We start from the raw sequence: 52,317 nt of genomic DNA, 5'->3' as shown, positions 1-52,317 counted from the left end.
TCAACACCCAGAGTTATGGCCTAAGCAGGAGCAAGGAGAGGTGGGTCTATGGGGATCTGGACAGATCATCAAATCTGACAAGGCCTTTGTACCATGGAAGCAGTTGGTACCGGATGCATGTTGGAGCACTTGTGTATTTTACCCAGGATATGTATGTCTCCTCAGTAAGAAAGTGGTGGGTGCAGGTGCCTAGACCATTCTATTCTTATTTTGTTTTCACCAGCCTTTTAGCTTCAAATAGACCACAGACCATCCTGTTCTTAGACATGGAAAACCTCTCAGATTTTCTAACTGCTGTAGACATTAGATTCCTAGTCTGCCTGTGTCTGTGTGTGTACACACAAGCACATGAGTATGTGGGTGCATGTATACTGGGTGCACATGGGTATGGAGGTAGAGGTCAACAGCATGTGTCTTCCTCAATCACTTATCCGCCTTATTGCTGTTATTATTATTACCGTGTATGTGTGTGGATGCACACATGTGGAGGTCGGAGACAACTTTCACGAGTCAGTTCTCTCCTTCTACTAGGTAAGTTCTGAGGTCGTCAGGCTTGGTGACAAGTGCCTTTGCAAAATGAGTCATTTTGTCCGCTTTCTACCTTGTTTATATTTATTTTTATTTATGTGTATGTGCATGTGTGTGTGGGTGACCTCAGAGGCCAGAAGAGGGTGTTGGATCCCATGGGGCTGGAGTTACAAGAGGTTATAAACTTTCAGATGTGGGATCTGGGAACCGAACTCTAGTCCTCTGCAGGAGCAGCATGTGCTCTTAACTACTGAGCCACCTCTTTAGCACCCTACCCTCACTCCCACACCTTTCTTATTTTTTTGAGACAGGATCTTGTGATGATATTGTGTCCCCCAATATGTTGTACACCCTAATAAACTTAACTGGAGTTAGAGAACAGAACAGCCACTAGATAGACATAGAGGCCAGAAAATGGTGGCACACACACCTTTAATCCTGTCACTTGGGAGACAAAGATCCATCGGATCTCTGTGAGTTCAAGGCCACACTGGAAACAGCCAGGCAGTGGTGACACATGTCTTTAATCCCAGGAAGTGATGGCAGGAAGCAGAAAAGTATATAAAGTGTGAGGACCAGGAACTAGAAGCTTTTAAGCTTTTAGGCTTTTTAGCAGCAGTTCAGCTGAGATCCATTTGGATGAGGACTCAGAGGCTTCCAGTTTGAGGAAACAGGATGTGCTGAGAAGTTGGCGAGGTGAGGTTAGCTGTGGCTTGTTCTGCTTCTCTGATTTTTCAGCATTCACCCCAATACCTGTCTCCTGAGTTTTTTTTTTTAATAAGGCATTTTAAAATTGGTGTTACAGGATCTCTCACTGAACCTGGAGCTCACCAATTAAGTAGACTGCCTGGCCAGCAAGCCCCGAGGATCGTCCTGCCTTCCACCTATCCTCTGCATGAGATTATCGTCGTGTGCAAGGCACTTTACCAAGCATGCTATTTCTCCAGCCCTTCACCTCCTCTGTCTTAAAGTGTAAAGCCAGACAATCACCAAGTTTCCAGGACCCTGTCTTTTTCGGCCCTGCCTGGGCCATGTGCCCCCCGCAGGTTCTTGCTCCAAGTCTGTGGTCACAGTCCTCTGCTTCAGCTCTGCCCCTGTGACTTCCTCTCCTCAGCAGTTCTTCTGGGCCTCTCAAAGCTGGTTGTGTATCAGAACTCATCTGTCCCATCTCATAGTGTATATGGGAAGAGAGAGCTGCCAGAGCTTGGGGGTGATGTTTGTGCCTACCCCTTTGCATTCCTGGAAGCTTCGCTGGGAAAAGAGCCCTGGAATAGAAGCTAAAAGCCACAAATCCTGTTTGTTTGTTTGTTTGTTTTTTTTCCTGCAGCTACCTAGCTTCCTGAAACCAGTTTTATTTTTGATAGATCTAATGATTAGATTAGATGCTAAAATGCTTCTAGCTCCAACATGCTGACTGTGTGCACAGGTCATATCTCAATCTAGATGTGTATGGACTGTGTGCCTCACATAATGTGCATTACATCACATGGTTGTCAGGAAAGCTCTTGGAGGCACCAACAATGCCTATTAAGAACCAGTAGTTCTCAACTTGGGGATTGAAACCCCCAGATATTTACACTCTAATTCATAACAGTAGCAAAATTACAGTTATGAAGCAGCAATGAAATAATTATATGGTTGGGGGGTCACTACAACATGAAGCACTGTATTAAAGGCTCACAGCCTTAGGAAGGTGTAGTCAGAAAGTTTCTCAGGTCCCACCAGGCCCCTGCAGTCCTGTGGCCTGCTTATAAAATAATCACTCAGAAGCTCATATTAATTATAACTGCTCAGCTATTAGCTCAGGTTTAATACTGACTAGCTCTTACACTTAAATTAACGCATAATTCTTATCTATGTTTAGCCACATGGCTTGGTACCTTTTCTCAGTTCTGCCTTGGCATCTTGCTTCCTCTGTGTCTGGCTGGTGACTTCTGACTCAGTCTTCCTCTTCCCAGCATTCTCCTCATCTGCTCACCCCCCCCACCCCCCCCATCCCCGCCTATACTTCCTGCCTGGCTACTGGCCAATCAGCATTTTATTTATCAACCAATCAGAGCAACACATATTCACAGTATACAGAAAGACATCCACAGCAGGAAGGTTGAGAATAATTAAACTATGGGTGGACTATCACTGGGGTTAATCGGTTTGCTTGAAGTGAGGCCAACTCGAGCGTAGATTGTTCATTGTAGGACTCACACCTGTAAGTCAAATCCCAGCTTTGCCAGTTTCCTCACTGAGCTTCAGTTTATCCAAATGTAAAATGAGGTTGACGGAGGGATGTTCACTCTCAGTGTGGCCCCGTCTTTAGTTGGCATAGGCTTAGGCATCAGAGGTAACAACTGTATGGGTAAATCAAGCAAGATACCTGACATCTTCCTCTGGCCTTAACATGTAACGCATGAGCATCTACACACATGTGTGTGCACACAAACCCCCACCCCCATGACTTAACAGTCCCCTCAAGTCCTTTCTTTACCAGTTGGTAAAATGGTTACCTCGAAAGCATGAGGACTTGAGTACAGATCCCCAGAATCCACGTAAAAGCTGGGCATGGTGCCTGTAACCCTAGCAGCATAGGAAAGAGTCAGATGGCTCCTGGTGGCTGGCTGGCTGGCCACGTTAGCCAAAATGGCAAGCTCGAGGTTCAGTGGGAGACTTTGTCTCAAAAAATGAAATTGATCAAGCAAGACAAGTAACATTGACCTCTGGCATCTACATGCACATGAGTGTGCATATAAACACACACACACACACACACACACACACACACACACACACACACACACACATACACACCACAAAGATATTGACCTTTAAGTCAGAACTTCTGACTTTTAGTTTATCTCTATGGCCTTAGGTTAATCTGTGCCAGCCCTTAGCCTTCTTAAAATGAGTCCTTCCAGCTCTAAAAGCTAGGATATTATGATATGAGCAAATCCATGTGAACTTAATGCACTTGAAAAGAGAGCCCAAGGTCTCCGGAGCCAGGCTTCCTCCCAGGGAAGTCTGCTAGCTCCACAGACATTGCCTGCTTTGTTTACTCTGCACCTGGCATTGCTGGATATGCAATAGAAATCCTTGAGTGCTTGAAAGAACAGTTTTAAGAGTAATCATTTTTCTACTGTTCAGACACGAGTGATTTGGTGGAAATGATGTGGATTATGGATCACACAAATCCCATCAGTGCTTAGAAGCTGTGGGACCTTGGGCAAGCTATGCAACCTCTCTGAGCCTTATCTCAACCTTGGTAAAATGAGAATAATGGGTCCCACTTTACAGCACTGTCTTGAGGAAAAGAGATGAGAGATTTAAAGCTCTGAACAGTCCTTGGTGCATAGTGAATGTTCAAGAACACTTTTTTTTTTTTTGAGACAGGGTTTCTCTGTGTAGCTTTGGTGCCTTTCCTGGAACTCACAGAGATCTGCCTGCTTCTGCCTCCCGAGTGCTGGGACTAAAGGCATGCGCCACTGTCGCCCAGCCTCAAGAACTCTTAATGACAGAAACAAACATTAGCACCTGTAGCTAGAGTTTTCCGCCTTGCCCACAGTCAGGACAAATCTCTGTCACCCGCCAGTCCCACAGCTGCTCAGACCCAACCAAGCAAACACAGAGACTTATATTGCTTACAAACTGTATGGCCGTGGCAGACCTCCTGTTAACTGTTCCTATATCTTAAAGTAACGCATTTCTACAAATCTATACCTTGCCACGCGGCTCGTGGCTCACCAGCATCTTCACATGCTGCTTGTCCTGGCGGGTGGCTGGCAGTGTCTCCTTCTGCCTTCCTGCTCTTTTATCTCTCCTCTCTGTTAGTCTCGCCCATACCTCCTGCCTAGCCACGACCAATCAGGTTTTATTTATTGACCAATCAGAGCAACTTGACATACAGACCATCCCCCAATACAGCCAAGTGCAGACCATCTCAGACACCTGCACTCAGGCCCATGGTCCTAATCATCCTCTATGCAAACCTGCTGGGTAACGCCACAAGGAACCCAAGAAGGGCTCCCACAGGACATACAGAACATCCCACAGCACTTCCCCTTTTCTTTTTTTTTTTTTAAAGGAAGGTTTTAACTTTTACACATCTCCAAAGCCAGCTTGGTATATTTGGGAATTTGGGCGTAGCTTCTCTTAACTACTTCTTGCTGGAGGGGGGCGCTGTATCTTATGGGGGCACAAAGAATATTTAAGGATCATGGAGTAGTCCGTGAGGCTGTATCGTCTGAGCCAGTTGCCTTGAAACAATTCTGGATGTTGAATTATCTGGGCCATGGTGTCATCAGAGACCTTTCAGGTGGTCTTGGCTGGTCAAACCTGATGTATCTTAATCTGGAACAAATCCATAGCCTCTGGCTTTCTGTAGAAACAAAAGCAGAGTCTCCTCTCCAAAGCAAAACATCCTTAGACATAAATTTCAAAATTGAAATACCTTTAAAATATACACATTGATTCAACTGAGCAGTCTTTACAATCAAATGTCTTTCTGCAGTTAAAAATCCCAAAGACAATACAATCCAGACTCTCTGTGTGATATCCATCTTTACATGGCTTATTTTTATATTACTTTTACTTTCTCTTTAAAGACTTTATTTTAAAACTTTCTATTTCTTTATATAACTATCTATGTTCCTTTTCCTCTCTCTTCCAAGCCTATGTACATTTTTACACACATTGTAAAGCATTTAAAGTCTTGTTCCATCTGAATCTGTCTTATTGTGAATCTATTGCTTTAAACTGCAGCATTTGTAAGACTGAAACAGCGCTATGGCTGCTGGCTCCGCCCACCTCAGCTTCCCAACATGGTGGTGGTACGTTTACCGCCAGCTCTGGGAGCTATCATGAGTCTATGCTTTTATCCAAGCAGCGTGTAGCCCAGAAACCTTTTTTGTTTTGTAACTAGCAAAGGCTAAATCCACCACGCAGCTTAATGTGCCACTTGCAGAGGCTTCATTTCCGCCTTACTGCAGGTTAAGCGCACACGCCAGGAACGCACAAGTAGCTCAAACCAGCAGCTGCCGCTCATTTGAGAGACACAATTAGGAAGCTGTTTTTAGCTCCATTTTAGAATCTTTTCTCAGGTTTTAGGTAGAAACTCTTGCCCCACATTGGGCGCCATTTGTAGCTAGAGTTTTCCGCCTTGCCCACAGTCAGGACAAATCTCTGTCACCCGCCAGTCCCACAGCCGCTCAGATCCAACCAAGCAAACACAGAGACTTATATTGCTTACAAACTGTATGGCCGTGGCAGGCCTCCTGTTAACTGTTCCTATATCTTAAAGTAACGCATTTCTACAAATCTATACCTTGCCACGCGGCTCGTGGCTCACCAGCATCTTCACATGCTGCTTGTCCTGGCGGATGGCTGGCGGCTGGCAGCTGGCTGGCGGCTGGCTGGCTGGCTGGCGGCGTCTCCTTCTGCCTTCCTGCTCTTTTATCTCTCCTCTCTGTTAGTCCCGCCCATACCTCCTGCCTAGCCACGACCAATCAGGTTTTATTTATTGACCAATCAGAGCAACTTGACATACAGACCATCCCCCAATACAGCCAAGTGCAGACCATCTCAGACACCTGCACTCAGGCCCATGGTCCTAATCATCCTCTATGCAAACCTGCTGGGTAACGCCACAAGGAACCCAAGAAGGGCTCCCACAGGACATACATTTTTTTTTTTTTTTTGGTTTTTCCGAGACAGGGTTTCTCTGCGTAGCTTTGCGCCTTTCCTGGAGCTCACTTGGTAGCCCAGGCTGGCCTCGAACTCACAGAGATCCGCCTGGCTCTGCCTCCCGAGTGCTGGGATTAAAGGCGTGCGCCACCAACGCCCGGCCAGGACATACATTAACATCCCACAGCAAGCACCAGCATCAACAGCCTGTGACCAAGGACTACAGTAACAACAGCAAGATCAAGCCCCTTACACGGAGTAGATGGGAATACTCTGTAGACTACCCAGTGTTTTCAATTTTCATTGTAATTGTGTGGTTTTATTTTCATAATCCTGTGAGGTAGATTTTATACCTACTTTTCAGTTAAGAAGACTGAGGCTCAGCTGGACGGCAGTGGCTCATGCCTTTAATCCCAGCACTTGGGAGGCAGAGTCAGTGGCATCTCTGTGAGTTCGAGGCCAACTTGGTCTACAGAGTGAGATCCAGGACAGGCACCAAAACTACCTATCTCGAAAAACCAAAAACAAAAAAAGACTGAGGCTCAGAGAAATCAAGTGATTTCTCTTGAATGATGTGTTCAACAAAGGCCAGAGTGTAGACAGGGTCCTGGGTCTCTGGTACCAGTAGCATGTCCTACTGTCTGTCAATCATGTCCATGTTCTTTTGCTCACAAGGTGCCAGTATTTTGCATTCCCTCTTGACACCCTACTAAGGGCAGGGTATTTGAAGGGTGTGATTCACTTTCACCATCCCCCTGAGTAACTAGACTCTTCCTTCTATGGAGCAGTCATCTTCAGCAGCCACCAGAGTCTCCTTGAAGGGCAAGATGAAAAGGTGTCCTCCCCACTCAGTGAGGACCATGTGTGAGAGCACCAACCCTACAGGACATGTCTCTCCACACACGTGCGGATTGGACCTGGTCTTTCACCCATTTGGCATGCTGGGAGGGTCGGGCTCTGTGCCACCCAAGCTGATCTCTTATTCCCGATAAAGATCAATAATCACAATGATGCCCTGGTGGAGTTCTAGGAAGCTGCAGTTCTTGGTGCTGCTGGAGCTGCAGGGTGCCATAATCCAAAGCACAGGCAGAAGCCAAAAGAACTGCATCTCTGTGTCTGAGATAGCCTCTTTTTTCTAGGGGGTTCTAGAGTAGGCTGGATATGTTAAGGTTTCTCTAGGTAAGCAGCGTCACCAGCCCATCCAGGCAGAAGGAACAGTCAGAGAGGGCAGGGTCAGCCACATCTGGTGTGGAGCCAGCCTCCTAGAGCCCCTGCCTAATCCAGGCCTCCTGTCCTCTTCCCAAGAACATTTAGCTTACCCTGTTGTTCCCTTGACTTTGCCTGCATCCCTTCCTGGTCCCAAGCTGCCTCTGTAGTTTTTCCTTCCTTCCTTCCTTTCTTTCTTTCTTTCTTTCTTTCTTTCTTTCTTTCTTTCTTTCTTTCTTTCTTTCTTTCTTCCTTCCTTCCTTCCTTCCTTCCTTCCTTCCTTCCTTCCTTCCTCTCTCTTCCTAAAAACAAAAACATGAAAACTACTTTAATTTAATTTTGTGTGTGTGTGTGTGTGTGTGTGTGTGTGTGTGTGTGTGTGTGACTGGGTGTGGCTAGGGGTGTGGGTGTGCATGTGAGCACAGGTACCCAAGGATGCCAGAAGAGGATGTTGAATCCCCTGGAGCTGGAATTACAGGCGCTTGGGAGCCAGCCAACATGGGTGCTGGAAACCAAACTTGGGTCTTCTAAAAACACAGTACACAGTGTGCCTAACCACTGAGTCATCTCTTCAACCCTCCTTCCCTACCTCCCTTCTTTTTTCCAGTCAGGGTCTCAAGAGCTGGCCTCGAACTCCCTCTGTAGCAGGATAAACTTCGTTCTCCCTCTGCTTCTTGAATGCTGGAATTACAGGTGTCCACCACCACACTGGGAATCTAAGTCAGGGCCTAGAGCATGTTGGATAAACATTCTTCCGACGGAGCCCCAGCCCCCAGCCCTGAAATTCTCTTTGCATACCACAGATCCAATCAGAGCACACCCTTGACTGATGAATTTCTAAGACTCTCCACAGTCTCCACTGTGAAGTCTTTAGTCCTTGCCTACCTGTAAGCATGTGGGAATGTCCCCGACTTGAACTCTACCCACAGTCAGCCCTGTCTGCGCTGCTCATTTATTCCTGTCTTCATTTGGAGTGCCCTGTGGCTCATTCTTGGGGCCATCCCACTTGCTCTTTCCTCAGTCTTCAAAGGTTCTGCTCCCTTTCATCTATCGTTTATCTCGCTAAACTTTACAACTCTTAAAATTTTTCATTAGCCTCCCCAGTGCTGGGAATATAGGCATGCGCCACCACTGCCCCAGCCACATCAAATTTTTAAGATGCATAAAAGCCTGTCTTGCTCTTTATTTGTATTCAAGCCTCCCTCCCCTTACAAGATCTTGCTCTGCAGCCCAGGCCAGCCTTGAACTCATCATGAACTCATATCTTGCCTCAGGCTTCTCACAGTTGGCATTATGCACATGGCCACCATACCTACTTCATTCTCTCTTCTCTTTTGGGCAGGCCTCTTTGTTTGGATGCCTGTTTAACCTCCTCTAAGCCAAGGAAGCCTCACACTCCTTGAGTCTGGAGTTTGTGGAGTGAAGAAAAGATGCTCCTGATGGATGCCAGCACCGGATGAGATGAGGATACCGTGGAAGGGACTGTGGGGATGGCATCACTCCCTGCACCAGTATTTCCTTTTGCACCGATGTCATGAGGTGCTAGGGAGCCCAAAGTCTGGAAAGAGCCATGGAATAAGCCAAGCAGGGCCTCTGGCTAACCATGTGTGTGGGTTTTTGTTTGTTTGTTTGTTTTTTGTTTGTGTTTTTTGTTTTTGGAGACAGAGTTTCTCTATGTAGCTTTGCACCTTTCCTGGAACTCACTCTCTAGCCCAGGCTGGCCTCGAACTCACAAAGATCCGCCTGCCGCTGCCTACCATGTGTGTTTTGACCCTTTTACCTCTCTCAACCTCGGGATCTTCATTTTGAAGTTAGCTATAACAATATCATAGGATTGTGATGAGACTTGAGTGAACAGGACCCCTCTCTCCCTACTCCTTTGGTATCAGTGTCTTTTTCTGCAGTCGGTGCCATCGTGGGCTTTTATTGCTTCCTTGTTTCCCAACCAGTCTGTGTGCTCTTCCGCAGTCCAAGACAAGAACGGTGTCCAGTTCATCCTGGCATCCTCCCCAGTGGCCACCCCCGCGGCACTTAGCATGAGGAAGAAAGCAGAGGTTCCACGGTTCTTTTCCAAGCTGGTCTGATGAAAGGATTCAGAACCCTGGTTAAAAAGAGACCCACTCCTGGCTCCTTTCTCTAGGGGGGTTGCAGGAGAATAACAAACAATGTGGATCACGCAGACAATGTGAGATACTGGAGTCTCAGCTCCAGCTAGCCAGAGAGGGACTTCACTTAACAATCCAGCCGGAGGCCGTGCGCTGCTCACCACAGCCGTTGCGCCCCCTTTGTGCCGGCATCAGGTGCAAATCCCCGGAACGCGGGCTGTGCGCGCTCGCGCTTTGAAGCGCGCAAAGAAAAGCCCAGCTTCCACCCCCGCTCGCCCTCCCAGCTCCTCTGAGATCTACTCCGGCTTCCCCGGCTCCAGCCAGCGAAGGGAGGAGGTCGGACACGTCGCCGGCCTCCCAGCAGGGCTTGACTCCACGCGGGCGGGCGCGAGGGAGGGGGAGCCTGGGACCCGCCGCTCCAGCCCGCTGGCCTTCGAAAGATCCTCCTGGGCCAATGGCAGGCGGGGCGACGAGCCCTGATTGGTGCAGGCGCTCTGCTGATCACTGTGGAAACCCGGGTGGCGGGGAACTCGGGAGGATGCGGAGCCCGGAGTGGGGGGAGCCGGAGGGGTGGGGGGAGGAGGTGTCGAGTGCCTGAGCTACCCCGGAGTTTTCACCAGAGGCAAAAGTCCACAGCAGGCGGGCCGAGGGTGGGGCGGAGGAAGGGAACCGCTTGGGGGCACTGGGAAGCTAGGGGTACTCCAGAGGGAAGGCAGGGATACTGGCTAGCCAGTGAAGGCGAGGAGGAGCGAAGGCGAGGGGAGGAGGCACGGTGGGAGGAGGAGTAGAAGACAAAAGCCGAAAGCGAGGAGGGCGCCGACCGCACACTGCGGCCGGGAGAGGGACCGTCGGTGCCGCGAGCCGCAGGCACACGGAGGCGGTAGCGCGCGCGAAGCATCCGGGTGGACAGTTAGCATGGGGAAGGGAGGTAACCAGGGTGAGGGGAACACGGAACGCGAGGTTCCGATGCCCACCTTCCGCTGGGAGGAGATTCAGAAGCACAACCTGCGCACCGACCGGTGGCTCGTCATCGACCGCAAGGTCTACAACGTCACCAAATGGTCCCAGCGGCACCCGGGGGGCCACCGGGTCATCGGACACTATTCGGGAGAAGATGCTACGGTAAGGGTCTAGGGATGCCAGCCATCCTTGTCTGCTGCAGGCCGGTGTCAGGAACCCGGGGTCCCTGGGCGCCAAACAGATCTCCAGTTCTGAATGGAGCGCAGGACGTCCAGGAGGGAAAAAAAAGTGTACCTACTGCTCTCATCTCGCACCCGGAATCGTCGTCCTCTGGGCCAGCTGGGCAGACTTGGGCCGAGCCTTTTGGACTCCAGGTCTTAGCACCTCTGTGGAAGTCCCATCAGTGGCAAACTGTGCCCGATGCATGTCCACAGAGCACACTGCGCGCCGGTACAGCCGGAGCCAGGGACTCTCCCAAGGGGGCGCTCCGGCTTTGTGCTTTGGCGCTCCCCATGTGGAAGATGGCCACTCTTGGGCGCCCAGAGAGGAGCCTGAGAGCGGGCAGCCATATGTGGGACTCTCCTGCCAGACCAGGGGGGTGGAGAAGAAAAGCTGGTTCCTTGCCAGGACTCGCTCCTGCTTGGACTCCTGTCTGAGAAAGTCCACAATGGCTGCCCGACAGAGACTGCCTAGCAGCTCAGGTTCCCACGCTCCCGAGGATTATCCCGACTCATTCCAAGTGCCAGCCTTCTGGGAAACCCGGGCGGGGAATTGATGGAAGGCGAATGGACTGGCTTTTGCAAAGTCCAGGTCCAGAGGGGATCTAGAAGGTGAATTTGGTAGCACCAAGACTGACTTGGCAACAGGTCCATCTGCCTCTGGGGTTACTCTCGGACATTCAACTCAATAGCCCTCTGTTTTTAAATCTTGCCAGGATCGCCCTTCCTTCTTGCACTCCTGGAGGTTGTTGGAATCTCAGGGACCTCTCTGAAATCAAGGCTGCCCTTCTTATGCACACCAAATGTGTAGCTCAGCAATTGCATAGAACCCCACGCCATGCCTGGCCCCACCCCCAACAGTAAAGGAGTGGGTAAGAGGAAAAGCAAAGTCAAGGAGGAAGACAGGACATTTTAGGCTGTAGTGGTGAGCTGGGGGCAGAGGAAAAGATCGAGGCTGGAGAGAACTTGGGAAAGATGAGTGGGAAGAGGCAAGAAGAGAGTTAAACTCAGAACGCATTCCACCTGAAAGTCCAGGGCGCTGACCTATTAGAGAGCTTTTTGTTGTCCACGTTTGTTAGTTTCAGTTTGTAACTTACACCTCTTTTCTTCTCTTTGAGATCAGCCTAAGTAGCCAGACTCTAAACTAATCAAAGGACTGGAGGCTTTGATGAACAGGATTCAATCTTACTCAAGACTGAGGAGAGAATTGCCCGTATTCATACTGCCTAAAGCCTCTTTTCCTTGCTTGTGGACCCTGCTTAAGCCCATGGGATTGGTGATGCTAATCAGACCTTAGGTGGGTGTAAGCTTTTCACAATCCTTGAGTGTCCTAGCTTGGACCTTTCCACAAACAGAGAGGACCTTGGTTTCCCAGGGAGAAGACTTTCTAGCTCTTGACTGGAGGTCTTTCTACTGTTCTATGGTGCTAGTCTGTGTATGACTCCGTAGGCGAATCATAAAACATCTGTCCCTTTCCAGGCTCTCACCAAAACGTTTCCTAAAAAGTAAAACTATGAATGTGATACAGTTGATCTGTTTATTCCATCTCATGAAAGAAATTGGTTTTCTTGTGTGAAAGATCAATCAGATAATGCCCTGAACTTCATAGTTTACTTAAGAAATCAGATGCATTTCATCTTTGTTTTGGAAGTTCTTAGTGTTTCCCTGACCCAGTTTCTTCCAAATGTCTGTGTTCAGGGCTAAGCTGTCAGGTACCTGGATGGCTTGCTCCTTCATGCTAAAAGCCTGGCATGCTGTTCGCTGCTGCCCTCACTGTTTTCTGTCATTGATTGCGAGTCTGGTGTCTGGGATGTTAATAGCCCCATGATAGGAAAGGCAAGGTGGAACTCAGTGTAGGCTACAGATAGGATCACTGGGCATGAGCGTGCATGGTATAACCAGGTGGAGACAACCTCTATACCCCAGTGAGCACCAGATGGACACGATGGAAGTTATGAGACAAGAGGAATGCACCAACCAGAATGTAAAGAACTTGAGAAATGGAGATGAGAACTGAGTGTATCGAAGCAAGCTCATTTGATGCCGCAACACCGGCGCTTACTGCCTTCCCAAAGAAGATTTTGGGGGGCACAAAACACACTCCCTACAGATAGAGTGGGAGAACAGTGAAGTAGGCAGTGGTGTTTTCTTTGGCGAACCCCCCCCCCCATTTTTTCTTTTTATACTGTCTGAGACCAGGTTGGAAAAAGGCCTTGAGCAACAAGGAGACCTTCAAAGGGAACTCCAGGAGCAGGAATCCCTCTCCAGGCTGGTTCTGCAGGTAGCTTTGCCCCCTGGGGCCTTGGCTTCTTTTTGAGAGCTTGAGGGGATTGATGAGGATACCCTGAGTTTGGGGAGAGACTGATGAGCAGATAGAGGCTGGATCCCTGAGAACTTTCTCTGTCATTGCTCCCAGGATATCTGTGATGTCTTCACAAGAGGCTGCAAGGGGAGGCCAGGAATCAAGGAAGCCATTTTCAGGAGTATCTAGGTATCCAGTGCAGAATTTTCTGATTCTGAAGAAACTACCTCAGAAGTGCTCACTTCTTCCCTAGAAGGATGGTCCTTCTGTAGTCAGATCCTGGCCTTACTTGTAGTAGTAAAAGTCACTTAGTATGGGGCTGGAGAGATGGCTCAGTGTTTAAGAGCACTGACTGCTCTTCCAGAGGACCCAGGTTCAATTCTCAGCACCCACATGGCAGCTCACACCTGTCTGTAACTCTAGTTCCAGGGCTTCGGACACCTTCACACAGACATACACACAGGCAAAAACACCAATGCACATAAAATAAAAATAAATTTTTAAAAAATTGAAAAAAGAAAAAGCCATTTAATGGCATGTGCTCAGAGCCCCAGCTACTCAGAAGGCTGAAGCAAGACCCTGAACCCAAAGGTTTGAGGCCAGCCTGGGTACCATAGTAAGATTCTGTCTTTAAAAACCGTAGTTTTTTCAGTTCACAAACCCATTGGTGTGTGCTATCTCATTTAATTCTCAGGTCAGTCCTGCGGCTAATCCTGTCCTGAGGCTCAGGTGGTGGTCAGCCCTAGCCAGGATCTGTTGGCCCCAACCCCTCCAGCCTTACCTTCCTCTCTCTCTCCTCCCCCCTTCTCTTCTTTTCACACCTTTAGTCATTTCTTGCTCGTCCTCCAGAGCTTCTCCTGTCTGAGATTTGCTGGAGGCACCAAGCACTATCACCATGCCCCAGCCAGTGTTTGCACTTTTCTTGGGAATCTGGTCAGTGCCAGAGCCCCACTTGTGAGTTTCCATCTTCAGCCAGAGCTCATCAAACATTCATTGAGTGTCTCCATGGCTCCGAGCTGCGCTCTGAGCAGGGCCTCAGCAAAAAGATGAATAATTCACGGATGGTGGCCTGTATCCTCTGGATTTGTGTCCCTCCCTCTTTTTCTCTTTCTCAGACTGGGGCTTGAACCTGGGTCCTCCAGTTCCAGACATTCACCTCTCCTCCAGCCTGCCCTGTTTTGTCTATGCTTTTTGGCCCATCTGCCTTGCTTGCTTACCTCTTAGAGTCAAAGGAAGGCAAAGGGGAGCAGAGGTGGGTTCCGTCTTTCAGCCGCTCCTATACTGCGCTTGTGAAAAAGATTGAGAAAATGGGATTTTGCCCCTGTGGAAAGGGCAGGAGGGTCAGGATACTGAAAAGAACCTGAGTTGGGAGTCTCTAGGCCTGGAGGGCAGCTCTCCTCAGCTGAGTAGGAGCCATCTGGCTTCTGCCCTCTGCTGTGGGAGGGAGACCCCATATCCAGTCCCAGCATCCCCTAGTAGTGGTTCTGGTAAAATACAAATGGAATTGGGCTGGGGAGATGGCTTAGTAGTAGTTAAAATGCTTGCTGCCCAATAGTGAGAATGAAGCTCAGATCCCAGAACCCACATAAATACCGGGTGGGGGTGGCAGCTGATTTGGGATTCTAGCCTCTGACTGCAGAGGGATGGGACCCCCCAGAGCAAGCTGGCAAGCGAGACTAACTGTGCCAGTGAACTCTGAGTTTGATTGAGAAGCCCTGCTTTGGTGGATAAAGTGGAGGAGCAGTTGAGGATGATTCTCAGCATTAATCTTGGGCCTCCACATGCATGCACATGTATGCACATGCATGCACATGTGTGCACATGCACATGTGCAAAACCATATGCACACATCCATGAAAAGGGAAGGGGGAAAACGGCATCACATCTTCATGCCTGGTCTGCCTCTGTGGGGACTTGCTTCCGGTGCAGCCAGGGGAGTCCACACATCCTGTGTTAGCAGATATTCTCTTGCCAAGGGGCTCATGGGCCGCAGAACACTGTCTACCTATTTATTCTCTTTTCCTTGCAAGGGACAAGACCAGCAGACTTTCTCCCTGCCTGCACCTATGTGCTGCAGAAAGGAAATCAGAAACCAGGGTCCCTGGTGTCTGCTGTCTTCTTTAATCTCTACCTGTGAAATCCAGGGTCCCTCCTGCTTCTCCGCCTGCTTTGAGCAGTCGTCAGAGAACTCTGGATTACCAAATGAAGCACTATGCACCCTGCTTATTGAGCCTGTGCTTCTCAAATCCTGGGCTAAATTCGTGGATGTGGAAAGTATCTTATCATAGCTGTGCTGTGCAGAAGAACCTGGGCACATTCAGAAACAGGTTTTGGGACCTTGAGCTCAGCGCAAGGACAGGACAGTGAGTTCTGCCCAGAGGTGGTAGTGTCAGGGAAGCTGTGCCTGGAGAAGAAGCTGGATGACTGCAGAGGGAGACCTAGCAGACAAGCAGCAAGCGCCCTGTTTAAGAATCAGGGCCGCTGACCCCACCCCAGGAGCCTGTTCAGAGCTCCTCCTGCACCTGCAGGCCGCCCCTTTCACTTTCCCTGAGTCTTGGCCTTTTTGTAGAGAAGCCTGAGCCTGGGGCTAGCAGAACTGGGCCACCCTCCTCACTGCCTGCCTGAGGCTCCCGGGACAGCAGGCTTCTCTCTCTGAAAAGATCCTTGGTTTTGATCTGGCCCCTTGATTTAATCTTGCCCTTTCTATTCCGCTAGGAGAGATTTATTTTGTTTGTTTTCTAAATGTAGAGGTTGAAAGATAAAGAAACGCTGTCTCTTCTGAACCCAGAGTTCCTAATAGTAGTGTTTGGTCAATTCGCTTTCTCTTTATGTGTAGACAATTTTCTTTTGAAATTAGGTTGTATCAAAACCAGGTGTGGTGAGCATTGCCTTTAATCTCAGCTCTGGGAAGGTAGGGACAAGAGGATCAGGGATTCCAGCCTCCGGCTGTCCTAACAAGTCTGAGGCCAGTTTGTGCTACCTGATAACACTGTCTCAAAAGTGCAAACCAGGGTGGACTAGATGAATCTTCAGTTAAAGCTCTTGCTGCCAAGCCTGATGACCCGAGTTCAGTCCCTGGGACCCATATGGTGGAAGGGGAGAATGGACCATCCAAACATTGCCTTCTCACTTCCACATCTGCTGGGTGTGCACACAAATAAATAAATTAAAAATAAATAAATAAATAAAAACCCTTAAGTGAAACAGGCTGGAGGGATGGCTCAATGGTTAAGAACACTGTCTGCTCTTCCAGAGGGTCTGGGTTCAATTCCTAGCACCCACATGGTGGCTCACAGCCATCTGTAACTCCAGTTTCAAGGGATCCAATGCTCTCTTCTGGCTTTCTTGGGCTCCAGGCACACACATTATATATATATATATATATATATATATATATATATATATATATATATATATATATATATATGCAGGCAGGAGCTGTGGTTCATCTGGTAGAGTGTTTGCCTAGCATACTCCTGGATTCAATCCTGAGCATGGCATAAACTAGGCATGGTGGCACATGCCTGTGGTCCCAGCACTTGGGAGATTAAAGCAGGAAGATCAAGGTCATCTTCGACTACATGTGAGCTTATGAGCCAGCCTGGGTGACATGAAACCTGGCCTTAAAAAAATTAATAATCCCTATTGAGTCAAAAATCCAGTGCCCGTTTTTATTTCCACATCTACCTCCCAAAAGTTTATGGAACTTCTGTTTTCCCTCCAACCAGGAGCCTTTCTAGTGAAAGCATGTGGTTTACATGTCTCCATTTAGTCCATTGTCCCACACTTACATCTTCCTACCTCACTATGTTGGCTTTTCTGGTCGTTTTTCCTGGTACCATATGGCTTGTTCAACTCAGTCCTGCAGTGCCTCAATTTGATTTCGTGGTGGGAGGCAGGATAAACGTGGAACTGGAGCATCCAGTTACACACTCTGGGGCATCTGGTGCAGACTCAACTCTGGAAGAGGTGTTTGATTTGGTGGAGGTAATCTTTGTCATGTATGTACTGTGTAGAAGAGGCAGGCAGAACTACTTCCCACATGATGAATAGTTCTCTTCTTTATTCTTCTGTGCATTTTCTAATGTTGCCAGAATTAAGCATATTTTCACTTCATCTTCGGAACAAGAGAGATTAAAATGCAGAACATAATACTAATGTTAGAGGAAGTTTGCAAACTAATGAAAATAAAACAAGGCATAACCCATGTCTTTAGCAATAGTTTAGATCCCTCCAACCCTGTTGCAGGATTTTTCAGGAGTTATTTTACCTAGTTCCACATTATTGTTTAATGTCATCTAAGCACATTTTCTATGCTGTAGTCATTTTCTAAATGTTAGGGATCGAGCTGAGAGCCTCACACATGCTGGGCAAACATTTTTATCACTGAGTTAAACTCCTACCCTGGGTCTTATCCCTTCACTGATAATTGTGGATGTGTGATGAGGAGATCTCTGGAGTGGTAGATGGTGTAGTTTGTGCACTGCCAAAGACACTCAGCTCAGGAGTAGTCCAGGACTGTCTTCTCTGAGTCCTGTGCCTACCTGCTACACCTCCCTGGGGACCTGTCTGTCCGCAGACCTTTGGCCAGCTCAGCAGACCTGGTGCCAGTGCAGAAGCTCAGGGTGGATACTGTTTGCCGTTGGAGCCCTGCAATGGGAACGTGTCCTGGGGTTGAGTCTGGAGTGAAGTCCCGCTTGTTATCTGAGCAGAGATTGGGGCTGCTGCTAAGCATCATCTTTCCTGGAATGAGAGAAGCCGGCAGAGGGCGGGGGCTCAGTTTGACCACCTGCTTCTCTGCTTCCCAGGATGCCTTCCGCGCCTTCCACCTGGACCTTGACTTCGTGGGCAAGTTCTTGAAGCCCCTGCTGATTGGTGAGCTGGCCCCAGAGGAGCCCAGCCTGGACCGTGGCAAGAGCGTGAGTGGGACTTGTAACCTTGATGGGGTGGGATGAGGCCAGATGGACAGTAGGGGTGAGAATACTGTCTTCCTCCCCAAGACCCTGCTGTCAGGGCAGTGACAGGAGAGCCTTTGAGTCTGCCCAGGAGGAGCACCTAGGTCAGGGAGGACCTCAGAGTGTCCCCTGGAAGCCTCCAGCCGGGTGATAGTTAACGGCATCCCCTCTCTCCCAGTGGGTCTCTGCCCCTCTCCTTTACACGAAGTTGCCAGATGTTGGTCTGGTACAGGACTATCTGAGAAAGGGCAGAAACAGTGAGACAGTATCAGCTAATGAAAAGTGTGGCTGTTTGGAATGAGTCACTTTGAGAATCACGTACTCATTTGTCACTGAGTGAGACCCTCTACTGAGTGCTGGCCTTCAAAGACGTATGTAAAAATAACTCCCCAGGCCTCACCAGCTGAGTGTTCAGTGGTGAAGCCGCTTACAGGCCAGACCTGGCTTGCATGATGGAGGAGCTGTGTAGAACAGCATGCTTTAGAGTTTCTCGAACCCTCGAGAGTCCCTCTCCTCTCCTCCCCTCAATCCCTATCTTTCCCTGCTCAAGTCACCCTTGTCATGGAGCCTAGGCTGAGGGTACCATCCCTGTGTCCTGAGCCTGCTGGCCTGCTGGGTGCGATGGTTCAGGTCCTCAGAGCTGAGGCAGTTTCCCCTTCGACAGGCACACTGTGTGTGGCCTTGGTGCCAGCAGGAGAGGGTGGGCCACCATCGTCCCTGCCTGTCTTAGGGAGATGGCACCTCCTGCTGCCATCCAGGGCAGAGAAGTTTCCTGAGAGAAACCAGGCCAGGCTGGCCCCTCCTGCTCCCTGCCTGAGCTGGAGTAATTCCTCACTAGCCTCTACCTCAGGGTCCCAGCAAAGCCTGCCTGGCAGGGCACAAGCTCTTTCCTGGCCTGGATTCTTGGTTGGTCCTCCATGGAGGACTCTCTGCCGCCCTGGCCCCCATGCTCAGCGCTCACTGTGGCTTCTCTGGCATCCTCGGTGCTCATGAGCAGGATCCCATCCTGCACCTGCACAGAGTCGGGTAGTGAAAGAGGCAAACGCTGTCTTCTGAGGTTAGACTCAGTGGCATGTCTGGCAACTGCACTATTGCAGAACTGTCCTCACCGTCCAGTTCTAGAGCCTTTAGACCATCTCCAACTGACATTCTGTGACGTTAACAACAGCTCCTCACTCCCTTCAGCCCCTGCCAAATACCATTCCATTGTCTGAAATATTTGACTCCCCCAGGCACCTCATGAATGGAATCGTGTACTTGTCCTTTACAAAACTGTACTACAAAAGTGTATCTTTTGTTGTTCTTGTTTTCTTTATTGTTTTGATACAGGGTCTCATGTAGCCCAGGCTAGCCTTGAACTCCTCTCAAGTACTGGGATTGCAGGCATGGGCTGTCACATCTGACAACTAGTGCATATCGATTGTACAGAATAGTAGGTTTTGTTCGGACCTCTTCATGCAAGCATTTGTCCTTTTATAACTGGCCTGTTTCATTGATCACAAACTTCACTCATGATAGGACACATTGTAGCAGCGTGCCAAATTTCCCTTTGTTTTTAAGGCTGAATAGTCTATGTGCAGAACACAATCAGGTATACCCAACCTGTAGCCTAACACAAAACTGTACACTTACTTAAACATTACTGTGTGTGTGTGTGTGTGTGTGTGTGTGTGTGTGTGTGTGTGTGTGTGTGTGCGTGTGTGCTGTAACTTGAATTAGAAAAAGTTCTGAAGTATGTTGTGGATGACAACATTGTGTTACAGTGTCAAAAGGACTGATACACCTGGAACTTAGTTCCTCATCCATCATTGGATATTTGGATATTTTTTTTAAAAAAAAGTGTGTGTGTGTGTGTGTGTGTGTGTGTGTGTGTGTGTGTGTGTGTGTGCGCGCATGTACATGTGGATGCCTATGGAGGCCCAAAGAGGGCATCAGATCCCCTGGAGCTGTCATTACCGGCAGCTGTGAGTGGCCCTACATAAACATTGGGAACTTCTGTCCTCTGTGAGAGCTGCAGTCACTCTTAACCCTGTTTCTGTTTTTGCCTGTTGTGAATAATGCTTCTGAGAACGTTGGTTAGGAGATACAAGTTGCTTATTATTAATTACTGTTAATACTACACGGGGTCATAGGAGTCCATTTTCACACACACATGCAGTGTACTTGGAGCATGTTGTCCCATATCTTCCATCCCCCCTTCTAGCCCCTCCTTCTATCTCCTTTAGTCCTTTCATTTTTTTCTTAACCTTTATTTTTATGTGTTTGAGTGTTCTGCCTGCATGCATGTCTGTGCATTACATGCATGCAGTACTCTTGGAGGACAGAAGAGGGTGTTGGATGTCCCTGAGACTGGATTTACAGACAGTTGAGAGCCACCAACTCAATGCTGGGAATCAAACCCTGGTCCTACGGAAGAGCAGCCAGTGCTCTTAACTACTGGGCCATCTCTCCAGCCCTGCCAGTCCCTCTTGTTCCCATACAGCTCTATTTCTAGTTTAGTGTCATCTGTACATATAAGATATTATATATCTGTGAAGTCTAGAATCCGCTTGAGAACTGAGAAAACACAGCATATTTGTCTTTCTGAGACTGGCTCAATTCACTTAGTATGATTAAAAGTACAAGCTTTTGTGTCCAGCTTTTCTTCTGCTTCTTATCCAGCTGCGACGTATCTGTAGTAATGGTGGCTGTTGCTGCATCTGGTGACTGGGCTCACACAGGATTCAAGATGCTTGCCACAGCTATGGTGTGTACGGGGCTTGAACACATGTCCCCTTGGAGGGTCTAGTGGCTGACTCTCTTCTGTGTCCTTGCTCAACAGTCTCAGATCACCGAGGACTTCCGGGCCCTGAAGAAGACTGCTGAGGACATGAACCTGTTCAAAACGAACCACCTGTTCTTCTTCCTCCTCCTGGCCCACATCATCGTCATGGAAAGCATCGCCTGGCTCAGCCTCTCGTACTTTGGCAACGGCTGGATTCCCACCCTCATCACCGCCTTCGTTCTTGCTACCTCTCAGGTGAGGCCTGACTCCCTTGACCAGGATCTGAGCATTCCCACCCCTCCGATCCCTCGAGGCTGTTTGCTGATGCTGCAATGACATTCACAGCCCTCTTTCCCCAGGCCCAAGCTGGATGGCTGCAGCATGATTATGGCCATCTTTCTGTCTATAAGAAATCCAGATGGAACCACATTGTCCACAAGTTTGTCATTGGCCACTTAAAGGTAAGTATTGGGGTTACGGGTGATGATGACTCAGAAAGTAAATCCCTGGGGAAAACCTGAATTTGATACCCAGAATGCATGTAAAAATGCTGGTTATAGTGTGACATGCTTGTAATCCCAGTACCGAGGAGGCAGAGACAGGAGGATTCCTAGGGCTCACTGGCCAGGCAGTGTGAACTACCTGCTGAACTCCTCCAGTGTGAGGTGGACAGTGTTCCTGAGGAGGCCACCTAAGACTGCCCAGCCTCCACATGCATGTGCACATGTGTGCAGCCTCCCCTCAAACATGCAGCTACATGTACACACACATTGAAAATGGGGAAACTGGAGGATAGAGGGGTCTATCAGCAGCCTGGGTAATCATCCCATTAGATTAATTCTCTGTAAATGGAAAATATCCCAAGTTAAAAACATATGTAATTCCCCTAGCCCACCAAACCTCACAGCTTAGCAACAGAAGGCAATGTAGCGTGTTGGTTGTTTAATGATCCGTGGCTGCTGCTACACAACCAAAAGCCACGGTAAATCAAGAACTGCAAATCACCTCTACTGTCATTTTAGATGGGTCCTTAGTGAGAGACATCAAACTGTTTAATACTTAACTAAACCAAAGGACTGAAGTTGTTTAAAACGGAGACAGTGTGTTGGTTCTGCTCAGATGGGGCCGTGCCCCCTGGAGGGGAGTTACAGTCAAGCGAGACGCCAAGCTTGCCAGTGACCTTGAGCTGGTCTGATAGGTGTTACCCCAACTTGGGAAACCATTTCTCGCCAACTGTACTCAACCCTGCAACAAAATACCAGCCACAAACAGTGTAGGAGAGGGGGGATTTCTCTTAGCGGCTTGAGGTCTCAGAAGTGTTGCTCTGTAATCCTCGGCTCTGCTAATTCTGGGCCCTCGGTGAGGCAGAATACCCTGCCGGTGGAAGCATGTGGCAGGAGCTACTTAACTCAAGGCAAGTAGGAAGAAGACCGTGAGGAAGAAAGGGGTCAGACACACCCTTCAAAGGTGTGCCCCTCCATTGATCTGCTTTTCCCATCTCCTCAAGTTCCTGCCGTCTACTGAAATAGTGCCATTGGCGTCGGACTGAGGGTTCAACCTGCAAGCTGATGGAGATGTGCCGTACTCAAACCATAACATGCTCTCTCAAACAAAACCCACTATCTCCCATAATCAGTCCATCTCAATAGCATCTAGTTGCTTCCTCAGAAAAGCTAGGTCCCCAGACTTGTACACTCCGGTCTTTGGCTGGGGAAGAGCCCTGTGCCCAGGTTAAATATCTCCGCTCTGTGACCACCGCACCCTTGCTTTGCTACTGGATTGGATTGTGAGTGAGCCAGCAATGATCTGCTCAGCAGTTCCCAGTTAGCAGTTTACCTGGCCCTGAGCCTTAGAGGGTTGGGAATCGGGACTCTTCCCAGAACCTCAGGAGGGAACCCACATAAGGGCTTTGTTTCATTTTGTACTTTCCTCTGTGGCCTAAAATCCTCCCCTGTGTAGGAAAGAAACATTTTACCCACTGCCCCTGTCCTCCCCATGCCATGAACAAAGATGGACTGTGTCCTATTTCCAGATTCCGGCAGAGTCTTGAGGGCCCTTCCTGTTCCAAGGCCTTGAGTCCTTGAAGGATAGTTTGAAACACAGCTCTTACATCAGACAGACAAGGGCAGGACAGAGGGCTGGCTTCCCTGTAGAGCATTTGCTTGTGAAAATGTTACTCTGGGGGCTGGGATGTAGCTCAGTTGGTAGAATGCTTGCTGAGCATCCTGAAGCCCTGGGTTCATCCCCAGCACCATATAAACTGAGTGTGGTGGTACAACTTGCTCTCTCTTTCTCGCTTTATTTTATTTATTTTAGACATGGTCTCACTATGTAGCCCTGATTGACCTACAATTCCCCATATAGATCAGACTGCTTCTGCCTCCTGAGTTCTCGGATTAAAGGCACATGCCACCACGCCTGGCTGATATACCATTTTTTTTTTTAAATGATCAACCCTTTAACTCCAGAACGCCAAAATATAAAATGTTCAAAAGTGTTGAAAAGTATATCAAAACAAAACTTATTATGCCTTTCTTTTATTAAGAAAAAAAACTTTGTGGTGCTGGGAATTGAACCCAGGGCCTTGCACACGCTAGGTAAATGCTCTACCACCAAGCTACAGCTACAGCCCTTTTGTTACACTCTCATTTCAAGGTAAGATAATGTAATTAAAAGTATTTAAGTATGTCAAGCTCAGAAAGTGTCTCACTTGAAAACAAGATGATCCCCAAAGTAGATCTTGAAAGTATTACAGATGCACTTGCCAGGGTGCACACTTTCTCTTTTGCCCCAGGCTGTGAGCTGACTACCCAGCTCTGCTGGCTCCACTTCTGCTGAGGCGTCTTCTTGCCAGGTGCGGTGGAGCACCTTGTGGCCCAGTCCTAGTAGTTGGGAGGCCAAGGCAGTATGAGCCCAGCCTGGCCTCAGATAAGCACATCGTCTCTTGGCTCACCCACCACTGGTCTCTTGGCTCAGCACTGCCTCCCCTGGGCCCAGGCCAGCAGCTGGCTTGGAGCAGACACCACTCACCCCTTATTCTGAGAACACAGAATCCTTAGACAGATGCAGTGCTGTGGAGGAGGCATTGCTGAAGGATAAGTAGGGCTTTGCCTGGTGAAGGAGAATGGGAGAGACTCAAAGCAGGGCTGAATCAAAGCACGAACAGCCCAAATATCATGGTGTCTGGTCCCAAGTCCAGGGAGGGGGTGTGTATCCCACCTGGATGACGCTCACTCCTCACTCCACAAACATCTCTAGGTTGGTGGGCTTTCAGCCGGCTTACTTGTTACCTACCTCGCTCCTCAGTGTCCTCGTGCCAGGGACTTTTCCATCTGGTGCTTCTCTTGGGAACGTTGTTCCTGTTGGCTTCAGATGCGAATGCGTCATCCGACTCCTTCCCACTCGGTCACGCTGCTTTTTGCTGTGGTGGGTTTCGAAGCCTGTTGCCTACAGGGGCCTGAGGTCACTGCAAAGACCACAGCTGTTTCTTACTATCCACCCATGCTGTTAGTGTTCAGAAGCTGTGTTTGTATCCAAAACACTCTCCAAGTGAGAAGCTTGTTTGGAGCAAATAGACCTTTTTGCAGATGGTCAGGCCCTACCAAAGCTCAGAGCCAGCGAAGGGTCAACGTTTCACCTGCTCCTGGCGGGACAGAAAAGACCCGTGTCATACTTGGGCCTCTGAGGAAGGCTTTGAGAACTAGTCACATAGCATCCTGTGACATTCAGATAAATGCACAAGTCCTCTTGCTGTGCTTCCTGTATTGTGGGACCAGGGTGCCATCTAAATGTTGGCTCCTCCCGGCTGTCAGCAAGCATTCACTGGAAAGGGCTCAGGGCAGATGAGCCCTTTGTCAGCTGAGATACAGTTCCATCCTGCGAAAACCTGGGATTCCCTCCCGCACTCAACTGTCCTTTCTTTCTTATTTTTTTTTTGTAGGCTTATATTAATTTTTCAGCATATGCAATTTGTAGAAAATATTAGATTTCAGGAGGACATTTTCACCCAAGTGTACATGGTACTTGTTCACATTCATCCTTTCCACCCCCTCTGCCGCCTTCTCCCATCACGCTGGTTCCCACTCCTTCCCAGATGGCCTCACTTCTACCTTCATGTCTCTATTTTTGAATCTAGGGTCCATGTCTGGGAGAAAATGTGTGGCATTTGTCTTTCTGAGTCAGGCTTATTTCACTTAATGTGATCTTCAGTTCTGTTCCTTTTTCCGCAAATGTCATAATTTCATTCTTCATGGCTGAATCATATTCTGTTGTGCATATACCATGTTTTCTTTATCCATTCATCCATTGAAGGGTGCCTGAGCAGACACTCAGCTTTTTTCATACTCAGCTAGCTTGCTTTCTTTTTTTTTTCTTTTTTTTTTTTTTTTTTTTTTTTTTTTGGTTTTGTTTGTTTGTTTGTTTATATCAGTGCAACAGGTAGCCCAGGCTGGTCTCCAGCATAGCTGAAGCTGACCTTGAACTCCTGATCCTCCTGCCTCTGCCTCTCAAGTGCTGGGATTATAGGTGTGAGCCACCATGTCTGGGAGATGTGGCTGTTCTTAGTAGAGCTTCAGTGAGCATGCGTATCATGTGCTGACGTAGAGTCTGTCTACTATGTATCCCAAGAGTGGTAGAGTTGGATCATGCAGCAGTTTATGTTTTTGTCCTTTGAGGACCCTTTATACTGTTTTCCATAGTATCTGGACTAATCTACATCCCCACCAGCGGTGAATAAGCTCCCCCCGCCCAAACACACACACACACACACACACACATACACACACACACAAACACACACACCTGCAGCAGCATTTGTTGACAGTGACTGTTCTGACTGGGATGAGATGGAGCCTCGGTGTGGTGATTTGCATTTCCTTTACTGCCAAGGATAATGAACATTTTTTTCATAGACTGGCCATTTGTACTTACTTCTCAGGCAACAGCCTCATAAATTCATATGTCTACTTATTGAATGGATTATTTATCTCTTGGTGTCTCACATTGTAGCCTTTTTATGGATTCTTACCTGTCAGATGAATAGCTGGCAAAGCTTGTGTCCCGTTCTGGCTCGTCACCGGCAATTGTTCACTTTCCATTCAATGCCGTCACACTTGTCTTGCTATGTCCTGTCAGAATATGGCTGCCTGTGCCTAGACCTTGAAGTATTTCCTTGTATTTTCCGCTGGTAGTTTCAGGTGTTACATGAAGGCCTTTGATCCACGGGGAAAGCTTTAGATAAAATAGTGGTTTTGAGAAATAATACACGCAGAGAGCCATTTGCCCAATTTAAGTGAACGCTTGGAGTTCCTGGGAGAACCTTCACAGATATGCACCGAGCATACGGTTTTAGAGCATCCTCAGCACCCCACAGCTCTCCAGCCCCGTCCCCAGCACCCAGCCCTGTTTCTCCACTGCCCCCTCCTACCCCTGCTTAGCCGCCAACTTTCTTCCGCTGAGCTTCACGTGGGATTTTTGTTTTTAATCTATTTATTTTTATTTCATGCGCATTGGTATTTTGCCATGAGTGTTGGGTCCTTTGGAATTGGAATTACAGTTGTGAGCTGCCATGTGGGTGCTAGGAATTGAACCCTGGTCTTCTAGAAGAGCAGTCCCTTCTAGAGGTTAAGCTGAGCCTTTCTCCAGTCCCATGTTTTCTGGTTTTTACTGGCTTCTTTCACTTTGTACGGTGGTTCTAGGGTCACCCATGCTTATATTGTGTGTTAGTGGTCATTCTTTTCTAAAGAAAGCTTTTTTACATTTATTTATGTGTTTATTATTTGGGGAGAGGGGCGCCACAGCACATAGGTAGAGGTCAGAGGACAACTTTCAAGAGTCAGTTTTCTCCTTCTACCATGTGAGTCCCAGGGATCGAACTCAGGTCACCAGGCTTTGGGGCAGGTGCCTTTAGTCACTGAGCCATCTCACTGGCCCAGTCCATTCCTTTTTATGGTTTAGCTAAACTATTCCGTTGTATGGGTATCACGTTGTAGTTCCAGTTCATAGACATTTGAATTGTTTTTGTCATGGTTATTTTTAAGAATGCTGTTTTGAATATCTCTCTCTCTCTCCCTCTCTCTCTCTCTCTCTCTCTCTCTCTCTCTCTCTCTCTCTCTCTCTCTCTCTCTGTGTGTGTGTGTGTGTGTGTGTGTGTGAACATCATGATTTCTCTGGCACATAAGTCAGGAGAGAAACTGCTGGTCCCCTGGTAGAGATAATTTCACTGTTTCTGAAGTCCTTTCCCCTTGCTCAGTACTGGGGAAACTGAGGCTGAAGAAATGACTTGACTTCTTTCAAAACTGACCAGTACTCTGGGTTCAGAAGTGGCAGGGCTATGGTCTGATTTCCAGGGACTCCAGGCATGGTCCCCATATGTGATGGAGAAGCCAGTCAGGCATTTGTGTTGGAGGTACCAGGACATGGTTCCCAACACGACCCATCACTGGCAAGGTCAAGGGCCCACTGGCCTTGGTGGCTCATCTAGCTCCTCTCTCCTTACAGGGTGCCTCCGCCAACTGGTGGAACCATCGGCATTTCCAGCACCATGCCAAGCCCAACATCTTCCACAAGGACCCAGACATAAAGAGCCTGCACGTGTTTGTCCTTGGCGAGTGGCAGGCCCTCGAGGTAGGAGTGAGGGCATTGGTTGGGAGGTGTCCTGGGAGGAAGGAAGGAGTCCTGTAGGGTCAGCATTTAACTGGGACGTCAGCAGCTTCTGCCACCCAGAGCACTTTCCTAGTCACCCTGTGTTATCCCAGCCACAGTGTACACTGAGTGGCTTTTCTTGAGAGTACTGGACACAGAACCTCACGAGCAGGCTCAGTGCATCCGTCCCTCCTGCCCACAGGAAACTGGGTCAAGTTTTTCAGGAAGGCAGAATTCTAGGTCTCCGTGACGGTCTAGTGGACCAGCCCGTGCGCAGGAAGCGTTATCTGGAGAAGGGCAGCCTAAACAGCGGATGAGAGAGCAAGGTTCAGACAGAAGACAGGAAGTGGTAGGTTGGGCTGTCATTCACCAGTTAGTCCAGGATAAGCCTTCAGATCTTTACTAGGACACTTCCTTCTATTTTCCCACACTTATTTTACTATCATTTAATTTTTTATTATAAATATAGGACATACTTGATACAAACATTGAAATAGTATAGAAATGTATATTCAGTGTCTTTTCCTTATCACCTCTTGGTCTCAAGTTTTGTGGGCCCAATAATAACCACTGTCGGTGAGAAGCCAGAGAGCTTTGTAGGGGCCCGCTACGGACCCTTGTCTCCAGCCCTGTCTTCTGTGTGTATATGAACATGTGTCTTAGTTAGGGTTTCTATTGCTGTCAAGAAACATCATGACCTCAGCAGCTTTTATAAAGGAAAATATTTAATTGGGGGCTGGCTTAGAGTTTCAGAGGTTCAGTCCATTATTGTCATTGTGGGAAGCAAGGCAGCATGCAGACAGACATGGTGCTGGAGAAGGAGCTGAGAGTTCTGCATCTTAGTCTACAGGAAATAAACTGGCTCGAGCTTCTGAGACCTCAAAGCCTCCCCCTCCCCTCAGTGACACACTTCCTCCCACAAGGCCACACCTCCTAATAGTGTCACTTCCTATCTATGGGAGCCCTTCCTATTCAAATCACCACAGCATGCATATACCGTTTTCTTTAGAAACAAAACTAGAAATAAAGTAGGCCTTCTATTCTGCAGCTCACTACTTCTAATGTGGACCTTGTTCCAGGAGTTCAAGGGGATTGGTCTCATTCCTCTTGGGGGCTGTGTGTATTACATTCCATTTGTATAGTCTAATATGATGCACACTATTTCATATAAAAGATTTGTGCTACTGATCTTAATCCATCTTTGGGGTAGGTGTTAGGTTTCAAACTCAGTGGCTCACAGGTGTTAAGTACGTGTTCTACCATTGAGCTTTTCAGTTTTCTCCTGTGATTCTGCACCCCCAGCCACTTAATTTTCTTCTAATAAAAGCACACCTAACCAGGCATGGTGATAATGTCAGTATTCTGGAAATAGAGGTAGGAAGATTTCAAATTCTAGCTTAATTTGGTCCAGATAATGAGACTTTTGTCAAAAACAAAATAAAGGGCCAGTGAGGAGGCCCAGTGAGTAGGGTGCTTGCTGCCACGCCTGACAATTTGAGTTTTATCCCTGAGACCCACATCATGATGGAAGGAGAGAATTAAATCCCTTAAATTGTTCTCTGTCCTCTGCCCATGCACTATGCACTGTGGGGTGTGTGTGTGTGTGTGTGTGTGTGTGTGTGTGTGTGTGTGTGTGTGTGTGTATGTGTGTGTGTGTGTGTGCGCGCGCGCGCGCGCGCGCGCGCGCGCATGCGTGTGCACACAAATAAATAGGGGAAAATTTAAAGAATACTAATTAAAAAAACTAAATTAGGGCTGGAGAGGTGACTCAGCAGTTAAGAATATTGGCTGCTTTTTTTTTTTTTAAAGAGGGCCCAGGTTTGGTTCCCAACACCTGCACATGGCATCGCATAACCCTCAGTAACTCTAGTCTCAGGGGATCCGACACCCTTTCTGCCCTCTCCAGGCATGCAAGTAGCGTACAGACATACACACAGGCAAAATATCCAAACACCTTACATAAATAAATAAAATCAGGTGCCCTTCATGTATTTAAAGAATATGCTCAATCTAGGCATGGTTGTGTCTACCTGTAATCTCAGATATCAGGAAACGAAGAGGAATTACTGTGAGTTCGAGGCCAGCCTGGTCTATATAGCAAGAAGTGTCTTTTAAAAAGGGAGTGGTCATTCTATACTGTTTAAAAGTAGAGCTTCTGTGTTAGGGTTTAACTTACAAAAAGGAAGGAAGGAAGAGGGGAAAAAAGTTGTTGGAAATACACTGAGGGTGGACACAAGTCAAGCTGTGGGTAGAGCTCAGTGGCAGAGATCTTGCCCAAAATGCTCAAGGCCTGGGTTCAATCCCAACATTGTGATGGAAAATTACAGTGCTGGGCAGAGCAGAGCCGAGCCCTCAACCGGCAGTTATAGGAGGATACAGACTTACTCTCAGTAAGCAGGGTCGTGGAGGGAGGAGTGTCCTAACGGTGTTGGCATCCCAGGCTTGTGTCATACATGAGAGAGAGCCTGTCCCCTCAATTCTGATTCATATCTCTATCTGATCCAAGACGCACAGGATATCAGCCACAGCTCCGAACTTTGGCTAGGCAGGGATTTCATTTTCTGCCCAGCACCTGTCTTTGTTTCTATTCTAGGAAATGGCTTGTTAGCTTTGGTTAGAAGTGTTTGGATAGTAGAGTTGATTACCCAGAGGCCTTCTGATAGTGAGGACAAAGGCTTCCTTAATGTCTGTAGTGAAGCTGTTAGCTGTTCTCACAGATGGGCCCAAGTCCCTCACAAACAAAGGAAAGCCAAAGGAAAGCCAGGCTCATCAGCTCTGCAGACCAGCTGCACAGGAGCTGATGAATTCTGTCTCATCTCACGTCTCAAATGCTGGCTGGCTTCGGGAGGGAGGCTGCAGCATTCTGCTTGTCCTCTTGGCAGTGGCACTTGAAGATGGAGACCAGCATCAATGTCTGTGGAAAGTCTTCGGGCATTCAGGTGTTTACAAGGGAAAAGCCATGTTTCCTGGGTTCCTGGCTGAACTATGTGCAAGTGCCCGAGTCGAGCACATCTCAACAGAGCCCCAAATGGCTGTGCCTCGGGGGCTTGAGCCTCCATTGCAGGCTCCAGAGCTGATGCCTGCCAAGGCCTTTATCTCAGGTGTGGATGACCAGGGCAGACCAGCCACAAGGGCATTCGAGTCACAGAAATATGAAGAGCGGTCTTCCCCCACCTGGTCATATTTATGACTTCCAGGAGGGTGTTCTTGGTTTGTTTTATGTGGCGATATGCATCCAGTTTCTCTCCTGGATGTTCTTTTCAGTTTAGGAAAGTTCTCCACACATAGTATTTTCAGTGTTTTACAGTTTTACATCTCAGCTTTTAGCTGAGGTGTGTGTGTTGGGGGGCGATAAAACCTGTTTTTACACTGATGCATTTAATCTGTGTGTGGTCCATGTGAGGACCACTTGTGTAAGTCAGTTCTATTCTTCCACCATGTGGGTTCTGAGGATGTAGCAGAGCTTATCAGGCTGGCGGCAAGCTCCTGCAGCCTCCGAGACATCTCACTGAACCTTAATTGTAACTTTTCCCCAGGAGGATTTGGGTGTGACGTGTTCTGCTTCTACATCCTCTATAGTCGATGTCCTCAGCCACTAAAGGGCTGCGTTGCCCTTCCCAAACTGGTGAGCTGTCCCACACCCCAGTGTCTGTCTACTCTAGACTGCTGCTCCTCCCTCAGGACCTGGACAAAGATTTCTCCTTTTTAAACGGGCATCATGCACTTTAACGGCAGGGCTTCTCCAGTACTCAGGAAGCAACCGATGGCTGGCTCCTCGTGCCTAGATCGTGTCTCCTGAGGCCTCTTCACGGTTCTAGCTTCTCTGGTTCAGCTGCCCTGGGAAGGCAGTCAATCAATCAGACTCTTACAGTAAGGAGGCCAGTGCTTTCTCTCTACTGCACCACTCTGTAATTTCTGCTTGGGGTTCCAGCGCTGGGTGGAAACTCTCGGCCTAATTAAACTGTGTTCTATGACAGTCTTGTCTGCCACCCCTTCCTTTTGCCATGTCACTATCCCCATAGTGTAGTCAGTGTGTTCCCAGAAGTGGGAGCGTGCCAGCCTTCCTCCCTGAGGGCTTCCTCCTCTACTCGCCCCTGCTTTCCACTCATCTTCCTGCTTCCAGCAGACCTCTCGTCCCCGCCCCAGCTCCTAGGACACATGAGGCCTTCTTCTTCTTGGGGACTTGGGTGGGCATCTAGCATCCTGCCAGGGCCTGCTGTGGCCGAGTGGCCCATTGCTCTGTGTATGAGTTTGTGAGTTCCCAGAGGCAGCAACTGACCTCATGGCCACTCCTGCCAACCACCCTCAGCTCTAGACAGACAAGGAAGGCCCTTGTTATTCCTCCGTTCCAAACCTGCAAAGTCCCTCTCTATGACCTCGCCTGTGTCTGATGTATTATTATTTTTCTTCTTGCTGCTACAAAATGCCTGACAAGGAGCCATTTAAAGATGGAAGGGCTTATTAGGATTTAGTGATAAAGGCAGTAGATCCCATCGAGGTAGGGGAGGAGTAGATTCCATCGAGGTAGGGGAGGAGTAGATTCCATCGAGATAGGGAAGGAGTGGAGGCAGGAGCGCAAAGCTGGCTGATCACGGCATCTGCAGTTGGGACAGATGAATGTTAATGCTCAGCGTGCTTTCTCCCTTTTGTTCAGTCTAGGACCCCAGCATGTGGAATTACGCTGCCTGCTGGTAGAGTAGGTCTTCCCACCTCAGTTAACCTAACCTAGATAACCCCCGACAGGCGTTCCCAGAGGCTTGTTCCTCAGGTGAGTCCAGAGCCCGTCAAGTTGATAATCAAAACTCTCACAGTGCCATCTCGTAACACCCAAACACATCGCTGCTATACTGTACATAACCTTCCCTGCTGTTCTTGAAGTCTTATGCGTTCAGTTCAACTTCAACCATCTTCATTAGCAGTTCCAACACTGTTCACAAGTGTAAATGCAGGAACTGGTTAAGATCAATTACTACTTTCTAGAAGACACAAGTTCAGTTCCTGGCAGAGTTCAGATCTTAGCAAACCACGTTGGGCAGCTCACAACTGTTTGTAACTCCAGCTCCAGGGGATCTGACACCCTCTTCTGGCCTCCATAGGCACCTTCACTCACACATGCCCACAAACACGTAAATAAAAATGAAAAAGACATCTTTCAGAAACTGTGTGAGTGCACGGTCTCTTCTGAGACTGGGGCAGCCTCTTCACTGTGAGCACCTGTAACATCGAAGTCCATGTTCCATACTCCCAACATGCGCTGGCACAGAGTAAACATTCATATCTCAGAAAGATGGGTACAGCAACTAAAGCAGGATTGATACCTAGCATGGCAAACAGCCAAATCTAAAGCTCCGTTTGTAGCCTCCAGGAATTATGACAGAATTGTCTGTGCTCCAAAGGACTTAGGGGCGCTTTGTCCCCACAGCAATCCTGCCTGCAGACTAGCCTCTCTCCCGTACACGTCATTTTCCTTGGAGGGTGTCCCATGATTCCGGCATCTCTAAAATGATGAAGGGAGTATCTTACACTTCAGTAACTTACACTTCAGTTTCACATCTCAGGTGGTTGTGAGCTGCCATGTGGGTTCTGGGAATCAAACCAAGGACCTCTGAAAGAGCAGCAAGTGCCCGTAACTGCTGAGCCGTCTCTACAGGCCCCGGGCTCGCTCTTTTCAAATGGAATTGCATTTCACAAGTTGGAGCCTTTGATAGGTGGAGCCTTGCCCTGAGGACACCTTTTCTGTTATGACAGTGAAGAACTGGAGGTTTTTCCTGTTAACAGTCACAGTCACCCCTGTTAACAGTCACAGTCCCCTCTGTTAACAGTCACAGTCACCCCTGTTAACAGTCACAGTCACCCCTGTTAACAGTCACAGTCACCCCTGTTAACAGTCACAGTCTCTGTTTTACCTTGAGCTTTGGCTACAACTTTTTATTTGTTTGTGCTCTTTTCCTAACGAACTGCACATTTTTAATATTCGCTCCTCTACGTTGCTCTTTTCGATCTGGATAAGAGTCGTTCCACAGACAGCCGTTCTGCCTTGAGATATCCTCCAGCGAACACATTAATTAATCCATTGCTATTGAATCAGCCTCCCCCAAGTTCTCAGGACACGGGCAGATTCTTTGCCAGAACACCACACAAATGGCCTCTAGCCCAGTTCCTGAAAGAGTCCTTGTTGCCTTCCAAAACCTCAGGAGCCAGCCCTCCTCAGCCCTCGGCCTTTCAGGCTTCAGATCTCCCAGACTCCCAGCGGAATGGCCCAGTAAACCCTATTTATAGCATTTTAGGGCTTCTTAAGCTTATGGCTGCAAACTCTTCCATATTCCTCCCACAAGCCAGCCCCAAGCACTACCAACCACGTGGTCAGGATTATCACACAATGGCCACACTTCTTGGTACTAGTTCTATATATTAGTTACTTTTCTCATTGCTGTGACCAAAGAAGCCATTTAAGGCAGAATGGACTTATTTCTGCTAAGAGTTCCAGGGGTGTCATTCAATTATGGTAGAGAAGGCATGGTGGAAGGCATGGCTGGTCACACTGCATCCATAGCCAGGAAGCGGAGGTGAATGCTAGTGTTCAGCTTGCTTTCTGTTTTATATTCCAAGGCCACAGCCTAAGGAATGGTACCACCCATAGGTGAGGTGGGTCGCCCATTAATTAACCTAATCTAAATATCCCCTCGCAGACGTACCCAGAAGCCTATCTCCTAAGTGGTTCTAGAGCCTGTCACGTTGACAGTCGCTATTAACCGTCACGTCCATCCTGTGGTGAAGAAGCTGGTCACACTGGCCACCAGGGCTGGCAGCACTTCCTGCTCCCTGCCCCTTGCCTGTCCCCCATCTGTGGTCTTCAAGGAGAGCTCTGCGTGTGCTACCACCTCCATCTTGGGCTCTGGCCACAACAGATTAGTTGGTAAAAGTGTCTTCTGTTCCTGGCCCCTCCCCTCTAACTGTACCACATCCCCAGCTTCCTTCCTGTGCGGGACAAGAGAGGAGATGAGCAGGAACCTCTGCTCCCCAAACTTTGGCCTCAGCACCTCCCAGCTGGAAGGAAGTGAGTCTGTGGACCTGCACCCCAAGGAGCATCTGTCGGATGTGCACACCACCACTTACTCCTCACTTAGCCCATGAGGCAGGAGCTGTCATCCACCTTAATGTCGCTAGAACCACTAAGGCAGGAAAGAAATGACAGGCGCAAAGTCATGGGAGAGCTGCTATCCAGCTCGCCAGCCCTTGGGAACGCTGGTTAAGCCCAGCTTTCTGAAAAGAAGCCCCCTGGGCACCCTGCTAGCTCAGAGCATTCTAAAACACCTCTCTCCGTTCTTTCCTCGATCCCATGACTGAACAAGGTATGGGTCAAGTAAAACCAGCTGGAGAATCACCACGGCGCAGGGCCCGGGGTCGCTAAGACGCCAGCTTGTGCGTGGTGGGCGTACCTGTGTCTTTTCTCATTGCTTTGACTGAAAACCTGACAAGAAGCAACTTAGGGCAAGGGGGGGTTCTTGGGTTTCCAGTGCTCGGGGATTCAGTCCATGAGGTGGCGAGCCAGTCAGGAAAGCGGGGAGAGGTGAATGCTGGTGCTCGGCTTGCTTTCTTCTTTCTATTCAGTTTAAGACCCCAGCGCGTGCCATGGTGAGACCTGCATTTGAGGTGCGGTTTCCAACCTCAGTGAACTCAGTCTAGAATCACCAGGAAGTTGATAATCAGGATGAACTATCCAAATGAGCTTTGGAGAAGAGGGGTGGTTCAGCCATACCCTGACATCCCTTTGCAGCTGTCCCCTCAGAGGCCACCGAGTTGAAAACTGCAATGAAAACAGATGTGCTGTGTCAACATGTCACTTTGTGCATGCAGATGTTACTGTAAATGATGCTCTGCTCACCACCCCATAGTGCCTTCGTATCGCCTTCACTTTCGTATCTACTTCATCCGTTGGGCTCTCAGAATTCCTATGAAGCGCACAGCATACCTCCACTTCGCAGCGGGGAACCCAAAGGTCAGGGAGGTTAAGGAGTTTGGTTTAATGGAGAATTGTTTCCAAATGCTGAGTCCCTGCATCTCTAAGACTGGGCATCCACAGAGGCTGCTTCTGAGACCTGCCACTGCCTGGGGCAGCCTGGCCATGTGGGTGGGTCAATCTGGGATGTCGAAAAGTGCGTGCGTGCGTGCATGCGTGCGTGTGTGAGCCAACAATGCTTACCTGCTGGAGACAGCTGGAAGCAGCCCAGCAGTCTCAGTTCTCCCCCACAGTGACCATAAACAATGGAAACAGTACTCGCTGTACAAAGACAACCTTCAAATGGTCTCCCCTGGTGACCGTCACCCATGGTTCTCTAAAGGGGCCTGCTGGCCTCTGCTGACCTGAAGGTTGTCCTTGGTGCTCAGTCTCTGTCTTAGGGTCACTATTGCTGTGATGAAACACCACGACCAAAGCGACTTGGGGAGGAAAGGGTTTATTTGGCTTATACTTCCACATCATAGTCCATCACTGAAGCAAGTCAGGAACTCAAGCAGGGCAGGGACCTGGGGCAGGAGCTGATGCAGAGGCCATGGAGGGGAGCTGCTTCCTGGCTTATTCCCCATGGCTGGTTCAGCCTGCTCTCTTATAGAACCCAGGACCACACTGGTCAGAGGCGGCCCCACCCACAATGGGCTGGGTCTCCCCCATCAATCACTAATGATGAAAATGCCCTGCTGGTCTGCCTGTAGACTGATCTTACTGAGGCCTTTTCTCAGTTGAGGCTCCCTCCTCTCCAGTGACTTTGTGTCATTGACATAAAACTAGCCAGCACAGTCCTAAGAGGGAACAGATAAAGGGGGAAGTCTTCGGGGCTTCCAGGGCTGGGAAGCCTTCATTCAGAGTCTGGGCCTGCGTACCAGTTCCCTGGCTCCTGGGAGGAGGTCAGAGCAGAACCCAGGGCCTGTCCTCACCTTCCCTGAGACCGCCGCTCCCCCTACTCACTGGGCAACTTAGGGAGGTATCTCTCTTCCCTCTGTGCCCTCCTTTCAATCCCCTCCCTTTACTGGGAAGCCATCAAAGGCCCCTCTGAGGCTTCACTGTCTCTGACCTCTCTAAGGCCAACCTCAGGCCTGACTCTAATGACAGACTGCCTGTACGAAACATACTTTCTGGGAATGCATGAGGTCCTTGCCAAGACACAGGAGGCTTCAAGGAACAAAGGGATCATTTCTGGTTGTCCTTCAGCAGGCGTGTGACCATGGCCACTGGCACCAAGACACACATTCTGGGGACAGGCTGGACTTTGTTCCCACCCACACCCCTTCCTTGAGGGAGCCCTTGGACCTCTGTGATTTTGACACACACTTCCCACTCTGTGTTCGCACTTGGAGGACAGGGTGTCAGCCTAGGAGACATACAAGTTTTCTTCCATCTGTAATTCATTTTGCTTTCCTGACCCCTAAAAGTGTTTGAGGAGGGTGACTTAAATTTTGGGTCTGGAGAGGGAAGGATGGCATTGTCTTGGAGTCAGATGGTCTTTATGTCGAAGTTCCCCTCGGCAAGGCTTAACAACCAATAACTTGGAGACCAGACATGCTCAGAGAGGCCTGGGGACCTGCATGGGCTCTGTGTTAGCAAGAAGCAGCATCTAATAAGTTTGGATCTGTTGACTCCAAGCACAGGCTTGCACTTCCCCTGACACACACACCCTGCCCAGCATTGCAAGCCAAAAGAGCTGAGGCTCCTTGATCTGAGGCAGTGGTGGGCAGCTCCCTAGGAGTCAGGCCCTGGAATTAAGGGGTGTCTGCTGCTGCTGCTGCTGCTGCTGCTGCTGCTGCTGCTGCTGCTGCTGCTGCTGCTGCTGCTGCTTTTAGTTTTTATGTATATACCTGTTTTGTCTGTTGATGTGTCTGTGCACCACATGAGTGCATGGTGCCCGTAGAGGTCACAGGAGGGCATTGGATCCCCTGGAGCTGGAGTTATAGATGGTTGTGAGTCACCATGTTGGTGCTGGGAACCTGGCCTGGGTCCTCTAAGAGAACAAGGGCTCTTAACAGATGAGCCATCTCCCTGGTGCTATGGGGCCTCTTCTGTCTGGCTGACTTCCTCGTGTGCCAAGAACCGCTGGGGAACAGAGATTAGCCTTCAGAAATGACTACAAGATTTCAAGAACAGATGTTCCCGGGATGATGACTGTTAAGGATTCCCGGTCCTTGTTTGGTTTCTCTTAGCTGTCTCTGGGGAGTGCCCTATTGAGACCTGGGAGCCTCCATCATTCCCAGAGGGGTAGAGACAGTTCCAGAAGCTCCTTGTGGGGTACCTAGGCTTATGTAAGCTTTTTTTATTATTTATCTCCAAGTTGGCCCAAGGGCTAGGAGTGTAGCTCAGTGGCAGAGGATTAGGCCCTGGAGTCCATCCCCAACACTCCCAACAAAACTACAACAGGGAAAAAAAAAAAAAGAAAAAAGACTAACAGCAGGCATACTTCTCATGGCCTTGGGCAGCGATTAACTCTGGGCCTGAACTTCAGCCACCAGCCTGGGGACTGGCCTGGGGTTTGGGCCTCACACACTGGCAGGAATGAAGGTGTCCTAAAGAGAAACTTAGGCCCACTCCCTGTGGCTCTCGGACTATTGAACAATAGACCCCAAGAAATTGGAAATTCCCCCGGAATTGCATGCTGGGAGAAGGAAAAGACTGAAGCCTGGTGCCAGCCAGGGAAGAGCTTGTCTCCCAGAGAGATCTCACAATTCTGAGAATTTGTCAGATCACCTTGCAGGAGAGACTGGGACAGAGATAGAGATGGATCAGTGATGGGCAGGGCCACGCCTTGACCTGACTGGCTTAGTTACATATACCTCTTGCTTTTGGTTTAAACCCAAACCTCATTTTAGGATCCCAACGATGGTTAGTGGTGTGGTGTAGTATGATTCACTGGATCTCTTTATTTTTTTTCTTCACAATGTGACCATACTGATTGACTCTCCCTTCTCTGTTTTTTCCATTAACACATTTTAATTGGTCCATTTCGGACAGGAGGCTGAGCATAACTGACCAGGGCTGCCAAGACCGGGGGTCTGACCCCTAACTCCAGTAAAAACACTGGCATGTGCAGCCAGGCCCAAGGAAGTTGGCAGCTGCTAGCCTTGTTGGACCCAGATACAGATGAGTGGGAAAGAGTCGTGGTCTCCGCAGAGGAGGGTGGTGCATAAAGTGGGTTGGAGGTGGGGTACAGAGGCTCATGTTCACGATCTCTCCTCTCTCCTCAGTACGGCAAGAAGAAGCTGAAATACCTGCCCTACAATCACCAGCATGAATACTTCTTCCTCAGTGAGTGCGACTGCCAGGGGTCCCCAACCCTGCTCTCACCCCAGTGCACCCATCTGCCCCATTTCCTCCCATACCCTTTTCAAACGTGCAAAATGACGGCACATCTATTCAGGAGAAGGGTGCCAGCAGCCAGCTTGTGCAAACACCTCTGGACCCTGCAGGTGGTGTCAAGCTGGCCTCCTCACCTCTGACAGGCCATCTGTTCTCCCCACAGTCGGACCACCGCTGCTCATCCCTATGTACTTCCAGTACCAGATCATTATGACCATGATCAAACGCAGGGACTGGGTGGTAAGTCAAGGGTGCTGGCTGGCGGTGGGTGAGTGTGACTTGGGCACCTCGCCCCTGGTGCCTCTGTGGGCCTGTGCATCCCCAGACATCGCTCCCAAAGCGAGCTGCTTTGTCACTCTTAGGAAGGACCTGTCTTGAGGTCACCAGAGCCCAGAAAGTCAAGAAGGCTGCAGCATGTCAGTTCTAAAGATGCCTCCAATACAGACATGCAGGGAGTCTACCTGGCAGCCATTGCCCTTGCAGAGTCCCTTAGAAAGATCCAGAAGGCGACGTGACGAGAGGCTAACACAGCCCCCTGGAAGTAGATAGCCTCAGCCATGGAAACATATTTTCTCACTCCCTGGAGGCCAGAAGTCTAAAACCAGTTGACAGCACCCTGGGGAGTGGGGATAGGGGGGTCCGTGTCCCTCTCCTTGACTGGTAGATTTGTCTCTCTTTATATCATCTTCCTAGGCTTTTTGTATCTGTGTTCAGGTGTTCCCCTGTTTTTCTAATGTGTATCTGTGTCTCTATGGGTGCATGTGTATATGTGTAGGTGTGCTTACATGTGTGTGCATGTGGAGGCCAAAGGACAGCTGTCATAGCTACTTTTATATTGCTGTGACAAGACACTGTGACCAAGGTGACTTATAAAAGAAAGAGTTTATTGGAGGATTATAGTCTCAGAGGGTGAGAGTCCGTGACCAACATGGCGGGACTCATGGCAGCAGGCAGGCGGGCATGGCACTGGAGCAGTAGCTAAGACCTCACATCTTGAGACACAACTATGAGGCAGAGTGTTAATTGGAAATGACGTGAACTTTTGAGACCTCAAAACCCATCCCCAGTGACACGGCTCCTTCAACAAGGCCACACCTCCTAATCCTTGCCAAGCAGTTCCACCAACTAGGCACCAAATATTCAAATATATGAGCCTCTACAGGGGCATTCTCATTCAAACCACCACAGGAACCTTAGGTGCCACTTCCTTTGAGGCAGGGTCTCTCACTGGCCTGGAGCTTACAGATTAGGCTGGCCTGTCCAGCAAGCGCCAGGATCACAAGTATGTGCCATGGTGCCCAGCTTTTGTACGTAGGTGGGCATTAAAGTTGCAAGCACTTTACCAACTGAGCTGTACCTCTAGCTTTGTTCCTTTCTTATAGGATGACATTGGTCCTGTTGCATTAGGACCCATGGGAATGACCTTGTCTTAACGAGTTCTATTAGCAAATTAGCAAGGGCTTTAGCAATGTCCGAAGACATTGCCTTTTGAGGTGCTGGGGGTTAGAATGTCAGTGTATGAGTTTGGAAGGTGTGTTAGAGTTCTCTAAAGGAACAGAACTGACCATATGAATGCACACACACACACACACACACACACACACACACACACACACACACACACGCAGGATTACCGGAGCAGCTTATAGGGAAGGGTCAGAGTAGTACAATGGCTGTCCCTGATGGAAAAGCCAAGAATCTGGTATTGTTCAGCCCAGGAGACTGGATGTCTCGGCAGTCCTGCTTTGGTGCTGGAGTCCCAGAGGATCCCTAGAGATCAGATTCTAACATCAATGAAGGAATGCCACAGCAAAAGGATAGACGAACTTGCCAGCAAGAGAGAGGGCAAACAGGCGAAGGGCAAAAGCTTCAGTTTTCTGTGATTCTTTTAGTTGATTCCAGATGTCCAGTTGGCAACCGAGATTAGCCATCATAGAGGGTGTGTTCCTACCTAAAACAATAGGCTTAGAGGTGCCTCCAGGGAGGGAGGGAGGCTGTGTGTAGGTTTGAGGAGGCCAGGTTGGGTTTACATAGTACAGTTGTGATTTTTGTACAAGGTAAGTACCTACCCCTGGTAGAGTAAGCTCTAAGGAGTGGTCACCACAAGCAGAGTTAGCTATGAGGGAAATATGGTCCCTGCCCTCAGGAGAGAACAGACAAGTGCACGGCCCCTTAGCGTGGGTGTGTTCTTAGCCTTTTAAAATCACATCAGTGGCTAGATGCGGTGGCACACACCTTTAATCCCAGCACTTGGGAGGAAGAGGCAGGTGGATCGTTGTGAGTTTGAGGCCAGCCTGGTCTAATAATGAGTGCCAGGACAGCCAGGGATACAAGATAAGGCTGTCTCAAAACAAAACAAACAACAACAACAACGAAACAAACAAAAAACCCAACATCATCAATGAGAACAACAAAGTTTCACAATGAGAATTACTGAGACTGCAAGCTTGTGCCTTGCCCAATCTGACGCCAAGGGCTACAGTGAACTCCTAACGCCACATCCTTGTACCCTCCCTCCCTACACTTCTTCCGCACAACAGCACCTCATGTCTGTAGGGCATCTTCGAGCGTGTGTGTGTGTGTGTGTGATGTATGTGCACGCACATGTTATGTACACCCATGTACAGCTACTGTGTTTTGTGCTATGAGCGTTACAGTCATTGTGTGCCTATGCTTGTAGCGGCCAGATGACAACCTTAGCTGTCACCCATAGCAACACCATCTACCTCCTGTGGGACAGGGTCTCTCACTGGCCTGGAGCTCACTAATTAGGCTAAACTAGCTGACAGAGAGCCCCAGAAATCTTCCCGATCTTGTCTCCTAAATGCTGGGATTACAAGCACACATCACCATTCATGCAGGGGATCCTGGGGGATCAAACTCAGGTCCTCAGTTATGAGAAAATGAGCCATCTTTACATCCCTAGATCTACTTTTTTTTTTTTTTTTTAAAGATTTATTTATTACATATACAGCAGGCCAGAAGAGGGCACCAGAACTCATTACAGATGGTTGTGAGACACCATGTGGGTGCTGGGAATTGAACTCATGACCTCTGGAAGAACAGGCAGTGCTCTTAACCTCTGAGCCATCTCTCCAGCCCAGATCTACTTTTTTGTGTTGTTCCACAAAGAGTAAAAGCATCAACCAGGAAGAGCAAGAAAGGAAATCAAACCATGTCCCTCAAGAGCATCAGAGGGCAGAGCCAGGGGACTCTGCCAGGCTCCCAGGCCTTGCCTCCAGAGCAGCTGTAACCAGGTCCTGGGCAGTTCATTGGGCCATTGGCAGTACCTGGAGACACTTATGATTATCAGATTTAGCAGTGGGAAGATGATGCTAGCCTGGCATCTGACCAAGAGGGGTGATAAACATCCCACAAAGCATAGAAGCCCCATGGTGAAGAGTCACCTTTTACTGGCACACACCAAGGGCTGGGAGACCCTAGCCTTGAGGATGGAGATGGGAAGCCCAAAGACTTGGAAAGAGTGCTCACGATCCAGCCCAGGCACCTGCAGCACCACCTGGGGTACTTTTCAGACCCCATTTTCCTGGGACTGATTATCCATGGCTACTTACCCTGGTAGTCTCACCTCTCAGGCTCTCCATCCATTTATTTATTTACTTACTTAATTTTGAAATAGGACCTCACTGTATTGCCCAAGCTAGCCTTGAACTCACAAGCTTCCCGCCTCTACTTCCCAAGCCGTGCCTGGCATACATTTCCCTCTCTCTGTCTCTCTCTCTCTGTCTCTCTGTCTCTGTCTGTCTGTCTGTCTGTCTGTCTGTCTGTCTCTCTCTCTCTCTCTCTCTGTCTCTCTCTCTGTCTCTCTCTCTCTCTGTGTACCACATCCTAGCATATGTACACACATATACATTCATACTTATGCCTTGCATTTATGCAATAGATTAAAGTGGGGCTGAGGATGTGGTTCACTCATCAGTGACAGAGTGCTTGCCTAGCATGCTTGAGACCCTGAGTTCAAACTCTGCCCAGGAAAGAAAAGAGGATGATAAAGTATGGCAAGAGCTTGCTGTGCCTGCTTCTCTTGACCAAAACCCCCACCTTGCCAGATCTGAGCATCTTGTCTTCAGCTGCTCCTAGCTGCTTCAGCTGTTTCCACCCCGGCCCTCCTGAGATGCCCACCCCCTTTCCCACTTAGCTGACAGCACTCTGACCACCTGGAATGGCGCTGGGGACCAGCCTCAATTCTTTGTAACCAAGAAAGCACTGACTAGGGCCATCCTTGTTCTCTAAGTCATTCTGGGATCTGCCATGTCTTCATCATCAATGTGGTCCTGGTTTTGTTCTCCATTTTGTGCCTGAACTAAGACACCAATGTGCCAGATTCTATTGTCATTTCAGGATCTTTGGTTTGGTTTTGGTGGTGCCCACAGAGGCCCAAAGAGGACATCAGGTCACCTGGAACTAAAGTTACAGATGCCTGTGAGCCTCTGTATGGGTTCAAACCTGTGTCCTCTGGAAGAGTAGCCAGTGCTCTTAACCAGTGAACCATCTCTCCAGCTCCTCTTCAGGGTTTTCCCACTGCCTCAGAGAGGCTGGTTCCTGATAAAATAACCTTCTGCATAAGCATAGGCTGGGCATGAGTATTTCTGACTGCAAAAACAGTTTGTGCAAAGGCCCTGAGAATTGGGTCAGGGTGCTGAGGCAAAAGGACTTCTGCATCCTGCAGCGTTCTATGGCCACTTGGATTACATGGGAGGGTCTTGTAGCAGAGAGCTGGGATCTGCTTGGAGCACAGGTCATTGGTTGTCCTGGATTCGTGAGAACCATCAGCAGGAGAGAAAAGGGAGGCTCTTGCTATGGTCCAGCCAAGACACCTGGCTTGAGTGTCAGAGGAAGTGGAAAGACATGGATTTCTCTGCAGAATGACTGTGAGCCTGTGACAGAGGGCCAGAGGCTTCCCAGGAGAGATATCTAAGCCTAGGACCTTGCTGCCAACCCCAAGGAGGGGCAGACAATGTGAGGAGGGGAGAGGGTCCCAAAAGAGAGTCCAACCTGGGGAGTGACCCGGTCTGGGTTGCAGGAAAGGGCGGGGGGGGCGGGGTGCGTGTGTCTCTTGGTCCTTTCCCTCCTAAGAAAGGAAGGCAATCCAGATACCTGAGCAGGGGCAAGGCTGAGGATGGCCAGTGACCTGGCCACATGTTGGGGGCTCACATTACAATCCTCTGGACCTCCTGGCTACCTGCTAGCCAATATCCCATTTCTTTCCTGAAACTCACCAGCAAACCCCATGTGAACAGGTGGTTTAGGCAAGTGTCTGACCGTGTACGGCCCAGTGTCCCAACTTCCTAGCAACCTGCTGTGGTTTCTTCTGAACACCTGTGCCAAGCAGTGTGAGCGGTGTGTACACATGCCTCTGTGGTTAGGTGCATTATGCCAAGTAGGGTGGGGCAGGTTAAGTCTGATCATGTTTCCCCTACAGGACTTGGCCTGGGCCATCAGCTACTATGTGCGTTTCTTCTACACCTACATCCCTTTCTATGGCATCCTGGGAGCCCTGGTTTTCCTCAACTTCATCAGGTACCCCAGCTTTGCTGGCTCCCCCTGTGCTTTTGAGAGCCCTGACTTTGAGATGTGAACCCTGTACCTGCCGTGGGGGTAGGGTAGGTACAGTGGGTCTGTTTCTGTGGGGCTGCCTGTCCCCCCACCCTGAGGCTTCAGCACTGAGCTGCACCGTCTTCTAGGTTCCTGGAGAGCCACTGGTTTGTGTGGGTCACACAGATGAACCACATCGTCATGGAGATTGATCTTGATCACTACCGGGACTGGTTCAGCAGCCAGGTGAGGGAAGGCAAAGGTCGTTACAGGGACCCTGCAAAGCCCTGACCCCACTGTCCATGCCTTCACCCAGACTTGCCTGCCTCCGTGGATCCAGGGCTGTGCTGGGCTTCCCTAGGGCTTCCCTAGGACTGCTTGTAGCCCGTTGGCAGCCTCAGAGTTGAGCAAGAAAGGGGGGTGGGAAGATTGGGGGTGGCTCAGTTGGTGCTTGTCTAGCATGCAAACAATCCTGGGGTTAGTCTCTGACACCCAATAAACCCAGTATGGTGGCCCATACCTATCATCTTAATACTTGGAAAGTGGAGACAGAAGGATCAGGAGTCCAAGGCCAGACTGAGTTAAAAAACAACACAGAAGGAAATATGGAAGGAATGGTAGGAATCTTCCAAAGCATCTTCAGGGAATCTGGGTGGGCTGTGGCTTCCAGGTAGAATAGTGTGACCTAGAGAGGTGGCCCTGAGACCCTGGGTAAGGTGACCTTTATGAGGTAAGTCTTGGTCCTTTGGTTTTCTTCCCACCCCCAGTCACTTATCCGCTGTCCCCTCTGCAGCTGGCCGCCACCTGCAATGTGGAGCAGTCCTTCTTCAACGACTGGTTCAGCGGGCACCTCAACTTCCAGATCGAGCACCAGTGAGTGCGGCCCGGCAAGGCGGGGGAGTGGGGGGAGCAAGGGGGGAGAGGGAAGACAAGGAGTGGGAGGGGCAGTCGCCAGCCTATGGGCCAAGGCTGCCATGCAGGTTTATCTTCTCTTGTTGGCAAGGCCACTGCCCCATCCGAGAACACGGTTGGGCAGGAGAGGGGCTCTGGGATCAGTGTGTCCTGGAGGCATTGTTATCCAGGTCCTGTGCCACATGGCCATCCTGGGGACTGCGCTACTTTACATGCGGCCACTTTGTAGATACAGAAAGCTTGCAAGACCATCCCACAGTCCTATAATGCTCCCAGGGCCGAGACACTCACTCCCAGTTAACTGACTGGGAAACTGAGGACCTGCATGACAGCCTGTCTGGTGCTCAGGCAGCCACATGACTGTCCCTGGTGCATCTGCCTTTGTCTCATCTTTTGCCATTTTCTCCCCATCTCATCTCCCATCTGTTTCTTCATGTCCTTTCTTTTTTTAAGCTGGGAGTTGAACTCACAGGTGTCTTCTGCCTTGTTCTCCCAAATAATGAAGCCGCAGGCCTGAGCCATAACACTCACATTTGTTTCTTTTTCTTTTTTAAAAACATGAGACCCTTGTCTCTGGCTGTGCAATACCAATATGGCTTTCTGGAGTGCCCCTGCCCATGAATTGCCCCTCTACAAATCACTAGTGGTCCCTGTAGACAGCTGGTAGGAGCTGCATAGTCTTACCTGGGTTGCAGATAGGGCCTCAGACCTGCCTGCCTCCCTGGGCTGTAGAGGGGAGGGGTGGAGAGCATGGGTCCTGCATTGCACTCACTCTGCCCACCTGCCCCCCTCAGCCTCTTCCCCACCATGCCCCGGCACAACCTGCACAAGATCGCCCCACTAGTGAAGTCTCTCTGCACCAAGCATGGCATCGAGTACCAGGAGAAGCCACTGCTGAGGGCCCTGCTGGACATCGTGAGGTGAGGGGTGGACTTCGCAGGTGCTGAGGCATCGGGAGGGGCCGGCGATGCAGTGGGGCTGAGGAGGTGAGAGGCACGTGGCTGGCCTTACTCACAGTAGACTCTAGCTCACAGTGGGGGTTACTGACCTCTGGTCCACTCAGGACTGGAAGAGGAGCTCCTCTCTCTCCTTTCCTGGGGGTTTCCCTAGAAAGTATTAGTCAGTAGCCCACAGCCGCTGTGGTAAGTGGCAGGCCCTGGTCAGTAGCTGAGATGAGTAGCGTGACTTCCCCCATGTCCCACTGCCTAGAAGCCCTGCCCCTTTCCATCCTGGTTCCTGAGCCCTGGTCTCCTCTCTCTTCGCAGTTCTCTGAAGAAATCTGGGGAGCTGTGGCTGGATGCGTACCTCCATAAATGAAGCAGCAGTCCTCAGGCACCCTCGGGAAAGGGGCACAGTTGGGGTGACGGCCAGAGGGAGGGGAGGGCTTTCGTTCTGAAGGGTTCTCATGAAGTGTCCGCTGGCTCACATTCCCCAAGCTTGGTCTTTCGTCCTTTCTTGTTCTCCCCCGACCCCCATCCTGTCCTCATGGGGTTCCCCTGTGTCAGCCCCAGCTCTGTCCCCTCTGCTTCCCAGGCCCTTCTCCCAGGGAGCAGGAGAGAGGTGACTGGAGCAGGTGGTACATCCCTGCCTCTGCACCTCCAGATCCCTGGTGTGAGACTCTGCTCCTTTCAGCCTAGCCACCAGACCTTCGTCTGGACTCCCTTCTGTCCCCCAGACATGCTGGGGGTCTGTGGAGCAGGGTCCAGGACTGGCCCTACGCTCCCTGCCAGCTTATGGTCTGGTTGTTTGGGTGAAGACATACTTTGTGTTCTGGGCGTCCTTCCCGGGGCTGAGATTAGCACGTAGGGTCTCCCTCCAGCTGCCCAGGGCCAGCTTAGACCTTGGTGCCCAAGGAAAAGTCCTCCCACGCCCATCATCACAGCTCCAGGTCCTGGGGTTGTGCAGGTTCCATTTCACCATCTACCCAGCTCCAGGGACCAAAGGGGGAGTGTCCCCTGTGTGGGCTCAGCAGAGGCAGTGGCCAGGTGGAAGGAGGGACTGGCCAGCCTGGAGCCCTATCTCCCACTCTGGCCAGATGCTTCTTAGTGCAAAGCCCCAAGATTCTAGGGGGATCAGGCCTTCTCCCAAATCCTCTGGCCAGCCCCTGACGCTTGGTCTAGAGTACGTGGACCTTGCAGGAGAGCCCCCGAGCTGCTCCCCTGGGATAGGGCTGCCGTGCTGGCCGGCATGGCCAGCACCTGGCTCCTTCCTTTCTTTCCGATTTTGTTTGTTTTAGATGTTGTTGTGTTAACACCTCCAACAGAACGCTTGTTGATAGGGGGGTGACAGAGGGCTGGCCTTTAGGACAATCTACCTTTACCAGATGCCCCTTGCTAGGCTCCCCTAAGGCCCTTCGGGCAGAGCTAGGCTTCGCCATCAAGGCCACGGTATAAGCTGTGGCTTGAGGCGGCTGCTATCAGGGCAGGAGAAACAGGGTGGGGTGGGGTGTCTCAGGAGGGCCTTTGGGGGTACCCAGCGAGGATCAAGCAGGAGTGTAGAGGGAAGGGGAGGTCAGGGAGGCTGAGGGCATGAGGGAAGTGTTTTGGCGGGTGGGAGGGGGGATGTCGGCTGTATTAGGAGGGGACCCGTGCTGTGCCATTCTGAGATCTAACTGACTAACCAATATTTAAATTGTTGGAAGGGGGCTTATTCTGCACTGGAGAAGCCCTCCAGGATGCCCAGCCAAGAGAGACCAGCTGCTGTTGCTCCACAGAGGCAGAGAACCCACAAGGAGCTGATCACACTTTGTATCACATTGTTTCCCCGCCTCTACTTTTTTTGGGAAATAAAAAAAAAAAGTAATTTTATTCTCACTTGCCTGTAGCTCAGTGAGGTCAATGGATGGCGGCTAACGTTCTTGTATGCTAAGGTCACGGGTATGGTAAAGCAAGGTCTGAGAGGAAAGGAGGCATTTGCCTCACAGGAGAAAGAAAGGCTTGACTGTTAAGGCAAATAGCAAATAGAACCCTGGTCCTGTTTTGTGCTGCTGTGCCCATATGGATGCTTGGTGAGTCTCTGCAGCCCGGGGAAGGCCTGTATCATCCCAGCCCTGGTTACTGTTCATATGCAGGGGACTCTGGTCTTAGGTCTGTCTGACCTCCAGCCTGGGAAGCCAGAATAATCTACAGCGGAGGTACTTGCCCAGTTCACCCTGTAATTAGACCCATGCTGCTGCTCTCTGAGGATCCATTCTGACAGGCTCAACGGGCCACGTCACTTGAGATGTGTCAGGGGAGAGCTGGCAGGCCTCAGAGCTGCCCCCAGCAAGGCTGGGGAGAGCTCCAGCCGAGATCTCATCCCCATGGATGACCCCAGGCCTGAGCCAGATAGGTACAGGGATAGTAGCCATTGTGTGGGAGTGATTCCCAGTGACCACACTGTGGCTAGAACAGGGCCTGGGGTGGCAGACATTGTCACTGATCCACTGACTGGCCCTGGATGAGCCCTCTGCCACCTCATCTCCAGGACCCTTGGTGCCACACTTCCACACTGTGAAGAAAAGAAAGGCTTGAGCTAGAATGATTCCAAGGCTGCTGCTGACTTCTGTTCATCCCCACGGGCGCTGGCCTCACCTGAGTGATAAGCCCACTGGAGACCTTGGAGGCGGCAGACTCTGTTGAACACATCTTCAGTACTTACCTATGTCTTTCTTCTACTTGCTACTTGGGCTGGACCTGGCCCCCCAACACCCAGTATGACTCAGGCCAAAGCCTGGCTGCAAACTGTGAATCTGGTGTCTATGGCATCTGACACCCAGAGGGTGTCAGGAGGGTGATTGAGAGGAACATTGCAGGGCTAGGTGGTCTCAGCTGTGAGGAGGCCAGGGAAATCTAGGCCCACACCCTTGAGCTTGTCTTCTCTATGGTAACACTCTTACCTTATGTCACACATCCTAGCTCCCGCCTCGCCCTTGATCACTACCTAAGGTCCAGAGCTGAGGACACCTGTTCCTGCTCCTCTCTTACCACAGTGCTCAGCTGAGGCTCTTGACCAATATCCCCAAATTTGTGGGGTTCTGTCCCCTTCCAAAGTTATGACCCTAATATCCAAAGTCTAGAGTAACCAAACCCTAACACCTCCCAGGCCAAGGTGCTAAGACCAGAGAGGGAAAGTACTCACCCTGAGTCAGCACAGTGACAGCAGCTGACTCAGAGCATACATGGGAAATTTGTGCTTCTACCCCAGTGGGCTTGGCCATCTCTTTCCCTTCCCCCATCATGCCAAATGTCATACTGTACAGGAGGCCCTGTGGGTAGAGGCACAGTGGGGTGGTTAGTTCAGGTGGAAGAGACGATAAGGAATAGGGTGCTACTGGAAAAATTCCCTACCAGCTTCAAGGTAGTATGAGCATGCGCCCGGCACCAGATCCAGAGGTGGGGCTGTTGGAGCAGTGTGGATATCTGTGCATGCGTGTCTGTGTGTATAGCTGGAGGCCCAGAGGTGATGAACAGCTTGACTAGTTCCTCATACATCCGGCTGAACACACAGGAGGCCTTCAGGGCCACTGGGAGGGGAGGGAAGACCTCTAGCAAGAAGGTTTGGAGAAGAGGTTGCAGCCACTCGGACTAGCTTGGGCTACCACATCTTGAGCCCACCGAGGCTCCATTGGCATTGCCATGCTGACTTGGAAAGGATTATACTGTTGTGAGACGGAATAGGTCGCAGTGGTCCCCGAAGATCATCTGGTGACCTGTGACTGCACTACCGGAAATCTGCTGTAGCTTCTGGACGCCAGTGTTCTTTTGATTGACAGGATTTTACATTTCTAGCCAGACTGGCTTCACAATAAATAGAACACACAGCCACCCAGTGTTTTAGGACATCGCAGGCATGGCCCTAATGTCCTCTGCTGTCATCAATGCTTTTCTTTGGACGTTGAAGGCATTTGGGTCTTTCTTCAGACCATTTGGTTCAAGAGCTAATGTTCAAGGGAACCAGTGCCAGGAAGCAGGGCTTGGAAAGTGTTGAGGTCTTTCAGGACGCAGTATGTTTGCACACTGTCCTTTCTCAAGGCCTTTATCTCCCCACTGCCAACCACACCCACAAAGGCGGAGGCTGGGTCATGGGAGCTGGCCACTGCTGGCTGTCGGTGGACTGAAAGAACAAACAAGCCGCGGCTTCCCCCAGGAAGCTTTATTTCTGGACCCAGGACTGTTCTATAGACAATAAAAAGGGGGACAACGGGGTCTTTCAAAGGTGCCAACAAGGCCTTTCCCTGGCCCATTGATAAGTACAGTCTATGATCTCTGCATCATACATACAGGCAGGGAAGTGGGACTCAGCTGAGTGGAAGTGACCCACTGCCAAGAGCTACAGCAAAGATGACAGAGGGGAAGAAGGGACAAAGAAAACCTGTCAATAGTGGGCTCCAGGCAGAAGGGCTCTCTGTGGGGGTATTTTATTAGCTAACTCTGGATTTGGAGGGAAAGTGCGCTCCCCTGAGCCACCACTAGGGGCAGCATGGCACGCAATCCACGTCCACACTGCAGTTGTGTGGATACCCCTGGGTGGTGCTGCAGGCTTTAGTGATTCCCCTGACCAGGCCATGTCTCCGAGCCTCTCAGGATGCCAAAAGAACTCTGACCATTGGCCAGTATGTAGACAAAGTGTTGCCAGACAGTATGTGAAGGGAATGCCCTCCAGAGCCCTTCCTAGACTGGCCACACCTATGTGGCACCAAGGGTTATCAAGATTTGGATGGAGAGGGGACTTCTGGAAGTGGGAACAGTCAGCTCAGAGAGACAGTGTGACAACTCTGGGCATAAGAAATTTGCTTTTGAGGCAGGAAGTAGTTTCTTTTTTAGCGTTAGGGCTTGAACAGGCCTAAACATGCTAGACCATCAATCTTACTGCTGAGTTACATCCCCAGGACCCTTTAAAATAGTTATTATTATCATCTAGAGACAGGATTTCATTAAGTTGCCTTCGCTGCCTTTGAACTTGTGATCCTCCTGCCTCAGCCTAAGGAGCCTGGATTACAGGTGTGTGTACCGGGCTTTGAAGCATCTTTCAGGGGATATTACCTGAGGAGGAAAATGAAGTCCAGAGAAAGCAAAGGGCTTGTCTCAAGGCACAAAGTAGTTCGCCCAAGGGCATGGGATCATGTGCACAAGGTTTATAAATATACTTCTGAGCCCAGCCTTCTGCTAAGAGCCTTCCTGGGACATCATTTTTGTGTCGCCACTTTGGAAGTGATCCTTTGGCTTTGAGAGCTTGAATTCCTTCCCTGAGGTCAGGCAGCCTCAGGTCCTCACAGACACATGACTTAGCCCTCCACAAGCCCCAGCCAACTAATCCCAGGGAAAGGGAGGTGGAAGCTAAATGGAATGGATCAAGGTGGGTACCCAGCAGATGATGGTGCCGCCCACCTCTGTTTCCCTAACTTTCTCCAGGAGACTCCTGCTGGCACTTCCCTGGGCAATGAGGTCACAGGGAGCTTGACATTGCCTACTGCAGGCCTGGAAGGTAATGTGAATGGAGGAAGACCATCAGGTGCTCTCCTGGCCCCGGGTGAGAGAAGAAGGATGCTATGCATCCAGTCTCTGTCATGCACTCTGAAAGCAGGCCAGGCTCTGGGAACCCTCCAGTCCCTGACAGTGAGCTGAGCTGGGCAGGGAAGGAACTCTGTGGGTTAGGAGGACATCCCGGAGGGGCAGAGCCCAGGAAACCAGGCACTACTCATGGTCTCTGTGAACATTGAGGGGCTTTGGAACAGTCAGGTTCCACGGAGCAGAACCAGGGAAATGTGTGACCAGAACTACAATGTTTGTGGCCTTCCCTCTCAAAGACAGCACAATCTGGAGCAGTGGGGTACTGGACAAAAGTGGGGGGGCAGTCCCCACAACTGGTGGGGAGACCTCCGCTCCCTCAGGAGACCCTAGCTCCATATTTCCGCTGTGCTTGCTGCTGCCTAAAGCTGCTGAAACTTCTTTAAAGAAGATCTGCAGCCCAGCTTGGAGCCATGGAATGTCTGTGCTGGGGGCAAAAGGGTCCACCATGCCCTCTCTTTTCTTCTCACCAAGCTTGGCTCTAGGTCAGTAGTAGAGTACTTGCCTAGGATGTCTAAAGTACTGAGTTTGATTCTTTAGCACTAGGGGAAGTATGCCCTCCCAAACTGGGGTGCTTAGTATAAGTAGAAGGGAACACCCTTAGCAC

General features: G+C 49.8%; 1 protein-coding gene across 1 annotated transcript; it reads left to right on the top strand.

Annotated features, from left to right (window-relative positions):
- The first annotated feature begins 10,046 nt into the window (after positions 1 to 10,046).
- Fads2 (fatty acid desaturase 2) lies at positions 10,047 to 47,975 on the top strand. Its single transcript, XM_006993862.4, has 12 exons — positions 10,047 to 10,631; positions 17,798 to 17,908; positions 20,766 to 20,963; positions 21,068 to 21,169; positions 27,207 to 27,332; positions 38,583 to 38,643; positions 38,858 to 38,934; positions 44,138 to 44,235; positions 44,400 to 44,496; positions 45,044 to 45,123; positions 45,957 to 46,082; positions 46,428 to 47,975. Exons 1-12 carry the CDS (start codon positions 10,425 to 10,427, stop codon positions 46,477 to 46,479), a joined length of 1,335 nt encoding a protein of 444 aa, XP_006993924.1. The 5' UTR covers positions 10,047 to 10,424; the 3' UTR covers positions 46,480 to 47,975.
- Positions 47,976 to 52,317: the final 4,342 nt, after the last annotated feature.

This window comes from Peromyscus maniculatus, chromosome 1 (genome assembly GCF_049852395.1).
Source record: "Peromyscus maniculatus bairdii isolate BWxNUB_F1_BW_parent chromosome 1, HU_Pman_BW_mat_3.1, whole genome shotgun sequence".
Lineage (NCBI taxonomy): Eukaryota > Metazoa > Chordata > Mammalia > Rodentia > Cricetidae > Peromyscus > Peromyscus maniculatus.
This window is presented reverse-complemented; position numbering and strand designations above follow the sequence as displayed.

Coding starts and splice junctions, on each gene's coding strand:
- Fads2 (XM_006993862.4), top strand. CDS start 10,425: ATGGGGAAGGGAGGTAACCAGGGTGAGGGGAACACGGAACGCGAGGTT. Junction 21,170..27,206: donor TTGTCATTGGCCACTTAAAG/GTAAGTATTGGG, acceptor CTCTCCTTACAG/GGTGCCTCCGCCAACTGGTG. Junction 27,333..38,582: donor GCGAGTGGCAGGCCCTCGAG/GTAGGAGTGAGG, acceptor CTCTCTCCTCAG/TACGGCAAGAAGAAGCTGAA.